Genomic DNA, 72,089 nt, shown 5'->3' with positions numbered 1-72,089 from the left:
ATCTTTTTATATCATTCACCAAACTGCTCTGACGGTGATGAATCTCAAATGTTGAAATTAAACCGTTTGCAACTTTCCAAAACCTAATGATACTTAATTCTCAATAAAAGTTGACTTGTTTATAACACTTTTTTTCACGTTATTCATTGAACAAGTTTACAACAGTATTATACCAAATGGCTTCACTATATAGTGTCTATGTAGAAGTAATATTGTATTCACTGTTTCTTAGAGAGAAGAGAGTCTTAAAAAAACAGAAGAAATGGCATCTGCCTTTTCTTTTTCCTCTCTTTATTGATTATCCTACTGCAAAGCAAGTACCGCGATAAAGATAACTACAGTTTAAAACACCACTTGCGGCAGTATAGTGTGTGTGTGTGTGTGTGTGTGGCTATAAAGTGAAATGGTTTTCATTTATCAGCATTCTGTCGCACAGGGCTGGTAATAGAGGAGGGGAAAAAACAGGTATATTTCCAATTGCTTCATAAAGTGCTCACCTCTCCCTCAGTCATTTAAAACAAATTAGTAATGAGTGAATGAAGTGTCTAATGGTGGCCCACCAAGACCTCTTTTTTTTTTTGCCTCCTTTTTTTTATTTCACCCTAAATTCGCTTATCAAGCAACCGCTGCTCTGAATTCTCAACGACACAATTATGGCCGGCGGTGTGGTAGGGCTGCTTAATGGGATCCTGGCCTCAGACCCCAGTGGGAACTTTCAGTGACTTTAATCTGGAGCTCTTTGAAAAGTTGTGCCGTGCTGTGCAGAAGAGCCCCGGGGGTTCCCTCTGACTCTCACCAAAGACATAATGGTGAATGGTAAAGTCCTTCATTTAGAGTCATCTCCCCGAGCCAGGATTTCCTGAGTGGGTGCCCTGGCTGCCTTGACTAGAGCAATTGCACCTTTTTGTCTGCAATTTGTCTTGTTTGTGAGTCTTTTTTAAGGTTGCTGTTTGGGCTGATGTCAGTTAGATCAATTAAACCCTTGATATCGCTGCCCGTACGTAATGGTAAATTCCATGATGAGCAATAAAAAACATGGTTTTGTTATGACTCACTCGTAGCCATTTCATCCGTACACTAATTGCTGCACGCTAATGTATTTCAAGTCACAATTTGATAAAATACCTATGTTGTCTTGTTGATGCTCAGGATGTAGAAAGAGAGGTGCTCAATCCACTGGATGACAAAATGAGCTATAGTTTAAGTTTAATAAAGTCAATTCTGGGTAATCCTCTAGCTACAGAGGTTATCTGATCCATCTCGTCAATAGAGCTGGAGCAGCTTATTTGGTGCTGCCTCTAAGACATCTTGTCTCTGAACTGCTTACTTGTAAGAGTTTTCTTTTTCTTTTATTATTATTTTTTTTAAGCTGGCATTGTTGTTGCCCATAATCAGTGCTACTGTGCCTCAGGACAAAGTCCATCTCTCATCGCTGGCTGCTGCTCATCATTAATGCAGAAAATAATGGCTTCACCAGAGGTCATCGACGGAGGAACGAGGCCCGAGGACATGTACTCTCCGAGCAAGAATGCACACTGCTGCGGGCTGTCAACTGAGTGCATTGTTTGTGTGCACACATACACTCACACACACACAAAGCTTACAGGCCAATTGCACGTTCACACAGCAAACACTATTAATGTGAACACATAACAGATTTTATTTTTTTCAAACTGCCCACATCTCTTCTTCTCTTGATCGGCCATGCACATACATTTAGGGAATGTGTGTTCTCATGTTGTAGTTAATATAATATAGAAGAAACAATGGAATGAAAACTTGCACGTGACCATATCTGCTTTTAATAAGTTTCTTACACCAGTAGTCTGACCCTCTTCAAACAATATCCATTTCTCTTCTCTCTAGCTGATTTCCAAGTCACAGGCAGATTTCTCTTTGAGGATCTACATTTTGTCATTCTAATGTGCCACCCTGTGGCCATATTTCAAAGTATGTCCCTCCTGGGATGATTAAAATTTGTCAGTGCAGAATGTCCTTAGGTCCAAATAAGGCAACTGCTTCAAGGGTAAAAGCACACAGACATTTGCATCCCTATGGAACTAAGGTTACATTAGTCTTGTGTTAAGACTCTCCCTCCTGCTGCCGAATCACTCAAGGTGTTATCACCTTCTGCCAGCAGAGCGCAGTGTTGCATAAAAGCAGTGCTCACATCATATCGCTTACACTTTCATCTCACTTTTTGTCCTACAGATTGACAGTGTGACTCCTCTAGCTAAACAGGGAGCAGAATCCACGGGCCGCTTACATGTTTTTTCTCTCTCTGTGCTGCAACACAAAGCCGCAAAGGCTCTCTGAACAACTGAATCCATTGAGGGAGAGTTGTTTTGCTTAAAATTGTCAGATGAAAAAGCAACATTGCTCGTGTCCTGGAGCGATGGCCAAGCTGTCAAAGTGTGTTGGGTCATAAAAGGCTACGCTCTCAACACTGTCCCTTTTCTGCTTGTCACATGTCGACAGTTCCACACATACACTATTTGTGTGTAGCGGATTGGCTCGCCTCCATTTGTGCCCTTTGGGGCTCTGCCGCAGTATGAGTAAAGTTGGGGCATATTGGTGTGCTGGCTTACATATCCAGAAGTGATCAAAATATGTTCCCCTTTAATGCTTTCTTTTAACTTCTAGCTCCAGGGATACATTTTGAATATCATTCTATTATCTCATATCACACATCTCATCTTCTCTGTCCTTAAATCTCTTTCCTCCCTCTCCTTCATGCATGTCTTGATTTTCAACTGTTTTTCTTGAACGCACCCTGGCCTGCACTCTTATCATCATCATATACAGAGCAACACATACAGTTGAGTAACAGATACCACAGACGGCTTCAGTTGTGTGCGTTTTTTTTACCATTGTGTCCTATGAAAAGGTGCTGGAATACTAACAGTTTGTGTGAAGAGACTAAAGGTATGGTTTAGAGTTACCCCTCAAGAGTCACCTGTCAGTGGGTTTGTCTCACAGAAGAAAACAAGTGCATCCTCCTCTAATTGAAAGTAGACACCACTGGGCCCTGAACGAGAAAACGGAGAGATGAGGAGGGAGAAAGCAAAATGAGACGGAGAGGCAAAAAGGAGCAGACATAGCTAAAATAAACAATTCCCAGGATGCCGCAGGCCAAAAGCAAATGGCCCCGGGGCCCTGTGGCCTCTCAGGGCCGTGGCAGAAGCCAGTCACACACATCACATAGCATTACTCAGGATGGGGTTACAGGAAAATGTCAGCCGACGCATAAGGAGGAACCATCAGCCCATAGGATAATTCGATTGCCCGAGGGAGGTGCAATCTTGCATTCCCACGATTCCTCTCTTTCCACCCACACCCTCTTTTCATTGTATTTTTTGAATCCATTTTTCTCTCTCTCGGTTTATTTAATGTTTTCAATTCCGTTGTTTGCTCCGGTAGCCATGTATGTTTACGAAGGTACTGTATTATTTTAAATGGAGGTTACTTGGTTCTTCAGCCCGCTCTCTTCCATCCCCACGGGAATTGCATGGGCCATTGGTTTGTGTCATGGCCTCTTGACATCTTGATTAACAACCTGATATTTGTCAGAAAAATGTGTTTGTCCCTCACCCTCTTGCACCTTCACAGTAGTGTTGGGTCACATGTTGGCTCACTTGTCATGGGACAAAATCATGCCCCTCCCAGGCTGGCTGTTGGCACATGTGGTAATGATGCAAGAATTTAGAAATATGAAATGAGTCACTGCATGGCATACATCTTAAGCAAATGTTTGCACTTTAAAATATACTGTTTCACATTGTTTATTTTTTACAAACGTTGGTCTATACCTTTGTTACCATATGCTACTTGAAGCAACGGATTGTTGTCCAAGTTCATGCATGAGCATGCAGCTGCAAAGATGCGCGGGCATTAGATAAAGACTGAGAGAAGGATGGAGAGAGCAAAAGAAAGAGAGACAGCGAGGGAGCGCAGCACAGATATCTGAGTGCGTCTGACAGAGAGGACAGCCCTGGAGGCAGGTCCCAGCCCTTCAGCACCGAAAATGACACATGACTGCTTTGACTTTTGTCATCCCCCTGTCTCCCTCCACCCCCAAACCCAAGCCTCCAACAAACACTGAGGCTAGCATAGACACACACACACAAACACACACATCACACGCACACACACAAAGTCACACACACTGTATACTGCTTAGATTACATTATCTTTATCCCCGGGATATGAGCCCTCCTTGTTGGATGACATTTGGGCTTGTGCAGCGCTAAGGTTACCTTTCTTTGCCCCTGAGTTAAAGATGCCTGTCTGCAGCATGCATTTGAAATGAAGGGCAGGAAAAAAAAATCAGATGAGAAAGATTTCCAAAAGCACTTTGATCAGAGGCATCAACAGTCACGCACAAACTTGTTAAGCAGTATGTAAATTTGGGCTGATACTGAATAAAGTTGCCAGAATGGCATGAATCCATTGTGCTGCGATGATCAAAATAAAAGAGGGCTTCATACGCTGGAGGGCAAGAAAGTCACAGACATGAAGGTTTTTTTTCTTCCCTTCCTCTTTTTTTTCTACAAAGGGGCTGATGGGATGCAGAGAGGAGAGAAGGAGGGGAGGGAAATGAAAGATAGGGGAAAGCCTGGAAGGATCTCAATCTAAATTAGCCGAGTAGAAGGAAGACTGTGCTGAGTGAGACATATAATTAAAACCAAAGTGATGAAAACATCAGTACCCATTCACTCACTCACTCACTCGCCAGATGAATTTCTGAAATTGCCATGATCTGAAGATGTTTTTTCAAAGCTAAAGGTAAATGTGTATAGCCTATAGTGTTAAAAGCCCACCATTTACTCCTCGCTGGGCTTTCTCTCACAATCTCGTGTCCGCCTACTCTCTCTCTCTGTTTCTTTATCCCTCCTTCGTTCCCTCTTTCTCCCTGCCTGACACCCCGAGATGAATAGAGGCTGTCACTGAGGCGCTTGTAGCCTGTCAGCTTTTAAACAAACAGTTGGCAAAAGGGATCACTTTCACAGGAAAAACCACCCAGTCTGAGGTGAGGTTATCAGTGTTTTGCTTGTTGTTTTGCTGTCTGCGTGGGGTGGGGTGGGGGGGAGTGATTGAAGTAAGGAGTATGACCTCACACGTCTTCTCTCTCACGCCTCATCATATCGAGCATACACATTCAAACTAAACTTGCTGCTTTTGAATCATTGAATTCATAAGATTGTTTTGTCTGCAGCCTTATAGCGCGGTCCTGGATTTTATCCCCGATGCTGCAAATGTTATTCATTCTGGCAGCCTGCATCTGTAACCAAATGTATCTGGCAGTTAGAGAGGAAGCATCCTTAACTGAAGGGCCCTTTTCCCTCTCCCTCCAGTGTGGTGTACCTCCAGTAAATCTGTCTCCTCCGAACAACAAATGTCCCTGCATCTAAAAGGCCCACCCACAAAAAAACAAGCCTGACTTTGGTGACCAAAAAAAAAGAAGAAGAAAAAAAAATGGCAGCCCCCTCAGGTGTGTTCCCTCTCACTCTTCCTCTCTCTGCACCTGCACCGAGGTCTCTCAAGTCGTCCATGTGTCTCCCCACACACAATGGAGACAGTGCGTAGCCTCTGGCGCCTCTCTCCAGCTGAGAGCCACCCTCTCTCTACAGAGGGACAGGGGGGAGGAAAAACTGCCAGCACTTACAACTGATCCTGGCCCGATAAAGGTGCAGATAGGCGAGAGGAGAGAGTGCCTTGGACAATACTGGCCTCACCCTGGTCTTTATAATGCTGCTTCCTTTTAGCTGTCAGAGCAGAACTGGCAGTTTGACCTTACAGTTAAAGGTGCCAAGAGGAACTTTTGAATATTTCTGAAACAGTCTAATTTTCCTGTAACAGCAACCTAGACCATCAGTGCAAAGAATTCTATATGGTTTTTCTTAATGCCTTTGTCATGGGTACGCTCACCCATGAACAACAGCTGGCATTGTAAAATACTACCGCTTTTGTCCAAAGGGGGTGCTAGAATTAAGACAAACTGAATTTTCCTCGTATAGCACCTTTAACATTTTGCAGTTGCACTTAAAGAAAGCAACATAATTGATACCAGTTTTCCAACAACACGCTTTCACTTTGCATAGAGATGTTTTACACTATTTGGGAACCCCCCTCATATATTGATTCAATTTGAGACCTAAAGTCTATATCCATCACCATCATTCACTTCAGCTGGACCACAAATACTAGGGCTGTTTAGGCTCTTTTTTTATATATATATATTTTTTAATGTGCTCTAATGTAGCAGTGCCAGGCTGGATGACCCAGCACCAGATCAGTGTAGCACTCACACTCCTGAGGGCGGCTGACTGCAACAGCAGCTAGGCGAGACGACAGTCGCAGGTCGCCCAGGCCACAGCTGGGAAGCCCTGGGCCAAAGTGTTGACCTGATGTGATTAAGTGTACATCCAGCTGCACGGGAAAGGGAGAATACATGGAAAATAATGTTACACCTGGAGAATGTGTTTTTTTCTCTCTCAGTAATCCAAACCTTTTTTGGTGTCAAAATCCTATTATTTCTGTTTGTATTAGTCTACTGATTCATAAGAGCTGGCTTAGATGGATTTGCGTCCCTTGTTCTCCGGTAATTTCTCTCTCTGATCCATTTCTAGTGTGTGTGGTCTAAAAGAGCCAGGCTCCCATCAGTATTTGTCCTGAGAAAGACCTTGATAGGAATGGGGTCTGAGAGCGAGAGTGCTTATTTTATTCTCTTCCACGCTGCTGCAGGCTATGGCTGTATTAATGCAATGGCAGGGATCTTTGAAGTTGTGACTTTATGAGACAAAAGCTAATTTCCTTTCCTTTGTTCATTATCGAGAGAGACTTCCAGCCAGGCGGAAAGCATGCTGTGCTAATTATTCCATTCTTGAGTCGTCTCTAAAGTATGTAATGGATTTCACTGGGCTTTTTCCCCAGGTAAGCAAGGTTGATACGACGTACACACTTTTGTCAACACGCATGGTTACAGCAATTACACCTTTTAACATTGATTCAATCCTCGCTGGGGATAAAGATGAACAAATTGTCATATGTTCAAAATACAACAGTGGCTGTAAGCAGAAAAATGTATTCAGTAAGTAAGTATAAGTTGAGGTTTTGCAGGTTGATAGTTGGTTACAAAGTTAACTTTAAATCACAATTAATCCACAGCCTCACATACGTTCACTTATTTTTGAACACATGCAGTACATCAACAGACTTACAAGACCAAAACACCCACTTTGCAACTCATGAAGACCTGAAACCAATCCCACAGATGGAGTTTTCAGGCGTTTTAGTTGGGGCCAAGTTCGGCATGTGACATAATGGGATTTCCACCTCCTGCCTGAAAAACACAACTTGGCAGAGCATGAAGGGAGAAATGCAACATTTCACATTGCATCTTCGCAGCGTTATCGTGATGCCACCCACCCACAACACCTGAGCACTCCCAATCGCAGAGATGTGTCTGTCATGTATCCCGCCACGGATTGCTCGCTGTGGATCCTCCTGCCACTCAAGTCGGATCTGACAACAAAAACAAAAACAACAACGACGATAAAGAGGGGGTCATGAGTAAAGCCATATATACCTCCTCCTCCACCCACCCACCTCCTCCTCCCTCTCTCCACCGCTTTGTTTGTGCTCATTTCATTCCGTGTGCAGCCTGCTGGCAAGGCAGGTCAAGGTTTACCCTCGCACTGCACACCATTTCCCTCACACACCGCCTAGGGTAGGAACACTAGAAGCCCGAGGCAAGGGCAAGCCCAAACAGCTCACACACATTGCCGCCATCACCACCTCTAACCATACCGATAGGAGGACAGAAAAACACTGAGCTCCGAAATCACACAGTCGGCTCTTTTGTCTTTTTTTTTTCTTCCCTTTTCAACCAATTATACCTTTCTTCGTTTTTTTTTCTTGTCTTTCTCTTTCCTTCTCCCCTGTCCTTTATCTTATATTGTACATTATTGTATTTCTGTCAGTAGTAAGGTATGTGTCTATTACGCGACAGATTTAATAGAGCGACAATAGAAAGCTACTCATTTGTTCCACCCCGTAGTGTAAAGTGTTCATTTTGAGAGTCTGATACTAACCCTGGCTAGGAGCATAGTGCTGGATTTTCTAGCTGTAAATGGAAAACGCCTGTGGGCTTTTCATTTTCCTGGGCCCAGACGTTCCCTTCATGGTGTCGGAGCCCTTGTGTTCACAGAGTTCATGTTTTGCCCGGGGCTTCTTTTTTTTATTTTGTTTTATCTCATAGCTTAGACTAGCAGGGCTTTAACTCCCAGAGGACTCCTGCGTAGCAACAGCAGAGATCAACAAAGTAAGTTTGTTTATGTTGGCTGTGTCCGCATGTTGTCGACTTATACATTTCTCAGTCTCCATTTCCTGCCTCTCCTTGCCCCAGGGGAAAGGAGCCCTCTAATTGGATCTTGTTCTAATTGAGCCTAATACTGGAGCTAACCGGAGTTGGGCCCTGTGGCTAATGAAGAGCTGAATCAAAACTAGGCACTAAAACTTTGACTGTGCTTGTGTGTTCGGTGTGTGTGTGTGTGTGTGTGTGTGTGTGTGTGTGTGTGTGTGTGTGCCTACGTTTTTTTTGCTCTACTTTCTATCATGAATGCATCATTAACCGTTTTGGCTTTGGCTTTTTACTTTGTATCTTGTTCTGTTTCAGATCTGTACTTTTAGACAGGGAATGATTGTTTGTGAATTCCATAGACAGAGCAATACTATTTTGTGAGGTTATCCTTTTATTTTTATTTTTGTGGCCAATCATGCGATTTAAATCGTATCAAGCTTACACACACATTCATCTCAAGATGGAGCTGTTCAGTCATTTTGAAGCCAGTTTTACAAATGCCATCCTGTGCCACCAGCACGTTCCAATACCCACGCTATCTACTAGTTAGTATGGTAGAAAAAAGATTTTGGATCACAGTGACGTCACATCAATGGAGCCTCCAAATGAAAACAAATGGGGATGCGACGGATATAAAAGCAAGAGGCAAGATCAAGGCGCAATTGTATGATGAAATAAATAAGTAAAAGTATGTCCCAAGTGTATGCCTACTGCATCCTAACTAGATTATTTTTATGTTCAGATGTAGTATGTAAAATAGAAAAAAGTATGAGTATGCGATTTGGATTGATTTTGCCCCCTACAGGAGAAGAACATGTATATTATCAAATGCGCCTTCTACACTATAGTCAACAAGTGTTACTTTTGTTCTTTATAGCTGCTATTGTTTTTGTTGTTACACTTGTTAGCTAAACTAAAATAATTGATCAACATGTATATTTGTGCCACACTGACCTCTAATGTTCATTGAATGCTGTCAATATCTCTAAATATTAAAACAATTTAAAGTTTGTGGCTATAAAACACAAAATTCAAAGAGTTTGACATTTTGTCAATTTTTCATTGATTTGGAATTTAAACTTAAGTGTTATCTTAAAGAACAAACAAATGTAAACAAAAACAACAGATATAGATATTCTAAAAATCTAAATAAGTTGGGTGAACCGGGTACTGTAAATGTCAGATTTCCAATGTGTCTTGTTAAAGCTGGGGTATATGATTTCTGATTGGTCAAATACACTTTGACCAATCAGAGCGAGGCTCCGATTCTCTGTTCTTATTGGCTGTTGGGACTGTCCATTCACTTTGGCACACTTTGTTGGTGTAGAGCGTTTCAGGGAGGGACCATAGGGGAGGGACCAAAGAGAACAAGTGGAGCTGTTGAGGTATTTGAATTCGAATATCCCAACTGCCATTTTCTCCTCAAATCCTCCACCCCAGCTTTAAGCACTCTGTGCTGAAGAAAGAATAGGCCTACATAAAACAGGCCTTGTAACAGGACATTTATTTTTGTTGTATGTTATTTATTAAAATGCAAAAAAGATGTAACACATTTTGATACATTGCTGGGTTGCAATATCTAGTTTTAGTTTTGTGTTTTAAAGCCACTACGAGTAACTTTGCCCATTGGAGGCTCCTTTGGACAAAAGCGGTAGTATTTTTACGACGCCAGCTGTCGTGAAGCTGTTTTCTAGCTTGTGCTGGGCGTGCGAGATTCAAATAATCAGGAAGCAATATAGTGCATGTCCGTGTGTTGAAAGTGTGAGGGCACCGGACTCTTTTTGGCTCCGTGAGAGTGGTTAGTGACACAGCATCAACTAATGCCAGTAAGTGCTACACACACCTGATTGCAATGAGTTGATGCAGTGTCACCGAACTACTCTCACGGAGCTGAAAGACTCCGTGTCCTCACAGAAAGCGAATGAACGAGAGACGGCAGTTAGTATGGATCACGATGAGGTAATGTGTTTATGTTGTTTTAAATAATGACTATTTCAGATGAATAATGGTCGACTCATCTGATGATGGTGAGGCAAAGTAAACTTTGTTTTAGTAGGCTACCGCTCATTCATTTAGGAGTAAACACTGCAGTCTAGGTTTGCTCCCGTGAAATTGTGTATACGTTGCTTGGCAACGCCCTCCCGCTCGTCTACCACTCTCCCTTTTAGCTTTTCTTCGTTGCATTTTCTTTTTTTTTCTTTGATGGTTCAGCCCCGTTATCAGTCATTATGACGACAAATAACTGTCTCAAACAAAGCTCCCGCTCCCCTTCCCTCACCTGGAGGGATAGGCTTTTCAAATTGCGTTGTTGCACCACACTGAAATCTGCGACCAATACAGATACTGTATGTGACCAAAGAGCCTGCACGCGTGAACCGAAAATCGGACTGGGTGTGCGACCAGACTAAACGCAGTAATAAAAACTATATAAAACGTCTTTCTTTGCACTGATGGTCTCGTTTGCTGTTAAAGGTTATTTATGATTATGTGAGGAAACATGAGGCTGTTTAAAATATATTTAAATGTTACTCGTAGCTGCTTTAAATCTTGTATCAAAAATTTATTTTTTACATTCTCTGATTACATTGTCATGAGTTACTGAGATACTGAAATAGAACAACCATATTGTTATTTTTTTTCAAAATATCTGCTGGGAAAAAGGCCTATGGTGTACATCACAGCTTCAGGACACCAATTGTTGTTAGAGTTTCTTGTTAATGAGTGCCACAGGTTGGGCTGGCCCTGCAATTTCTAAAACTGTTGTCAGTGCAGCTCTGTAGTTGAATAATACTGTCTGGTCCTGGTTGCTTGTGTTTTGCACCAGTGCCACTTTGTGTGCTTATCTTAAACTGACCTCAACATCACACACTGTAGTCCTGATGAAAACCCATTTTCAAAGGATTGATTTTTTTTTCACATATTCTCTTTTTCCTCTGTCACACTAAATGCCAATCCATTGGATAGAAAATGAAACAAGCCAAGCACATGCTGCAGTTTCAACAGTTGCGTAGGCAACAGAGAGATGGAAATGAATTATGCCAGGTTTTGCTGCTGGAGGGTTCAGAAATAAATGACTTCTATTTCGCCTTCGGCTAAAAGCATTTTTTATATTTATGCCTATCTGCAAATCATCTTCCCTCTTTACATAACAGACACATGTATACACAATGTGTAAAGATACTTATTTCCTTCTTCAACATATAAATCTACCTTTTTTTTACCTGAGGTTTTTACTAAGTTTACATTCATATGTCACAGTTCAAGTGCAAGGACAAGCTTGTTGATTTGGACACACAGCTAGCGAGAGGGATATATCCCAAAAAGCATGATTTTCTTTATAGTGGTAAGACATATTAGAAGTATAAAACTTGTTTTGATTCAACTGTTTTTCTGCTGCAACATAAATAGTTGTTTAAGCCTGTGCAGAATTTGGCACATATAGGCAGCCTCACCACATATGGCTCAACTTAAGTCTTACTTTTTTTTAATTAGGAATCTACTAAGCTGTCTTAGTTGTAAGGATTACAAGTCTATTTTGTACCTTCTTTGCATGGATCTTGAAAGTTATTTGAAAGAATATTAGCTGGCAATAGGTGTTAACTCCAAGCGTTGCTGCTGTGAAGCGGAATATTAGCTATTTTGGGACCAGAAATAAACACAAGGTTAGTAAAGTTGGAACCTGTAACAAACAGTTCAACTTACATTTCAGCATCTCTATACAATTCTGTCTTGAAGATGGTAATAGGCGCTACCATAACATAGCTGTGATCAAGCGTTCAATTTGCCACATGTGCTACGAATCCACTCTCTCAGCTCTGTAACTGTACAAAGTGTTGTTTGAAAGATGGCTTTATTCAATCTTGATCTCCAGATTGTGATGTATTTCCAAACAGTTGCGGTACTTGGAGGCCTGAGAGGCACAAACCAACGCTGCACTGTACCACCAGAGGGGGGTTGGGTGGAGACACAGCACTCCAGGTGGGCCGAGTTGCAACCCCCTCAGGCACTCTGCCATGCTTCGAAAAAGAGGAGGCCACAGTAAATGGTTCCAGAGCAAATATAGCCTTCCAAACATCCTGCCTCAAGGATGAAGCCCAAAGGCCAATGGAAAGATTGGAAACAGATGAAAGAAGGAAACTTTGATGGGGCTCTTGGTTGCGCTTATGAAACCCTGCTGGATTAAAGTGTTTTGTTTAAAAGATGCAAAAGCTTCCCTTTTTGCGGGGTATGAACAATAGGACATGTATAGAGTGTATAAGAGTGCATTCATGTGCTCATACTCATTCAAGAGTAGGATTGCATTTCCTGGGGAGCCCTCCAGCTCTTGTCTTGTTTGTTGACAGTATTAAACAAATGGTCAGAAAGCCCATTACTCAGGGGGGATTGAAGTGAAACCGTGTTTGTGTGTGTGTGTGTGTGTGTGTGTGTGCACGTGTGTGTGGTTATGTGCACGCTCTTGTGTGCAAGGCCCTGCAGGTTTCTCTGGGGTTTCTTGTCACCCTATGTCTTGGAGGTGAGAGGGCGGGTGATAATTGAACACTCCCTGGCTCCTTTAACAAATGTATTGAAAGGAGGAATCGAAAAACCCGTTAATGAGATTTCCCTCCCCAGGCAGTGCTCAGGGTTATTATTCTTATAATTTTCTTAATCTAATGAGTTACCTCAAAGTTTATTTTCAAATGTATTTCTCCCACTCGCCCTATAGGGCTCCGGCTTTATTAACCTCTGTTCCTCAGCAGCACACAAACTTTATTAATAAATTAATTACAATGCTTTGGAGGAGGTCATATTGAGGCTTGAGCAGTGAAGATCTTTCTTACCTTATATAATGTTAGACAAGGACTCATAGAGCACAGTGTGAATGATGAACAGCACTGGCCCCATACCAAGGTGCACATCTTTATACTTAGGGGTTGTTTACCTCACAAGATGGCTCCTGGCTTAGGGAATGGACCATGAAAATGGCTGCTCTCTTGTGCCTACAGCACTCTTTATAGATTGGAGTTTTTCATGTGGCAGTTAGGCTGCTGGGATATACGCCCCAGGGGATGCACTCTCATTAAGGACAGCAGCTCGGGGCACTTTTGCACTGCTTCCTGTGGCCACTGACCTCCTTTTTCACCCGTGGGCGCGCGGCTACACCACATCCCTGCTTTTTGGTCTCCCTGTCACCCCCGACAACACCCTGGGGTGGTCACATGACTGGAGTGACTCCTGACCTGCCCCTGCCTCCCGAGACCCCTCCCCTCCTGTCGGGCCAGTCGCTTAGAATGATCACGGACTGTATACTGGTCGCATTTGCCCCCCGCCCCTTCCCATCCCCAAAATGGCGGACGGTTTTGTCCTTGGGCTTCTGAAGGAAGAATTTTTTTCCAAGTTGACAATGTCAAAACATCATATCAGAAATGGTCAACCTTATGTGTCATCTTAAAGCGGTACAGCTGCTATATTATTCATGTGGACAAATCTTCGAGCACTACAGTATACAGTGAAACTAAGAAAGCCATCTGTCATTTCTACGATAGCCACTGAGAGCAAATTAGCGATGGGAGGCGCCTGTGTAATTGCACCTTTACCTCAAGTTTGAGAAAAAACTTGAGTCGTGCTGCTTGAACGGAGACAAGCAGGATAATAACATTGCTTCGTCACCGTCCTCCCTAAGCCATTTCTGCAGCCTTTTCTTCCATGTGGTTCATTTTTAGCCACAAGACAAACTAGCTTGTGAAGAGCACCTAAAGGTGATCTAAGATGCCGTCCAAGGTAGTTAATCATTGATCAAAAAACATTACTGTGGACTTGGGGCATTATAGTTCTGTGCCTGAAGTGTGCAGAGAAATATCAATACAAATCCCCCTGATCTTTTTTTTTAATTAAAGTTTTAAAAGCCCGCTGCTCTCTGTTGCTGTTGTTCTTGAACACAGACTTTCAACCATCCTATTTTCATTGTACTTTTTTGGAAAAGAATAAACAACAAATAACCAAATTTTATCATTGGATAAAAAGGGCATGCTCACAAACACAGCCTTAGTATATGAAATATGTGATTTTAAGTGGCAAGCTGTGGGGTGGCCCTGCATAGCTGATTGGTGGATTGAGATATCAGACCAGTTCTCATCAGCACCGCCCATACTTATACCTGCAGGCAAAACAATTTTGTCCTCCACTAGTAAGCAATTAGATTATATCCAAACACACATACACACATTGAGCCTCCACAAACTGTATTCCCCCTATGCCGCACTCGGTATGACACTTGCTTCCTCCATATGTGTAAGTTTGTGTTAACACAAGGATGCGGGCAGGCACACAAATACATACACACACACAAACCCTGTAGGTATAAGGTTCCAGTTGGTATATCTCTGTCTCTAAGCCCCAGTTTGATGCCCTAGTCTCATGGTATCCAACCCCCACTATTTCTGCATCCCCTCAGGCTCTGTGTGTGTATGTGTGGTTGTGTGTGTATGTGTGTGTAAGATGGCTACTGAACCAAGAGGGCATTGTTTCTCTCCAGCGGGGTTTCATAATTGAACGTTCACATTTATGCACTCATTCAAATGGATACTAAAAGTAGAAGTGGAGCACGTAACCATGTCCTACACATGAATTATCCATGGCAAAAGTAAAAACTAAAGATTGAACTAGAGATTGTTGTTGTGGCGAAACATGCACGACTCCCACTCCGCTGGACACATTTTTTTTTGTTGGATGCACATGCGGCGGATAATTACACGTGCACTGACTGGAGCCTTTTTCACTGGAGGTGCAAACTCCAGTCTGCCTGCATCAGGTTGTGTGTCTTAGGCACATGTGTGAGTGAAGCCAGGGAAGAGCAAAAGACAGCGGGCAGCAGGGACAAACCCGTCAGCCACTCAGATCACATCAGGTCTGTCGGGACACATTGGAGCACAGCAAGCCTGATGGGAAATGCCCCCCAGGGGTGCGAAGCAGGCCAGATGACATACAGACGCAGGGGCAGGCAAAGAAAGAAGGAAGAATAGAGGATGGCACATCCTGCTTTTAATGCACAATATGTTCCAGTAACATGCATGCAATTATGAGTGGTAACCGCCGACTACTACATTATGTACCAATTATGCAGTAACACCATACCATCACAGACGTACAATAACGCATACTCCCCAACCCACAAACACGGCCTCATACACATTTATGCATGCATGCTCAGTGATGTTGCCATAAACATGTAGCCTGGATCTCACACCAGATAACCTACATCTTAAACAACATGGCACATATGCTAATGTGAAACGGGGAAGGCATGACGTTTATGAGGTGCACACGATACATATGCCGCTTCTGCGTGTGGGTAAATGCACAGACACGCTTGGCTACATATGGCTGCAGGGGGAAAAATGGGAAATAGACACTTTTCTTCATGCCTGTTCTTTAATTGGGGCATTTATTGTTTTGCAGTGGTGTTTACTTCATTAAATTAAGACACATTTCAAAGAAATGCAGCATGTTTCAAGGTTTATATGAGCAGAATTATGCTTTCAGCCATTAAGTTGCAAATTAACATATCTTTATGACTGTGGGTTATGCCAGTTGAAAATGCTTTTACATTTTCACACTAATCAACTTGACTTTAACATGTTGGATTTCAGTTTGATTTGCTTTCATCGCAAATATTGTTTCCCCCCTCGGCTGTGTGTGTCTGCACGTGTATCTTAGTGGAACTGCGTTAGTGTGTGTGTGCGCACATGTGAGTGTGTGTACGCTTGTGTGCTTTTGTTAGTTGTCCATGGCACCTTCAGCACAACTGTGTGTGTGTGTGTGTGTGTGTGTGTGTGTGTGTGTGTGTGTGTGTGTGTGTGTGTGTGTGTGTGTGTATGTGTGTGTGGTGTGTGTGTGTGTGTGTGTGTGTTATTTGTGTGTGTATGTGTGTGTGTGTGTGTGTGTGTGTGTGTGTGTGTGTGTGTGTGTGTGTGTGTGTGTGTGTGTGCGTGCGTGCACCCGTGAGGAGGGGGATGTTACAAGGACAAAATGAACTAATGTTGAATATTCCGTATTGGTTTTACTGTAATTCTTTTCTAATTCTTAGTTTATTCAATTTCATCTCCTTGAGGCTGGTAGGTATGGAAATGAGGTCTGTTCTTTTATTTTTTTTCTTCTTCTTCTTCTCTTTTTTTTCCGCCTGTGTAAATTGCAGCTATCACCTCAAGCCTTTTGAACAAGATTACCCAGATGGCCTTGCGTGGTGTGCCTGAAGTTTTATTTTCCTCCTTTGCCTTGCCTTTCCTTCTTGGCTGCAGGGGAAAGGAGAGGGAGCTGGGAAGCCTCCTGAAGGCTCTGGGCGAGGCCAGGAGGCAGCAGCTGTGGCAAAGAGAGATCTGGGGGGGAAGAAAAAGAAGTAGAAGCAAAAGAAGGAGAAGAAGAAGAACAGGAGTGAGTTGGGGAGGGAGCGCTGCAGGGTGGATGAGACTGGTGCAGTGGGCGTTGTTGTGTGCATGTGTTTGTGTGTGTGTGTGTGTGTGTGTGTGTGTGTGTGTGTGTGTGTGTGTGTGTGTGTGTGTGTGTGTGTGTGTGTGTGTGTGTGTGTGTGTGTGTGTGTGTGTGTGTGTGTGTGTGTGAAAGGAGGGAAGGGGCACCAAAATCTAAGGCTAAGAGAACACCAGCAATTATGAACACTACCCCCTACCTGGTTGGCTGTCAAGGAGACCGGAATAACCCTTGGAGTACTCAAAAAGGAGGGCTGGTGGAGTGGGCATGCTCTGGATGGGAACAGGAGGAACTTGGGTAGTAGTGGTGGGTATATGAACATGTGTTTGGAGTAAGCTGTTGTTTGCAGATACAGCGAAGAGTGTCCCAGTGTAAACATTGCAGCATCACTACTACATCACCAGTCACATTAGCAACACACTCACAACTAGAAAACGCACAACATGAAATGCCAGGATATTGGTTGATAAATAGCAGTGCTCCTGCCGGGGTGATCATTGTTGTGTGTGAGTGTGTGTGTGTGTGTGTGTGTGTGTGAGATTTGTCATTGGGTTTCCACTCGCCATGCCCTGGACATAATCTGCTGCTGGTTTTCTGCCCCGAGGAAGAATATGATTTTAATACATTAAGGTGGCGCAGAGACAGAGAATTATGCAGAGTTAAAGTGTTCACCTGTTTGTTATTCTAACATGCAACAGCCTCCATCCACACTAATCTCCAAAAGAACACACCCAACTCCCAGATTGCTGATCTTGGCCTGAGGGGAAGCAGTGAAAGGAGATTCTCACCTGAGATAAGGTAAGGAGAGGAGGAGGAGGAGGAGGAGGAGGAGGAGGAGGAGGAGGAGGAGCTGCATATATCACTTAAAATATACTAACCTAACTCTCCAAAGAACACCTTCTTTTATTTAGTGCACACACATGCAGGTGTTATACAGTATAGCGTGTCACAACTATAGTTGTTCAGAGCAGTGATATAACAAGACAAATGTCTCAGCGTCTAACCCCGTATGGTCAGCATTGTATACCATTATGGAGGTGTGTCGTTGGATCAAAATCCCCTCCTGTTGTTATTTCAGCCAAAAGCTTTTCAGATGCTGCTGCCAAATTGTCAATAGTAAGCTATCACTGTTTGTTTTCACTCCCCCCATTTGTTTGTTTTGTTAAGGTTTTGCTCTCCATCATAATGAATCACTTTTTTTTCATCTTGTTCTTATTTATTCTCATGGCTGGAGGTAGAATGTGGTGGTTGATGAGGGGCTGAAATGAACTGAGCCTTAGCCTTAGCCCGGGGGCTGGCGCATATCTTAGCATAAGTGATGGCCAACCCCAGGGCTCGAGCCTAGCTGAGAGCGCCCTCAGGACAGCAACTCTGACAGATCATGTATTTATAGGTCTGTTGAAAGACCTCTATTGTGTCCCACATAGCCCCAGAGCATGTCTGTCCTCTGTATTATAATAAAGCCGCTGGCCTTACCACTATGATGGATGTGTGGCCCTCGAATGGCAAGCTCCAGAATCATTAGAGCACTCCTAACATGCAGGTCTACCCATTCTGAAAGGCTGGCGCAGGGAGGGGTGCTACCGGTGAGCAATACAGTAGTTGGGACCTTTTAATCAAGGATAGGTAGCCCTTATTAATTCTCCACCCAGAGAGGAGAGGGAGGGTGGGAGAGAAAAGAGAACCCGAGTGAGGCAAGGGCCAAGTTTTTCTGATGCTTTTGCCAAAGGATACATTTGCAATTATCTCAGTGGCTTTGAGCGCCTTCCAGGCCTTTGTTCGATCCAGGTTTGAATGTGGCACCTATAGCATTTACAGGCAGCTTCACTGGTCAGATTTCATTGCCGCTGAAAATTTCACCAAGGACGGCATTCCATCACACACCACTGGAGTCATGCAGCATCAGTGTAAGGTTTCAGAGCACAAAGTTATAGCTGAACATAACATAAATACATATTGGGAGATGTTTGGATAATATTAAAAGAAAAACAGAACTTGCTAGAATATGCTCCGCAACCCCCCAAAAGAAAAAAAACAAACACAAAAAACAGCTTGACTTTTTCTCTGCCTACAGCCTCACACGCAGAGTGGTGTTTGAGCTGTTTCCCAATCTCATGTTCTTCTGTTACCTCTGGAGTAGAATATAAATGATTCCCTCTCTGTGTACAGTGTATGCCAAGGGGCCTGCAGCGACCATAGTCCGGTCTAAAATTCCTCACTGCAAGCGCACCATAACTCAAGGCCTGACTGATAAATAAACAATGGAATGCCAAGCATGTTGTGGAGCATTACCTCAATTCCTCCACTTGGAGCACTGTCTGTATGGTGAAACCTAATCACCGTCAGATGAGTAGAGTGTCTGATGAAGGTTGGTAACCTAACCCATTTAATCCCAAATTTTTTCCAGACATGAAAATATCCAAATCATGTGCTATTGGTAACCCTTTGAAATAGTCTATCATTATTTTGGGAAATTTTCATGGAAAAATAGGTTAAAAAGTGTGTTTTATTGTCGGCCACAATTGTGACCGGTGGGATAATGTATATACTGATTTTATGTTTTTCTTGTTTCCAGTCATCAAATTTCTCATAGTTCAGCTCAATTATATCTGGGTTGGAATATAGAGCTTTGTTACTGGCAGTACCAGTATCAGCATGTATTAAAATATGCTAGTGTTCTTTATCACATGTTAGTGTGACTGTTTCACATATGAAAAACATGAATACGACAAATGAAAGCAAAAACGAAAAGACACCCATCAGCATTAACATTATTATCTTAACATTTATTAAAACATTCATATGGTAACTTTGTTGTAACATTTGACCTTGCACTTTTGTTTAATACTAGTAGTATTTTAGTGCATAATTCATTTTAACATTGTAATTGTAACATTTTAGTGCAACATTCACTGAACACTATGGAGTAGTCATATGCGTCTTTAAAACTAAACGGACCACTCAGAATAGAGGTAACTTGCATTCAAGTAGAAGCCTGCACTAAACAAAACTTTACTTACTGTACATAAAGGCCTCAGAACTAAGTGCATGTGCATCACAACTATGGTCATTGCTTGACTGATATGAACTGACCTTTTCAAAAACCTCTTTTTTGTCAACATTTCATCCTATAGTATGTTTTACTCCTTATTTCTTGCAGACTTTTCTATTTTTCTTTTATTGGCTTTTCTAGCCCTTTTTTTATCTATCCCGATCTCTTTTTCTACTGCCCATGGTAGGCCTTGAAACATTCAATGTGCAGTGGTGCTGTGCATTTTTCACATGCATAAGTAGTGCGTTTGTCACAATGACGACATCTCTGGAATCGATGCATGGTGTTGATTGGCCAGTGAGAAGTTTTGTCAAATCTTCCCTGATTTTCTACAGAAGCAGCCAGTAGAGACTTCCTTCCGTGGCTCAGTGGTTTTCTGCCAAACCTTTGCATAAGAGACTGTGCCACTGTACGTGAGAAGGTGAGCAGGTCAATGGTCCCTCCTATGACATCTCTGTAAAAGAGATGGCTGTTTGTTAGTGCACTGCTGAGGGACCATGCAAAGATGGGCCACCACCATTTTTTGGACCTGATCGAGATGTGGTATCTTGAAACCTGTAGATCGTGAAGGTCAACACCACCCATATGCTCATTGTATTGGTTGATGCATTTTGGCTGTTTGACTGTGTCAAATGCACGCCGCTGCTTGTTCCATCTCTTTACAGAGGTCTCACTGTATTTATCTTCCATGTTTGTCCCCACTGTGACAATGTTGTTGTCTTTCCAACGGACCAACAGCTTCTCTTCCTCAGTCAGGACTTCAGATGTTCCCCGGGGGAATTTCATGAATTTTTTCTGTGATGTGAATGGGACATCAAACAGACGATTTTGTCTCATTGTTCCACAGCTCCCATACCCTCTTTTTGTCATTTCACCGAGGAGTGCAAGCGAAGTGAAGAGGTTGTCATGGAAGAATTTGCAACCTTGAGGCACTTCAGCCTGCTCTGCAAGGCCAAGAACTACGCTGGGTCCCTGACCTAACCCAGTCTCAGGAAGGAGGGTGTGGGAACCACCATATGGCTCCATGTGATGCATGTAACCACTCGATGAGGCAAGGCTCCATAGCTTGTAACCAAAACGGATTGGTTTACCTTTTATGAATTGCTTACATCCATGTCGGCCATAGTATGGGACCATACTTTCATCCACTGACAGCCATTCCTGAAATGGCATGATTTTATATGACTGATTGAGCTCAGCAAAGATGGGCCTGACTTTAAAAAATGGATCATCAGTGATTTGAGTGTTATCAACCACATGAACTGATGCCATTATTTCATCAAAGCGATTTCTTCGTATTGTATCGGAAATGCTTTCATTGTGTACATCATTGTCAAGTGACCAGTACATGTGTCTTCTTGGGACAGAGCTGTACCCAGATGTGATCAGTATTCCATAGAATGTTAAGAGTTCATCCATTGTTAGACTCAGTTGCTTGCCCTTGGTCTGGGTGGAGTAGAGGTTGGACATTTCAAGGGTTAGCTCTCTAAGGGTGGGTGGATACATTAGTAGGAAAACATCCATTGGGCTGGGGCAGTTTTGTTTAACACATTCTGCAGCATTTGGGCTGTATACTGTGTGTTTTGGAATACCTGCTGTGACAGGCCTCTTAGATCGTTTGAAGGTTCGGTTTTTATTTTTGACCACTTGCAACTTGGTCCTTGGCTCGTCTGTCTGCACCCTGTCTGTCTGGTGGGTAGATGAACATGGCTCTTCAGAATCAACAGGAGGTGGAAGTGGGGTAGTGGTGAGGAGGGAGTTATCATCACTGATAACATCTGTTTCATAATTTCTTTGCATAAGTTCAGCACTTGCGTTTAGCAGCCTAGCGGGCAAATGGCCTGTCTCACCCTCAAAGTCCATGTCTGACCCATCACTGTCACAGTCACTGACGACAGCGTCTTTCTCACTTTGAGGGACAACTGTAATGTTGCATGCCTTGTCTGAAGGGTCCACAAGGTCCAACATACAGAGAATTTCATTCAAAGTTAAGCTAAAAGGAAGAACAGAGTAGAAAGTTAGCTAGCTAGCTACACTGTGTTATCCCACCGGTCACTATTGTTGCCATCAACAACTTTACTCATGCTGTGACCATACTGAACATAGTTGAGTTAAGGTAAATAGACCTGTCAATACTAGACACCTTGAAGATGATGTGTACCAAAAATATTTGTCTCATCTTTATGTTAACCCTCTTTACTGACCTCTTTTGTTGGTGCTTTGATGCAGCCATCCTCCTCGGATGGTGCAACCAGGAAGTAATCAGCTCTGATCATGTGACAATTTACACTAAACATATGAAACTGCACAAATGTGTTTGGGAGTTTTTTTAACATCAGTATTTTCTGGAAATAGGTTGATTCTCCATTCAGTAACATTTTTAGGACCTTTAAACTGGAAATGTTTTTTACGGTCACTTTTGTGACCGATGGGATTAAATGGGTTAAAATCTACTGTAATTGGCAAAGTAGGCAAACCAAGTGCAATCCTTGCGTAGAATTTAGCAGGATACATGTATATAACACAGAACAAAATCGGGAGAGTTAACACGGAGTATAACCTAAGACAAAAAAGGTGATTAGGCATAACTGTTTGATACCCTTTGACTATTTTATTCAAGAGGCTCAGCACCAATTTTACATGACTTAATCAATTTAGTAAGCAAAATGTTTACAACATAGCCTACAACAAGCTACTGACTTTGCAGCAGGTCAGCCTTTTCAATTAATACTAGAAACATATAGTAGCTGGATTGGTACAATAGTTTGCAAAGACATTTATGGTTCCCAAAATATGCATTCTTATGATGATGCGTTTATGATCTCCTTTTATACATTTGAGTGAAATGTCTCAAAAGGTACCATACATTTTTTTTACAGGGATTTAGGCCTTTATAATGTATGATTATGAATTACTATTGTGACCTTGACTTTTCATTAAGCACCATTTCAACATTTGGTCGAAAAGTTCACTTTGTCCATAACTTAATGGTTATGCAATCAAAAGGAGTCGGAGCGAGCAAGAATGAGTCCGACAAAAACTTCTCCAACCAATCAGATACAGGCAGCGTTTGTGATGTCAGTAACAACAATCCTATTGGACAGGTAGTTAGTGACGACTGCTGTTGGTACAGCAAGGCATGGGGGCGGAGCAGGAAGGGAGGGATCTATTCATTTTGGTGCACAGTTCCTATCAACAAGCTTTCTGTGGCGTCGATGACTCCACCTTTAAGGGACACAATGTCATTGAAATCATTTTTGAGGAATCTACGAATGTATTACAATATTTAAACAATATGCACTCGTATGAAAGGAGGCTATTGCTGGCTCCTGTCAAAATATATTGTGAGCCCGCAATGATAAAACCACCATGGGGGTTATCGAAGCTTCGTAAGTTAAAATATGTTATACATTTAAAGTAGAACAAATTGCCTTGAGCTCTTACAGAATAGAAAACGTGGGGGGCGTTAAGGATCATGTGTTAATATGGTAGACTATACTGCAGAAACAAAAGTAACAAGGATTCTCTTGCAGGCAGCCTTCTTCTCAAACAAGTTCAATCCCAAGAACCCCAACCCATTTTTACCACAAGGCTTACATTTCTATAACTCAAGCAAAGAAACTGTGACATATTATTTTTCTTGCAAGTGTCCATTTGAGATATTATCCCACCAAGGATTGTCCATCTAAGAACATATGAAGCCCCCAAGACCGTGCGGGCATTCATCACACAGATTAACAGATTTTTTCCACTAGAAATAATTGCTAGAAATATGTAGCCATTATATTATAATAAAGGTATTTATGAGCCTTCAATCTCACAGCCTCACTATGAGATGTCTTTGAACATTTTGAAATCAGCTCCTGAGGCACAGGGAGGGGGAGTAAGGGAGGGAGAGAGGGTGAGAGAGAGAGAGAGAGAGAGAGAGAGAGAGATGTGGTGGGAGTTGTGTTTTGCTTTTTTGCCAGGGGTTACATTTATAATTATCTTGCTGGCATAACATGGCCCAGAGGCTTTTTCAATAAAGGTAGGAAGCACCTACAGTACGGAATATTACCCACGGATCAACACAGAACAAGAGAGAGGACTGCAAATAGAATAAGAGTAAAAACCAGAGTACAAAGTCTATCATATAATAAGTGTATTTAGTTAGGACATTCATTAAGGAACTGTATGGCCACTGCTTGCACGTTAGTTGCTGTAGAACTGAGCACTGTCTGTGAGGGCTGATGATTTGAAGAGGAGGTGAATGAGTCCATCCGCTGACCTTCACTTGTGGTGAGTAAGCAGAGCCTGGGGAGCGAGGGAGAGAGGGCCACAGCCACTTTCTCCGGGGCCCCTACTCTGCCTTTTGATGACTGGAAATAATCACTATAGTTGAGAGAGAAAGCTTAGCGAGAGAGACATGATCACAGACACACCACAGAGGAGCGGAGGATCGCAATTTACTTTATTCTCCTCTATAAAAACCACTGTCCTCTAAAAAGACTGGAAGTCAGTTTCCTAATACCATTCATCTTTTTGTGTCCGGAAAGGGGGATATCTCAAATTCCTTTTCAAGTTTGTCTGAATCCAGGAAGTGAGGAGGAGAGACAGGGGCTGGACAGGGTCTCATTATACCCGGGCTGCCCCACAGGTAACAAACTTAAAAAATCACTGAGGGTGCATAAAAAGAACAGCTGAATTTCAAACTAAATACATGTTCATTCTCTCTCTCTCTTACACCAACCTTACACAATAACAATGTATAACTTTTAGGAAAGCCATTGCCTTTTTTATTTTTGGGGCTCATCCATTGGGGTTCATGTAGCTGAACAATAATCTTTCTTGATATTAATATAAATAGTTTGATATTTTGCCTTCTTGGATAGTGTCCATGAGAAGATTTGTATCACTCTTGTGTACGTACAAGAATGATTTTAAATTATATAATTTGCTCCAATTTGTTTAACATTTCAAAATGCTCATACAAACAGAGAATTTATGGGGCGCCCTTAGCTCAGTTGGTAGGGCGTCCCCCCCATGGGCCTCGGCCAGCAACAGACCCGGGTTCGATTCCAGCCCGCGGTCGTTCTCTGCATGTCACTCCCCTCTCTGCCCCATTTCAACTCTGTCTCTACACTATCAATAAAAGCATAAAAATGCCAAAAAACAGAGAGAAAAAAAACAGAGAATTTAAATGATTATATTTTGAATTGGAAAAAAAATAAAAAAAGCTCATCCTCCAAACAAAGATCTCCTCTAACACTTGAATGCTGATTGTATTCATTACTTTTATTATTATGTATTGTTTTACTTCTACCAACTCTTACAGTTTGGGCTGAGTTGCAGTGAGAGATGTGTTTGATACTTGCACCACAAATACTTTTTAATTACATGCACACTAGACATTTTAAATGTTATAATTGAGAGCGAGGCATGACCATGAAGCCTACCGCTCACAGTTGCACCTCCAGCCTTTGAGAATAAAAGTCAGTCAAATAGGGAATCTAGGGCAAATAGGCCTGAAAGGGAGACATATAGCATAAACCGTGGATAGCCAAAGAAAGTGGAGATTCTGCCAAAAGGGATGAAGACAAGACGACAGGGCTCCGTGTGTGATTTCACTTTGGATTTTGGCCCTGCAGGGATATGTGGAAGCACAACTGACAGGACGTGCGTGGAGAAGTCGGCTCTATTCAATATAACTGAGTAAAGAAATGCCCCATGTAGTCACTGATGCACCAGCATAAATCCTCCAAGGTACAATGTTGCCTTCATGAAGTTAGCTTTACCTCTCTGGCAGTATAGAGAGCTACTACATAATGTACAATATTTGACTTCCTGTTTGCCACTGTACACATTCAGAATGTTGCAAACGTATCATGCGCGGGAGGATAGATGCATTCAATTCAAATTGTAAGTAATTTATATCTAACCGCTGTGCTTGAAATGCATCACTGGGTGGACATGTGAGAGCGGCCCCTACAGAAATGTAAAAATGGCAAGCAGACACAATAACAACTTTAGTTGAGATTTATTTCACATTTTTTTGCTACATTCCTCTTTACTCAAATCTAGGGAGCGTAGGTGGGTCAGTCATCTTAGAAATACTTTATATCCAACTTCATATCAATCTGAGCTACGAGCAAAAGTGATCTGGGAGAGGGTAGTACAATAAGCTTTAATCTGTTCAGTCGTGTGCGAGGCAACGACTTTGCTTTAAAAAGATTCCATGTAAAAAACACAAACACATATACAGTGAAAAAAAAAGTACAGGTCATGACTCAGAGGAATAATATGATCTAATTAAATGAATTCCCAGGGTAGAACATGGGGGTTAATAGTTCATATTCCCAGATGAGGCAAACGGTGTGGTATAATTACTTAATAATTTCCTTTACTGCGTATAGAATGGTCTTTGATGTTTGCTTCTAATAATGCTAATGTCAACTATATTTTATGGCATAATTCAATATAATTACTTCAATTAAAGTAACGAAAAACAAAACAGAAAACACTTCATTGGTTTTACAATATTCAACATCATGTAAATTGTGAAGAAAATATGCTTTGTTGAAACTAACTGTTTATGACAACTGAGACATTCTGTACTGTAAGCAACACCTGTGGCCAATTTGCCAATGAGACATCAAAATCAAGTCACTGGTGACAAGCTATGCAACATAATTTTTTTTTAAATTTTACTGTTATAATAGAAATCATATTCAACCTAATGTAGGCTCTAAGTTTTAAAACAAACTTTGTTTGGGGATCCAGCGTATATAAATCCTTTTTTTAAATTTGCTTATGGGGGGCTAGACAATCACCAATGTCCTTGCAATCTCAAACTTATCAAATGTCTTGTATCTTCTTATGGCAAAAAAAATCTCCTCTTGCACCTCATTTTTATTCTCTAGATGGTTCTCAAGTTTAAGAAAACAAAAACATCAACAAGGAAACGAAGAAAAAAACAGAGTCCACAGAGCTCTGCAGCGTGGTGGAGCGTTGGGCTGCCACAGATAAAAGTCTAGCACCTCCTACTGCGCGGGAGGTCTCTAGTCCAGCTGCTCCTGCTTTATCCTGTTTGAATTGGGCCCTCGCTGACTCGTCCTCCTCGTCAGCTCCCTCCTCAGGACGTATTCACTGAACTGGGAAGAGTCCACGCCTCCGCCACAGGAGCCGGCGATCTCAAAGCCACGTTGTTGGAGACGCTCTAGAACCTGGACAAGGTTGGCAGGGGAAGAGAACATCATTAGCATCCTCTATTAGCACTCTGATGACAGTTAGGGGTAGTAGGCTGACCAGTAACCATGAGGTCGCTGGTTTGATCCCCGGCACTGGACAGGAGGGTGTTATTTGTAAGACTAGTGGTGGCTGGTATTACATCTATGGTGCCCACCATCTCTACCAGTGTGTCCTTGAGCAAGGCACTTAACCCTAAACTGCTCAAGGGGCGCTGTACTATGGTTAACCCTGCACTCTGACCCCCTCCGAAGTGTGGTAACTTGAGAGGGGATGTGTGAAAAGACCAACCTGGTAGATGCCCCAGTAAATAAACTATGATGCTTTAACATTAATGTGTAACCTCTAACCTTTTGTTCCCTACTGCAAAACTGGAAAGCATGCAGCATCAGCTGAAACTCTGCAAGTTATATGCTGCTGCCGAGGAAAGTGCTAAGTCTGACATTGGAAAGAGCTTTAGGTGGGTGTATAGGCTGCAGCAACATACAGCATGTGACGGGAATTTGGATGAGACTTTCACAAGACTTTTCAGCCTCTCGTTTTTGCCTTGTGCCACATTTTCATTGTTTTTTTAGCGTGTGTACATGCATGTGTGTGTGCGTGGCTATTCCTGATCTCGCAGCCTTCCAGACATCTACAGACGTGTCCAGGGGGAGGGCTGTAGGATCACATTCCATCGAAGAGGCCCCAGGGAGCAGTGAGGCTTTCTCTCTGCCACTTGGCTCAGTGTGGACTGCTCAGCCAAAACCCCCTCTCCCCATTTTCTACTCGAACCCCCAGGCCCAAGCCTCCGCCGAAAACTACAAAGGTCCCCCCACTGCTGGCAGCTCTCTCTACCCCCCCTTCCTTCTCTCAACCCCCCCCCCCCCCCCCCCCCGCCCCCCGCCCTGCCTCCATTAACCGCAGATACAGCATCCACCGTCGGCGTGCTTTAATAACCAAACAGGATTATGGGCCCTGCCTGGGGACAACCTGCCAGGGAGCATGCTCACTCCTCTTGCGCTTGCTCTCCACAACACACATACACACACACACACACACACACACACACACACACGCACACACACACACACACAGGATTTGTTTGTGTGTTTTGGGGAGCGAGATGAAGATTTGACTTCCTCACATGGAGGCACAGTCCAAATCATATGAGATCTTTTCAAATATGCCTCTCCTCCATCACTTATTGATGAGTGTCTGGGGATTGTTCCATCAATGAGTTAGTGGAGTATCAATGGATAATCAGAGAATATACAATATTGCCAAATGCAGTATGAAATATGAATCCCCCCCCCCCTTAACATGAATGTAGAAGCTTCCGTTTTAACCTTAAAAGTCTTGTTTTAGCCCCACAAGTAAGGTTTTTCCTGCAGCCCATCATGCCAAAGAAAGATATTGAACCTTTTTGTATGTTACAGGGTTACGGTAAGGAGAGCACTATAGCATTTAGTCCTCAGAAGAAACTTACTTCTATTTCTATCTTTGGATACAACTTCAAGTGATAGTTTCACTCCCCAAGATTTCAGAATTTTCCCCAACACCTTGAATGTGTTAAGACACCAACAAAGAAAAATAGAACCTCATATGGTTGAGCAAACTTTGCTTCATGTCGGTGTAGAACTACTACCAGCCCACACAGCCTAGTGCGTCTTGTTTTTTGGATGTTACTAACCGAAATTTCTTGGATTTATTTTTTATTCTAAATTGAGCATTGACCCAAACAACCCCTCAGCAGACGCTCAGGGCAATCATCGTATGTCTTCTTAAATGTTTCACTGCATCCTAAAACTGCCCAATCCCTCTTGCTGTCAGCTATAGTTACACCCTCAGATTTGCACAGTTTTTCGTGTGACTCTCCACCACGATTGAAGATGTACACCCATTCCTTTCACTCGATAGATTGAAATCCCCCATTAATCCATTGACTGTTGCTTCTTCTTCAAGTTGGCACCAATGGCAACCATCGAAATTACTTTTGGATTAGATTTGATTGTAATGTTTTTTTTGTCCTCATGGAACACAGCTGGCATTCGGTTGAGATGTGAGGACCATATTATGTTTTGCAAAAGAGATGCGCGATATTAAAGCTGACCATCCACCAGCTCCTGAGCCAAAGTTGTAATCATTATTCAGAACACAGCAGAGTCAAGATGATGGTAGACTTGTGTAACGATGGCTTGCTAAATTGATGCTTTGATGAACTCATCAAAGAACTCGTTTTTCTGCAAGGCTGATTCCGTTAGATTAAAAATAGATAAGATTTTTTTTTCAATCAGACATCAGTAAATTCCTCTACAGTCTACACAGTAAAACAGCGGATTGAAAGAAGTTGAATGAACAGATTATCACCACCTCAGTCAATTCCTTCTTGGACATACAATTCAATAGAAAAACATAGCTTTATATCATAGGTGCTCTGAGGAACTTTCAGTGTGCGTTAATTCTTGCACCCCTTTTGGACAAAAGTGGTAGTGTGTTTACTACCCCAGCTGTTGTTCCCGGGTGAGCGTACCCATGACAAAGGCATAAAGAAAAACTATATAAAAAAAAGCATTCCTTGCATTGATGGTCTTGTTTGCTGTTACATGTAATTCATGATCATCAGAGGAAACATTAGAAACATTGCTTCAGAAATATTTAAAAAGTTCCTCATAGCACCTGAGTATAGTTAATCAGTGGGCTGAAACACCCACATCATGCAAGTCAACTGTTCCCCATTTACCTGGACAGAGTTGAGGTGGCAATACCCATTGAGTGGGAAGCGGATGACGTGTGTGGAGTCATGGTTCCAGCCAGCGTTGACGGAGTTGCACATGACGTCACCGATTTCGGGAAACACGTCTTCGATCAGGGCCTTGTCCCCGCTGAGTGTTATCCTCTCGCCGAGGTCTGGAGCAACGCGCACCACCACACACTCACAGGGACGCGACACCTTGCTCAACTCCTGGTCCTGGCGCCAGCGCTCCAGCTCAGAAAGCATGGGCTGCAGCTGGAAGTACCGGGCCTCCTCGAACAGAAGACTGTAGTCCTAAAGAGGGAAACGGGACAAAAGGGCAATGACATCTTAGGATACAGCAAAAAGAAATGTCCCTTAACATTTTTTTTGAAAGTTAGAACATTTTTAAAATTTGACCAATACAATATTACATTATCTGACATATTTTGCTTGTTATTAGGTAGGTTTATGTTTTTTTTAGTTTAACAGGGTTACAACAAGTCTTATGAATACCAGTAGTTTCTTTTGAATATCGGAATTGGGGCTTCCTGGTGGCCTCAAGGTTTAAGACACTAACCATGTAATGACCCCATCCCCTCAATTCCTGTCAGTTTTGTACTGCAATAGATTACACTTAAAAGTGGTTACATTTAAAAGTAATTTCAATGTATTATAAAATGTTTTGATACATCCCCAAGTTTGTGGAGAAAATATCACCACAGTGAAAAACTTAATATATTTACCATATAAAAGTGTAAAATATGAAGGGCTGTCAAAATGTTGCCTGCTTTGTAACATTTAAAAAATAATAACTGTGAACAGTATTTGAGTCATATACAGTGTACAGACATACTTGTTTTATGTCTGAATACTGAGCTTAATTGGAAGAAGCTGAGCACAGTATCTTGCAACACTACAGAGCAAATAAATAACCACAACACAGAATAAGATATTCAGTTTAGGGTTGTGATCCTCATTCTAATGCAGATGCAAAAAAAAAACAGAACAACAAGGACGTTTTGAAAACCGCTGTTCTACTTGAACGAGCAATAAACAGTGGCATTCAGCACAATTTACAAAAGATCCAGAGTCGCAGAGATGTAGTGCGACATGTAACACAGGGTTGTCTTGGAGGGGGAAGAGGAGCAGGAGCTTGTAGCCGCAGGACTGCAGGGCTTAAATCACACCATGTTCACCAAGATTTCTCATGCTCCTCTCCAAATCTACTCACTGTGAATGTGGCCTTAGCCTGAACTGGAGTCTGTCTTTTGTCTTTGCTTATTTTAGCTGACATATTTTCCACTGATTGAGTCACACTGTGGACAGTCCATCAGATAATGTGGTTATTTGTTTTCTCCCAGGGCAAGTTAAGTAATTACTGACTAAGTTAAGTAATTACTGACTAAATGACACATAAGAGTAAAACAAAAAAAGAGGGAGAATTCTCAAGTGTCACATACAGTCATAGATAGACACCTGGCATGAGAACATAGAGAACTGAAGAAATCTAGCACATGTCATGTGGTCATCATTGGGCACCACATAATTTATTTGTTTATCTTGATGGAAGCTTATTTCTTTACTTATCTAAAAATAATCTTAGGCCACTAATAGCCAGAGGGTAACCAAATGAAATCACATGATGAGCAAAATGCATTATCATTGATCTTTGTTTGGCCTTAATATTTTGTCTCAAGCATGGGAACCAATTTAATATTTCAGCAATTCAAGGAGAGCAAATAGTGACCAAAGGCATTCCACACAGCCTTAGCATTCATTGTGTGTGTGCTGTCATTTTGCACGACTGCTGAACTGGCTGATGGGACTTTTTTTTTTACAGTTTCTTGGATGGACAGTCATCCACACTCACTTTGAAGTCGTCTGGGATGAGGAGCTTGGAGGTCCTGAGGAAGTTGAGGATGTAGCGGAACATGTGTCCATCCCTGTCAATGAAGTAGTGCTGCTTCAGGCTGTCCAGCACTATAGGCTCTGTGCCATCAAAGAGGCGACCAATTCTGCCCACAGAGAAGGGAGGACACATACACACACACACACACACACACACACACACACACACACACACACACACACACACACACACACACACACACACACACACACACACACACACACACACGTCAACATTTATAATTTTATATTTCTGGATTTTTGCATGTGAAAGTAGCATTGTTTGTCTCGATACTACTCTGGAGAGCGTATGTTTTTCGGTTTTTGGCACCTTGTACAGTGAGTCACAATTGGGGGACAGAAAAAATAAAGAGTGAGAGGCAAAAAAAATAAAAATTATACGGTGAAGCCTCCTGCATGTGCAAAGGGATGTGACTCACTCCGGAGCTCTCTGAAATGTATTTCACACCTTCGCACAGACATGCGTCACCCATGGAGAAAGAAAGAAAGAAAGAAAGAAAGAAAGAAAGAAAGAAAGAAAGAAAGAAAGAAAGAAAGAAAGAAAGAAAGAAAGAAAGAAAGAAAGAAAGAAAGAAAGAAAGAAAGAAAGAAAGAAAGAAAGAGTTAAAAACAGAGGGATAGACTGAAAAGGTCAGGCCCAGCTGGTATAGTTGGTTTGCCGGAGGCAGGGTGTGCCAGTCACCCCCAGGGCCGGGGCTGGGAGCGACAGTGCGGCCCTCCAGCCTCCCAGATGGCCCCCATGCCCTTTGGCCCTTTTACTGCTGCTGTGACATCTGTCAGAATAACCAAGTTGCTTTTGTCTGCGCGCTGCATTCGGCACTTGAAGCTCCTGCAAATTGTTGTTTACCACTCCTAAATAACTGTGGGCTCTATATACTTTGCCTATATACTGTAGGCTACCTGATGAATACCACAAGCACCTGATAGCGCAGATCGTTTTTGGATTGGCAGGAAGGAGTAAACATTTCGTTATGTGCTCGGCTTCTCCATCACCGGGTGCATCCGGGAGGAATTTTGTGTGACTTGAATCTGATGTGACATTTGACTGTTTAATGTCACAGGATGACATTAAACATTAAACAGGATGACATTCTGATGCTTGATAAACACATCTGGCTTGAAAGGAAACTGTTAGGCATTGGACCCCCTCCCTCCCCACCTCCCTAGTCTCCTTCCGTGTTTCAAGCAAAAGAAAATACTAAGACGCAAAAATGTTCACTACTGGCACAGAAACGCAGAATTTTATCTCCATCGAATAATACTTGTGAAAAAAATTAAAAAGATGCCATGGCAGAGAGAGCAGACTCACCGGGATTCTGGGAACTTTGTTAAGGTGGCCAGACTGCTGGTGTACATGTGTCCGCCCACATCGATGTGCACGGGGGCGTTGGATTTGGTGAGCTGTGCAGCTGTTGGGATGCCCTGGTTACTCAAGGGAGACACCGGTGACCGCGTGATCATGGGCCTGGACATGCTGGAGCGATTATCCTGTAAATAAAAAATACACATATAAAACACAAGTAGGTAATACGGATTGGAGGATTCAATTCTGTTTTTCATCTGCAGATCAAGATGTTGAAAATATGTGCACTGTTACAACCACAGGGGACTTGGTAATTGAGATTGAGAACATTTCAATTGGGATGAGATAATTAAACACAACAGTCTTAATATGTTCTGTAGCACAATACAATACACAGCACAGTCAAGTAGTGAAATGGGAAGATTTTTCTTCTCTCTGCCAAGTTAGAGCGGTCTGACCTTGACCTGAATGTTGCCTCAATCCACAAGCATCCACTCCTGTGGGCCATAATCATCCAAAATCAAATTAATTTGGAGCATCAATCTCATAGTCTTGGAAAATGAGCAATAACGACTCTCAATTTGAATACTGTAATAGGATTTGGAGAAATTGTCTCCTCTTAACCTACAAACACCATTAGCGAGACGATTTCTGCTCCGAGCTCCCAGAAGGAAAGAAAATCACTTCACCCCGAAAAGTTTCAGACTCCGGGTGGAAAGGGAATAAAACACTAGCCTCTGTTTCATCTCAATCATTGTAAATGACTGGAAAGTTATGTAAACGATTATACGAATTTTTTTCCCAAAAAATATTCAAACTTGTTTAACTGCAAATTAAAGCAGGGAATCAGCAGACAGATTGTGCGTGTGTGTGCGCACAATGTGACAACAGTGTGCACTCTAAATGTAAGGACAGCAGGAAGACCATCTATTCACACACACCGCATTCAATAAAACCTAAGTGTGTGTCACTTTGCTCCTCCGGCAAAAGTGACGGCTTGACCCCCCAGTCTTACGGTATTTTTTCAAATTTTTTCCTCTCACTCTCTCTCTCTCTCTATCTATCTCTCTCTCTCTTTGTCTCCAGACAATTTCGAACTTTACGCTTTACTTTACGTTTTTTTTTTTTTACCTGCGCCGGCATCACTGTGTTTGGAGAGGATGTCACCGAATGCCGATCATTTTGCTTGAGAGATGCTGCGGGGGTGACCGGCTCTCCTCTGACGGCGTACATCAGTGAGGGCTCCCTGCACTGCTCCAGCGCTCGCATCGGGAGCCGTTTGAGAGCAGGAGCGTGCACGGAGTCTTCCACGGAACTGATTGGACGCGGTCGCTTTCTCGCTTTCTGGTGCGTTAAGTCCATGATGTCCGTCTCTTCCATTACAAACGCGGCAGACTTTAAAAAGGTGAACAACAACAACAACAAGCAGAGCACCTGCTAAATGAGAAGAAGCGTGAAAGGCTGGGACGGCGAACACCGGGGGGAGAGCAGCAGCAGAAGCAGAGGCAGCGCCGTATAGCTGTCACACGGAGGAGCAGCTCCTTTGCAATGGCTGGGAGAAGTCAAAGCCCCCGACAACATTAGCATTGTAGCGCCCGCGGCTCTATTGGGGCTGTCGCTGCCGTTTCAGAGGTAGGAATAGCCTATGTGTGTGTGTGTGTGTGTGTGTCGCATTTTCAGAACAAAACAAATCCTGCCTAATACGTTGGCAATGATCGTTCCCCGGTCAACTCGCACCTCTGGACCCACCACCGCTGGCCTTTGCCCTCTGCTCTGCCCCCCCCCCCCCAAAAAAATAAAAAATAAAAATACACACACACACACACACACACACACACACACACACACACACACACACACACACACACACACTTCTGATGTTGCTGCCCATTATTTAGCAGCAGTTTTTGACACGACAGAGACATAGGCTATACAAGTCCAAAGTTCAGTGAAAGGACCCAAACGGTGACCAACCCACAAATGGACAAAAAAAAAAGCTCCTTTAACACCCACCACTCACAATCACACACATCACTCATAATTAAGCGCCAGACAGACTGACTGATCATGTTCCTTCCAGTCACGCAAAACGACCAGTAGCCTAATAGCATTTATCAGCTACCCATGATGCATTGTTAATAAATCTGTTCTAGTGCATTAACACCCTTTTATCAGAATATTAATAATATCTTAAGTTTCCCCCTTCATGCAGCACAAAGAAACACCACAGCACACACATATCACATCCACGTCTCCCTAAGTCTGTCCACCCAGAGAAGACAGAAACTTGTTGGTCAATTTCTAATTGGGCTACCTGGTTAATATCAGAGTGTCTGTATGAAAACTGCATTATGTAAACACTACCCCTGTTGACCACATCCGCATTTGCAAAACCACCACACTTAATGGCCCGGAATATTTAAAAACCACACCACACACACACACACACACACACACACACACACACACACACACACACACACACACACACACACACACACACACACACACACACACACACACACACACACACACACACACACACACACACACACACACACACACACACACACACACACACACACACACACACACACACACACACACACACACACACACACACACACACACACACACACACACACACACACACACACACACACACACACACACACACACCATCATGTCCAATTGCTGTTAAAAGTACTGCCAAAGCAACTCTCCTGGGCTGCTGCTTTTTCTTTTCTTTTTTTTCTTTTCTCACGGAAAATGCAGGGAATCCACAAATTTTAATAACATTCAGATTAAAATTAATTAGTTCAACCACTGGCCTTAAAACATCCACACTCCTGCTCCTCATTGGCAGTGTGAGTTTCACACCTAGACGCCCAATTAGCAATTAAGCTTGCCTTTGAGTGTAGGGCCTTGCAATGCGGTGTGTGATCCTGGTCTGATTTGCATGCGGCTTGTGCACGCGCTGATAAGCGAAAGGCAGCAGCCATATACATAGTTTTAAAATTCAACTCCAGAATCCCTCGCAGAAGGCAAAGGGGCCTGCGGGGCAAAAGAGAGAGAGAGAGTGAGAGAGAAATCACATGGCTGCTCTTCAAAAGGGGACCTGTGTAAGGCAGCCGGCAATGTGCGTGGGATCACACTCAGAATGCAGGTAATTTGTTCCCTGACTAATTTGTGGAGATGGTGTGTGTGTGTGTTTGAATGTTTGAATGTGTGTAAGTGAGTGTGAGAGCGACTGTGTGTGCCTGTGGAGAGTAAGTTCTGAAAACAGCTTGGTGGAATTGGATTTCCTCAAAGCCTTGTCATCGCAAAGGTGGATTGAGTGTAAAATCTGTAAGGCATTATGGAAAATTGCAGGGAGAGAGAGAGAGAGAGAGAGAAAGAGAGAGAGAGACAGAGAACGGGTAGCTAGGTGGGTGGGAGATGGAAGGGGGTAGCTATAGCAGCTTATGGGAATAAACTCTTATATGTCACAAAATCATTCAAAAGTGGTTGTAAGTAAAGATACACTCGTTGTGTGAACCCTTTTTCAGACCCGATGACCACGACACATCTCTCCCTCTCTCTTTTACACTTTTATCTCAAGGACAGTTCAAAGGTCAAGCCATCCTCGCCCATCCATCAGTAAGCAGCAGGGTGACATATGAGAACAGATCACTGATGCTCATGCACCAGGCGCGCACAGCAGATCTTTTACACCTCTACTGCTCCCACCTGTTGCCATTTGGAACTCGGCACAGCACATGCACTACAAAGGTTTCTCACGTGATGCCTTTTCAAATACTTTCCAGCCCTTTGTATAACAAGTTGAAACGTATGTGTTTAGGGGAATTTTTGCTCATTTACCCAGCTTGTGCAATTTTGTTGCGCCACACCACAGTATGCACAAACAAATCTAAAACAGGCACAGCGCATTGAAGTATGGAGTAACTCGGTTGATTGAGTTACTTTCTCCCGTTGTTTTCCGTCACTGGTCGGAAACCTTTCAAGACATTGTAGCAAAAACCCTCATTTAAACATCCTTTTTGCATCTCAAGGAACAAACACCACGGCTCTGTTTACATGTTTTTAGTATGCTGGTGTGTAGTATTGCCCAGAAATGCTCCTAAAGCTTTAGTAAAACAAGTAATACCTGTCCATCGTTGCAAGGGGCCTGTTGTTGGGGATCAACATCAGCTACAAACATGGCTTTCAATTTTCCACGCCACAATGCAGCTCGACATATTGCACAAGACACAATTAGCATTTCAGATCGAGAGCATTAACATTCAATTCGAGGCAGGGAGACTAGTATTTACATAATCTGGATTGGTTGTCTCTGCTGTGTTCCCCCGTGGCCATGTGTTTCAAGTGTCCACACACACACACACACACACACACACACACACACACACACACACACACACACACACACACACACACACACACACACAACTACAGACTTTGGGTTAACCTCTGTCCCTGCCAGCTGTAAAGGCAAAACAAACAGATAGAAAAGACTGTAACGGAATGGCTTGGCCAGATATTGTCGACTGGTTGTTTGGTCAGGAGTGTTTACATTTTTTTAATTTGAGAAAAATTGGACATCAAGAAATAAAGGGTAACTCAGCTCCCAAACAGTACCACATCCACATTGTGCTGCTATACTAGAAGTGTTAAACATTTTACAGTTACATTACACTTTTGGTTTGTCTCTCTCTTTCATGATGCTTTGACACAAGTCCTACATTGTGGCCATGCTGGTGTTTTCCTCAAAGCATATTTATCAGTAACAGCAACAGTAACAGTAACTCTGTGAGTTTGTGATCGCAAATGCAGAAATGTGGTAAGTGTAAAAACTACTCAGTGGAAGGATGAAGAGGTTGTGTGGCAGAAAGAAAGTTACCAGATCAAAAGAGGCCTTGCTGAGCTGCTCCGGAGCAAAGGGAAAGTTGATTTTTCTTTGTAGCCTACATAACGATTATCAAATCACAGAATCCACATTGTCACAGAGCGAGAGACAGTAACTGAAGGGGCAATCCGAACTGATACAAGGTAAGTCATATTTTACAACCAAGCCAGTTACATATTAAAGCAGCGCTCTAGAATGTATTAAACAGAAACACAATACGTCCCCTTGAGTTTTATTACAAGCAGAAGGCCACTTGTCTACTTGGGCATCATTCTTTGTTGAGTTAATGTAGCAGTGCAGCAGCATGACATCACAGATAAGGAAGTGTGATCAGTGCCTGGTTGCTTCTCGAGGGCAGTCGGAGACAGTGGTGCATGTTCTCTGGCACAGATCAAACAGTCCCAGGGCACAGGAGTGGCATAGTCGTAGACAGCATTCAATATAATAACATTATTCCTCTTCAAGGAGCCCTAATTTAAAAAGTGACGCAACATGGAACAAGAATAGTGTGTAGCCTATTCTGAAAAAAAGTGACTTTCCTTTTAAATATTTGTCTTCTACCACATCAGAGGGTGTTTGTTCAGTGTAATTTGACTGGGAAACAGATGCTGTGCAAGCAGTGAAGTAGTATGGTGGTGGTTTCGTTGTTACAGCGCCATCAAGTGATCAGTCCTGACAAGCCTACATCTCAATCTCATCCCATGTTTATTCATGCGCCCTCTGAAAACTGGTGAAACCCAGTATTGGTTTTCATTACAGGTGACCCAATCGTAAGAGGGGTTTGTTTTATATTACATTTAATGTCATTCAAAGTCCCTTCCTTGGTGCAGTATACAGTGAGACAGAGTTAAGTCGCCAAATAAACTATTCTAGTTTATGTTCAGAATGTCATATGGACCCTACAATTTGAAAGTATCAACTGTGTGAACATTTGTATATGTTTATTTACACAACATACTATATGGTTCAATAAGTAAAAGATCCGGATTTGTACTTAGTGAACTATGGGCTATTTGCCGATTCGCGTTCGGACCTTTTAGATTCGATTACGCACGGCGCGGTCACAGAGAGCGAGAGAGATAGGGAGAGAGAGAGAGAGAGCCAAGAGAAGAGAAGAGAGCACAAAATGCGCTCATATGTCTTGTCTCTGTTTATATAAATATGATTATCTTAACACGACCACGGCGTGTATGAAAGGATGACTCTCAGATTCTGCATTGACGTGTGTAAAAGGTACATCCTGTTTTACAGAATACGAAAAAAACGCCTGCGGCAAAATTACTCCACAATGGCGTCTTTCATTAGAAGATCTGGGGCAGCGAGGAAAAACAACTGATTCGCGATCAAAAAATTATCCCAAACTATCTTCGTGGAAGCGGCAAAAAACACAGGTTTGAGTAAGTTCAGAGCAAGTTATAGCCTACTGCAACAGTGACACGGAGACGGCAATGTGTTCCGAGCCGTAAAACGCGCCAGGAGCGAATTCACACGGTGAACAAGTAGAAGAGTAGCTCGACAAACATCGCAGCTCAAACCCGCTGTTTGTTTTCGACCAGATGTACCAACGCCTCGTTTAGTGTCGCTACGCGCGTACATTTGTACAGTAAAGGAACAATAGCCAGGAAGTGGTTAAATGTATCTTAACAACTGTACCGCTCGAATCGCTTGGCACATGCGTAAAAGCAGCTGTGCCTCAATGTCCCAGTCCTATCCAGCCACGGAAATAAGAGCAAACCAAATAAATCTCCGCTTACCTTATACATAGAGCTGCATAAAAGTATCTTTTTATGCACCTTTTCCCTCTTCCGATTTGGCCCGCGAGCTGCTTCTCTTCCTACACCACAGAGAAATGCAATAGCTTGGCTAAGGTAGACAGAACAAAATACAGAGAATACTTGCTCCAGGGCTCCGAAACCCCTCAAGGCAAAGATCAGGATACAATTAGCTCATGTCTCTGCCCCAGTCTAAACCAATCCGCAGAATAAAAAACTCCCGAGCAAAGGAACAGATCACGGCGGCAGTGCCTCAGTCTTTGTTGAGTTTATGTTTTTTTAATAAAATCAAATAAAGAAATATTTTTTTTTCTTCTTCTTCTTCTTCTTCTGCATTTACAACACCCTCACTCCTCCTGCCTCCAACTTGCCTATTGCCTTCCCTCTCGCAGAGAAGCTGATTTTAATCGTTATGATTAGTTTTGATGTAACGTTCCCCCGGGCGATTGCTACAAATGGATGGAGTGTTTCTTGTGCCAGGGAGGAAAAGCAGCAGATGATGATAATTATATAGATTGTTGGTGGAGTCCTTTTTTATTTAATTTTTTTTTTTTTAGATTGCCCTACCTCTCAAACCATCTAACCTCTGCTTCTTTAACACATGCCAGGCACATAAGACAACTTGTTGATTAGACCGGAATCAACTTTAATCAAATGAATGGAACGTGGTTAATGAAATTCTCACTCTGTACTCTCTCCTTTGTAATCTTTCCAGTCTCTTTCCTCCCTTTGGACAACCTCCAAATGACGTAGTTGTATAAATAAGCACTTGCAGCTTGCCTTGCCCCAATCAAGTCTGAATCAGTGCCTGAGGGTGATGTGCGAGCTCATTTCAAATGTTCAACCATGCATGATTTCAGGAAGATTGAGGCACTTCTGAGGCTTTTAGATTTTACTTGAGGGATGCAGTGAGCAAAGGAATTACATGTTTAAAGTCTTTCCCTTTTGTAGGAATTCCTTCATGTGAACATGCATAATTATGCTTTTCTGAGCCGAGCGTGCTATTTAGCAGCACATCTGGACAGAATTGACAGCTATTTCTTTACATTCTCAACAGTTATCCTCACGCCATACACAGAGGAATAAGACTGAAATGCCCGCTCTTGCGCCCCCTACTGTCGAGTGCGTCAACTTTTTCAAATAGCAGCTATCAGAGTTAATCAATTTGATCCATGTCACTGTAACATTACCCAACTTCAAAAGCTGGAACAAAACCGAAGAAAAGAAGAATAAAAAAATCCACTTGGAAATATTTACAATCAGTCTCTGTATTTTTAATGTTCATCAAGGGAGACGACTTGATCCAAGTTTTGTTCTGACATTCAAGCGACAGTGGAAAAAGAATGCACATGTCCAAACAACAGCATTTTCCAGCTCTCTCCATCAAAATACTTTCCCTCTCGCAGCATCATATTGTGGATGATAAACACAATTGCTTTTGAGGAAAGGCCAGCTATCCCTTTGCACATCCGATCCAAGGACCATTAAACTTTCCACTTTCTGACCAGCATGTCCCACAGGAAAACAAACACAGGATTAAAGTGTTACGATGAAGTTATTTGCCCCAGAGGTTACTGGCTGGCACCGATACACCAAGCCTCAACTATCATCCTACACACACTCTCACACACACACACACACACACACACACACACACACACACACACACACACACACACACACACACACACACACACACACACACACACACACACACACACACACACACACACACACACACACACATTTTTGTGCCATTAGTCTGACAAACTGTAGTGAACAAAGAACACCTCAGGCCTTAAAATCCCATACGTTATCCATTTGCCCCTCACAAATGGAGCCTATTCACAATGGGATCCTCTCACTTCAATATTCAAAATATGCATCAGATGTTGCTGAAATTAACCAGTGTAGATCTTTTGAATACATGTGGTGTTTGATACCAGAGAAAACAAAGCCATTGTTCTAATGCCGCTGTGGAGGGTGAGTGTTTTCCCTTGGATCTAGACCTGACTGCTACAGCAGCAACAGCAGGCGAGCACTGGCTGGCTGCGCCATATTTTGGTGGACAAATTATCCAGATTGGTAGCAGATGTGATTTTTGCCCCAAACAGAAACGGCGTAGCTTGAATGACATCATAGAGTTATAAATGCATGCACAGGAGAAAGGACAGAGGAATCCTGGAAAACTTTTTCCGCTTGCTGTAATTTGGGGAAACTGACTGCAAATATATTTATACTATATATAATTAGTTTGGCTTCTATTTTTGTTTGTCATAACTTGAACACTTAAATGATCTCAATGTGTTAAATATTCTTCCTCTTACTAATGAAAAGCTAAATGACAAATAGTGAAATGCAACCTTTTTTTAATGTACTAAGCTCAGCTTAAGGCCTAACTTGGTCCGCTAACACATATTAAATATACATTGGTTAGTAATGGGAATTTAGCATGATCCTGTAATCAACTCTTTGTGACCAAAATGGCTGTCAAGTAGACATTTCTTAATTTGGCTTTAGCTGGAATGTGAGATCATTCAAAGACTGAAAGGAAGGCTCTGATTTAGTTATTAATTGAACGATAACAAAGTCTATCAAGAAGATAAAAGAAACTTGCTCAAAACACCTTTATGACATCGATGTCTCGTGTCAGAAAACATTAAAGTTGCTCAATTATGCCCATGCAAACCAGTCAGTGTGGACTAAGAGAGATACTGGTTTAGACCATTTTTAATAACTGCTGCTGTATACCCGCCACACCCCTCTAATGGCCCGTGGTTATGTAAGGGAGTGGGATGGATAAAGGAAAGTGCTGAAGCCGCTCCAGAGCCTGACTCAATCTGCCCTGCGGGGTTGCACAGTTTTAGGCCAGAACTGTTCATCGAAATATTATCTTTGGCACAATGAAATTTTAGCTCTGCGGAATGACTCTCTAACACACCAAGGCATACCATCAGGTGTGGCTCTCGCAGGGCAACACATCAACATTAATTACTACTTTTGCTCAGTTCAGTAATAGTGAACAGTTAAGGCAAGCAAACAATCCCCTTTACACTGTGCTTGTGCCCCTCTGGAGGGGTGTTTGCTTGCTCTGCCTCACTGTTACAATGGGGTTATTACAGCTTACAAAGCAAGCACGGCAGCACACATGCCAAAGGTTATTCTGGCTGACAAATTGGTGATCAGAAATCAAGATTTTATGTTGACAAGTCACCTTTTTCCCTTTCTAAATCCTGCATGGGATCACTTGCAGCCCCTTTCGTCGGCTGCTCTTACAGCCCCCAAATCCAGCCATCCCATCCAAAGGTGGACAGAGGAGTCAGTGACACCGCTATGAAGGGGGAACAGAGACAAGAGGGGGGGGGGGCTGCTTGGGTAATGCTGGGAGGCTCTAATAAAATGTAATCCTATTATATGGTTCCCACTAGAGGGCAACAATAATAAAGGTTTCCCTAATAACACGGAGAGCAGACAAAACCCAAATGGAAAACAGCTCCTCCGGTCAAGTCCCACACTTGTACATATATCCTCTCATTAACCCAATCGCTGTTGGGGCCACATTACACCGACAGGGCCCTTTCGAGATTTAGCCATGATGGTGAGGCAAGAGTTAAGTCAAACAAATGTGTTTCATCAAACTGCAGTTTGGGCTGCTCTGCATAAAGGAATTGAAGCGGGTTAGGGAGGGGGAGGAGGAGTGAGGGAATGTGTGCGGGTGGGAAGTTGGAAGCAGAGCCCCGAGGAAACCAATCAGAACTTCTCCACCCTCCCTTCCTGTGTCAAAGCCACCGGGGTCTCAGGTGTGTGTTACATGAGCTAATACCTTCCCAAACTTGATTGTTTGTGTTAGAGTAATCAGAGTTTTGTAAATTACCAGTTTGGAAACGATAGTCATATCGTCGGTAAACAAAAACCACAGTATAGGTGAGGAACACCAGAAATCACGAGATAAGCTATCAAGTATATAGCTCGATCACCCAGTTTAATTCTTCCCCCCGTGGGCCAATTGAAATGAAATACTTCTCGGTAGAAAAGTTACAAAAAGATGTAATTTCATCAGATCAGTTTTTTTTTATATATTTGTTTTTGGCAGTGGAAGCCACTTTCTTTCACTAATATCAAGCAAGGAATGGAAATTTCTATGCTGGGAAAAAAGACGTAAACACAAATTCTCATATTTATATGATTTGATAATGTAATGAATGAGTTATTCCGCTTCCGAGTTGTCTCACGTAAACGCAGTAAAATATTTATCACAAGTGACAATGTGAGTGAGAATATCAATCACGTTCTCAAGACAGCTTGAGTTATTAAGTGAGCCAATGTAACGGTATTACAAAACCCAGAATAACAAAGTTATTTATCTCTCTCTCTCTTTGCATGTGTGTACATGTGTGTATATGTAATTATGTTTGTGTGTGTGTGTGTGTGTGTGTGTGTGTGTGTGTGTGTGTGTGTGTGTGTGTGTCTGTCTGTCTGTGTGTGTCTCTGTGTTTGTGTCTGACAGCATCAGACAGAGGGAGAGAGAGTGTCGCATGCCTTCCTGTTCCTGTACCACCCTCCAACCCCAGAGTCGCAGACTCAAGGCAGTTTCCAGAATCAAACAATTTCACGCAGCTACTGGAGGAGGAAATGAACTGAGCCCAGAGCAATAATAAAATTATACAAATGTTATTACAGACTCGCCTGCTACTGTCCTACTTTAATTCAAATTTGGGCACTGCAGGCGGTGCTGGTGGCAGAGACCTTCCTGAATAAATCAACATTAGCTTACGTCTAAATTATTAAGGAAGTGGGAGACTTTCTTGTTTATAGTATGAATTATTAAACAAGTGTTTAACGCTGTTTTTCCTCCGTGAATCCCCAAATATTATTTGCTAATGATCTTTAAGGTGTGTGTTTTATCTTTGTGCCCCTGCTGTTGTGTGCTGGGAATTGAGAATGTGAATTTTTAAGTGGCAGGAAATCTGTCTGTTCGCAGTTAGATAAGCATGAGATGCATATTGAGATATAATTTGCTGGCATCTGTATGATGTGTAAATGAGGCTCCCGTTATAACAATGTTCCCATCGTATATAGCTACTGTTGGTATGAAGCAATGTGAATGTAAATTATTGAATTATGGAGGCAGCAACTGTGAAGGCTTGCCATGCATTATCAGTTTTTCTGCCCAACATCTTGCTGATAAGCCGTGACGTTAACAAACAGACAGCTGAAAAAGTGTCGCTCTTGTTTTTGCTGTCACTGTCTATTTGCCCTTTCCTAATTGAGGTGTCTAAACTTAGCCTTTGGAAGTTTGTCAACACACAAGAGACAAGATTTGTCTAATGAAAAATTATAGGTTTTGATTGGCACTTCACAGCATCAGCTCATTTATGTCAGAAAACAAGGAATTTTCAACAATATCTTGGTCTGTATGCACACAGGAGCCGTCTGTAAATACTTTATGAGACATTTAACTTTCCCTCACCAATGTAAAATCCATTACAAAAAGGCAAATTTCCAATTCAACAGGGACCCCTCTCCACACCTGTACCACCCCCCCCCCCTCTATTTAATCTTCAGATAGGCCAGGGCTTTCAAATCAAAACCAAGTGAGATCATTCCTTATCGCCTTTTCCCAAGAGGAAATAGTCAATGCACGAAACGCCGGATTTATGTACTCATTTATTTAAGCTATAAAGTTGATTAAGGGGAGCTGAGAGGGTGCTGGCCGCAAGCCACTGAAGCCTTAAGGGATACAGGCAGCATGCCTCCAGGTAAAGAATTGAGCTGCTGAAAAATTTAGTGCATCCATTTCCAACTCCAGTAGGCCTTGAAGAACAGCATTTCTTAACATCAACAATCGCACAGTAGAATAGAGTTGAATTTGTGACTACTGTCTGCACGCAACCTTTAAGTACAGAAACTTAGTTTGAATGCAGTTCAGTTCATGCAGCTTCGGGGAAATTAACTATCCTCTCTCCAAATTGGAAAAACACTACCTGGGTTGGAAAAAAAAGGTAGGCTAGTTTATTGTTAACTCGCTTAAGCTTATTTGAGAAGTGTGTGCCTGCTGTAAGGCTATGTAACATTTAATCCTCACGTGTAGTTCTGATTGAATGATCCTGGACCAATTTCAAATGAAATGTGGTGCAGACTTATATGAATAAAACTGTATTGTGCCTGCTCACGTTTGCAGTGGAACCTGTACACATCCAAGGCTCGTGGCTGCCCTCGCCTGGAGAAATACCAACAGGAGCATTATTGTCCATGAGGTGATTCACATTGTAGCCAGTAGGTGATGCTGTTGTAACACATGAAACCTGTATACTTACTTTGGAAGGGAGCTGAAATGGAGTGGAGTTGGTCCTTGTAGCAGTAAAAACAATTTTGATTTAGTGTCTGAATTATACGGGTATTGTAGGCTTGCAAACACAATATATTCGCCCCCGTGTAGACAACTTTGGTTGATGCAGCAGGATCAGTGGGACTGATCATTTCCTCCACATTACAGTAAAAGATTGAATTGCACCTGTGCTACGAGCAAAGGAAATAAAACGTAGACATAAAGGATCACCTCTATTTCCTATCACAAAGTGGGAACATTTCCGGTGCTCTCTCTGCTGATGGAAAGAGATTACATGAAGCCATATACTCATAGACTTAACTCACGAGGAACACACATCCCGGACATTTATCTGACCATAGGGAGACATAATCTAAAGGTAGATGAGCCAAGCCATCATTGATCGGTACCTACCCTCTCCCAGGTGCCCTGCTACTATGACTACAAGAAAAAAAGTGACTCAAGAAAAAAGGCCTTATAGTCAATGGATTTCTTGTGGGTTGGTATCCAGTAACATAAGACTAAGATATAATGAATGTCTTGGAAATAAAAAAACAACTTTATTATTACAACTTAATATGTTTCACATCTCGAAGAACTTCCACTTTGTACGCATTAAAACAATAACACAGCAATATTTAAACCCAAAATCACCAAAACAGGTGAAAGATGAGCCAAATATACAGCCAATCATAGAAGAGAAATGCTTAACAAGAACCGAATGTAGATCTAAAAAATAATAAAAACAGCTACGTAGAAATAGAGAAAAAAATAAAATCCTTCAGTAGTTACATAAACATAAAAAAATGAAATAGACTATCACAGTGTGTTTCCATTAAGATGAGCTGGTTCTTTCCCTGACTGGTGGCACTGAAAATAGAGCGCACTGTAATACAACTCTGATAATGGATCTTGTCAGGGCTGTATTGCATTGCTGGGGACCTGTAATGTGCTTAATGATCACAAGGAAAAACCTCTCCTGTTATTATGTGTGCTGTACATGGACCAAATGTGACACTAATCCAAAAATAACAAGGCCTGCATTTTCCTCTCCACTTCTCCAATTCAGCACGATGACCCCGCATAATTGCTTGACCCTAAACATATTTCCTGAACACAATGTATATGCAATGTGCGCCACATGCAAACACAGCTCCCAAATCATTGAGGGAGTGCGGGCCCCAGGAGTAGTATTGAACCGTGTTCGTAGAGGTTTGTGCGATTGTGCCGTAACATCGCATTAGCTTTATGACAATAAGAGTAATTCAGCCTTGCAGTGATGCTTGGTGGACAGAAATCATATTGTGCTTTGAGGATAGAGTCTTTGGAGGGGGGGGGGGGGGTGAACACATGCTCAAGATGGATTCGCTGAAGTCTGACTGTCACTTGTCTTTACAGATTGGTCTCCATTTCCAGTGCGCGTGATAGTCATACTGAAGAGAGCACATCTCCGGAGTCCTGGAAAGAATGTTTTTTCTCAACTTTCTCGAAATCGGGGATGATGTGGACGGAGGCGGGCTTGATGGCAAGGTCCTCTGTCTCCACCTCTCTGTATCTCCCTGATGATGCATCCTTCTGGAAGACATCATTCAGCTTCCTCTTCAACTCGGGGTCAGGGCAGTACAGGTACTCATATAGTCCAGCAGCCAGAATGGCACCAAGGATAGGTCCCACCCAGTACACCTATACCATAAGCAGCAAGACAAACATGCTTTAGATGTCAACAAAACTTGGACACAGACTGGGGTAAACAGGGTCAACATTCATGAGAGGCAGGCAGATCAGTGACTGCAGCATCAAGCATTTGGCTTCCAGGAGAGAAGACACTTCTGAATATGATACCTGCCCACAGTGACACTGAGTGTAAAGCCAAGCACATTTATTTATTTATTTTAACCTTTTATTTATACAGGTAAATCCCATTGAGACCGAAGACTCTTTTGCAAGGGAGACCTGTTTTCCTTTCCCACGTTACCATTCACACCCACATTCATACATCGATGGCAGGCTGACTATCGACATTCACACGTTACATGATTAAAAAAAAAGTTAACATACACACACACACACACACACACACACATACGCACACAAACAAACACACACACACACACACACACACACACAGACACACACAAACACACACACACACACACACACACACACACACACACACACACACACACACACACACACACACACACACACACACACACACACACACACACACACACACACACACACACACACACACACACACACCACCTGACACCATGCTCCTGCAAATAGCTCAGTGGAAATGACTTCTTGGATGCAGAAATTCACAGCAAAGGCTGTTTTTGCACCTTGTTCAGTGACATCTCACTATGTAACTAGAGGTGAAAATGCATTATATTTATCATTCCCCGACACTTCCTCTTAGTATTTAAACTGTCTTATTTTAGGTGTTTTCGCCTGTCATTTACTGATATAAGCGAAATACTATATCTTCAGGTGACAGCTGTTTATGCTGTCCTGGCAAAGGTGTTGAAAATGTGACCTTACCACATTTCAACACTCCACAGTTAGCATATAGTGAAGGTTGCCCTCTTCAGGACATTCAAATAAATCATTTGTTAGTTACTGCAAATTAATCCCTGGCATTTTGACATGACACCATGACGTGACGTCTGAACTAAAGAGCTGGTTTATTATTATACTGGGATGAAAGTACATGATATTATGAAATGACCCAGCCATTAAAAAGTAATAAATGGCGACTATTTTGGCCACACAGACTACTACAAAAATAAAAATAAAATCTTAAGGCGAAGTATATCTTACCCAGTGGTGCTCGAAGTTAAGTGTCACCATTGCAGGCCCAAATGATCTTGCAGGGTTCATGCTGGCTCCTGTGTAAGGGATCTGGAAGACATACATCATAGTTTTCATTCTATATGATAAGACACCTATAGTGTTGTAGACAATTGCCATCAGATTAGAGGTATAACTATGTCCTTTGACTTACAGGAGTAATACATCACTGCAATACATCTAATGCAATAATATAATGTATGTGCATTTGCCAAACAGGCCCGGGGAGAAATCAGTTGAGTGGTGCAAGAGATAACATCTATTTCCCTGTGCATTCATTTTGCTCTGCAGGGTTCAGGGAGCCCCAGGAGATTGGTTGCTATGCGATGGCAGCCTCCAATAAAGATATGCACGTGGGTGTGAATCAGTGAGAAACGTACAATATCACACATTGAAGAACAGGCGCTTTAATGCACCTGCTCTCTCTCTCTCTCTCTCTCTCTCTCTCTCTCTCTCTCTCTCTCGGTCTCTCAGGAAGTATCAGTGTTCTGCCTCTCAGTGCATACTTTAGAGGCGAGCACTTGGAACTGGTCTTGTTATGCACTTCTTTAATGTGGTGTGTTGAGTTTGATGAGTTGAATCTTTATTTCAGTGTTTTTCGCTCGCTGTCTGGGTTTATAGCAGGAAGTTGTCAGCTTATATGCAAATAGGGTTGCAGAAGACATCTAAGGTTGATTTATTGTAGTGAGTTTGAATATATAATAGGGTAATAAGACTTAATTGTTCCTATGTATTCTAGTTGAGCACCCTCTTGCTGGAGTAATGAGATTTCTGGGGGAAATATCAACAGGGTGAGACCAGATTCATTCGAAAATCGCTGCTATAAATGTTCTCCTAACCTTCTTGCCATTAAAGCTGGGGTATATGATTTCTGATTGGTCAAAGTTGGTTTTGGCTGTTGAGACTGTCCATTCACTTTGGCACGACTTTGTTGGTGTAGAGAGCGTGTCAGGGAGTGACCATTGGGGAGGGACCAAAGAGAACAAGTGGAGCGGTTGAGGTATTTGGATTCGAATCTCTATCCCAACTGCCATTTTCTCCCAAAATACTCCACCCCAGCTTTAACTGCCATTTCTTACCTATATGTCTTAACTGGCTTACAGGAAGGTACTTACTGCAAATAAGTGACCGATGGCCACAGCAAAGCCAATGGCAAGGCCCGCAGAGCCTCCTAGGTCTGAGCGGTTGGGGTCACAGGTGGCAAAGACGGTGAAGACCAGTTCGAAGGTGATAAGGAGTTCCACCAGAAGGCCATGTCCCAGATTGATGTTGGTGTTCACCTTGGAAAACAGACACATTTAAGTCATTAATGAATAAAAAAAAATGATATAATTATGATAATAATTCAAGTGATCAGAATCTTACCGTGGTCACACCGAGGGACCCCCTGAAAGCAGCGGGTGTGATGAAGTAAAGGATCCCGGCTCCTGTGACAGCTCCCAGGCACTGAGCCAGCACATAGAACAAGGCCTTTGCCAGACTCAGCTTTCTGGTGACCACCATGGCTGCAGTGACCGCCGGGTTGATGTGCCCGCCGCTGATGTGACCAAAACACTGCACCATGGTGGCGATGCTTAGGCCGAAGCACAAGGAGATGAGGACCAGGTCTGCGGGGGGAGGCTTCTCCTGCCCCGCGCCCCAGTTGATGGTGGAGCCCAGGCCCAGAAGCACAAAGATGAGGGTGGCCAGGTATTCTCCAGTCACAGCCCTCCAGAAGTCCTTGGTCCAGATCCCTTTGAAAGCCACCATTATGCTCCGACTGTTACACCAGGACAGGAACCTCCTGGCAAAAAAAAAGAAAAGAATAATGAGCAAAATGATTAGCCTACTTATGTATATGTGGTGTGTGTGTGTGTGTGTGTGTGTGTGTGTGTGTGTGTGTGTGTGTGTGTGTGTGTGCGTGTGTGTGTGTGTGTGTGTGTGTGTGTGTGTGTGTGCGTGTGTGTGTGTGTGTGTTGCACGGGGAGGAAAATGTACTGAAAAGATGGTTGCCTCTGGGCACAACATTTAAAAACTCCACTAGGGATTTAAGCCAGTGACTTTCCATCACAAAATGCCGTACAGAGCATTCTTTAAACATTGTGTAGGCTTCAAGTTATCACACTAGCAGTTAAAGCATATACAGTACACTGTTAACAGTAATTGCTGTCAACCTTTACTCAGGATTGGAGAAAAAAATTTACATCTGTTGACTATTCATACTAAATAGAATATGTTTAAAGTAAATTCATTAAAGAAACGGAGCTGCAGCGATAACTTCAGTCGTTTTTTTTAATCTAGGTCGAAATAGGCTACAAACTTACCGAATGCAAAAACATGTCCTGGCTCTCTCTGTCCCCGTTGTGTGGGATGTGCTTTCATTCATAAGTCCTAGTGAGCTATAGTCAGGCAGCAGAGAGACACCTCTCCCCCTTCATCACATCTAAGAGTTGAGACAGCAGTGACCTGCAGTACTTACAGGAAAGCACCGGAGTGTGTGAGCGCAGGAGTGGAGAGGAGAGCAGGTCTGTCACACGAACATGATCCACACATTGTGCCCCGGGATTGCATCCAGCAGCTTTATTAAGTTACTAACCGGGCAGCACCTCAGGGGAATTAAACAGCCTTCTCTAAGGGGGAGGAGCCATGAGTTAGGCTTGCAGTGAAAAAGGGTGGCACTGCATCACACAGTCCTATCAGAGCATTGGAAAACAGGCTGAAAGAAGCCCACTACCAACACAAACCCAACAGAACTACACCATGAACTACAAATCTGCAATCTAACATTTCTTAGTCAAACTGTGGTAATCCTTATGTATTTATGGAACAAAAATATAAAGTTATTATGATATTGGTGTGATATCATATAACATGTCTTCATTGAATGTAATAGTTCAGCCTACTGTAAAGTTTGCTACACTATAGAAATACATATTGTACTGTTTTACTCCATTACATTAATTTGACAGCCATACTTTACAAGTAAAATGTTTTCATACCAAACATATCATCATCTTATAAATAATGAAGAATTCATTCCTAGTACTGATAGTACATTCCTTTCAGTACTGATAGGCTGATCCAGCTGGACTATAAGCAGCATTGGTATACTATTTACATACTAATCTATCAATAATCACAATGTGGAAATATAATATTCATCATGAAACAAACCTCATAAAGTGACAATGCTAAATTAATAACTTTTACTCGATATGTACTTTGAGATTTGAGATTTTATATTGAGTGTTTTTAAATTGTGGCATTGCTTTTACACCAGTAGAGGGTAAATACATATAGTGTATAGCATGAAACACAAGTTCTTTATCCATCTTCATCCGTTTATCAGGGGTCAGGTAATAGGGGCAGAAACTCCAGCACGGCACCCCAAACGCCCCTTCCTTAGTTATTGTAAGACTTAAACATAATATTTGTGTTTTTATTCATTGTAGGGAATCCGGGGTTTGGACTAGGAGGGCAGATTTATAAAATAAGGAAACAAAAAAGTGCCTTTTTCAAAAAGAAAAAAAGGATTTGAACCCTTGTATAACAGATACGATCTGAGAAATATTCTCAACACAGGGAATGGTTTACCCATCTGTTAGACACACCCAGGTTAGAGGGTTTGTTACAGCCCTGAAAACCATGAGCAGTATAACTCTGTGTTAAGAAATAGGCAAATACAATTCCACATTTCTATTTCTTCTGGATCAAGTGCCAAAGTGTTTGCAGCTTTTGTTAACATGCACGCACGCATGCACGCTTGCACGCACACACACACATGCATGCACAGACACCCACACACACACACCCACACACACACACACACACACACACACACACACACACACACACACACACACACACACACACACACACACACACACACACACACACACACACACACACACACATTGTTTTTCCACATCATTTGTTCCATGATAAGCCTCCAGGAAGAACACGGCCTATTTGGTATGGACCAAAAGATAAATTTTTTTATCTGTATGGTGATCAAACAGAATGATTGAAGAATTAATACAATCACTTTTTTCATTTACCTTCTTTATTCAAAAACATCCATTCTGAGTTACTGTATGTGACCTCTACATAAGTGAGTATTTAAAAATACTGGTTGGCAAGTTGTTGCTATTATTACTAAAGGTTTACTCAAGGCTCTCCTGAGAATTAACTTAATACCTAGGGGGCAAAACCCCTTTTTTTTTAAAAACAGACATGGAGCGTTGTAAAAGGTTGTTCACCAGAAATGATATCCAGGACCTTCCACGATCACAACCTGGGTGGACAACCTTGTCAACAAGCTGCTGGAAAGCTACAGTGGGCCGACATAGAGAAAATCAGAACCACTGTTTAAGCGAATGGGGGTGGGCTAATAGGGAATTTTTTAAACTTATATATATCATTATGAAACTTTGCAAGTTGATTACTGACATTAAAACAACAACTTTTTGTATTACAGTATTTTCCAAAAGGTTTGAATACATATGAAAAATCATCAATATCTTACTAATGATGCGTACATTTGCATATCTGCAAAGCCCCAAAATCTAGATGTTGGACAAAAACAAAGTAAATTTATTTTTAAATTTTGAAAACAAAACAAGTGTCCAACTGCCTGAAGCTTTTCATAATCACAGTTCAAATGTGATCAATAACCCATAGAAAATGAATTCTTTACACTGTTTTTTCCAAGGGAATGTCTAGCCGTTTCCTAAAATACCAGCTGGAGACTCCAAAAGGACACTTTTGGTCCATGGCACATGAAATGTAACTGTGTAAAAAATGTATTTTCTATCGGTTATTGATCAAATTTGATCAGGAATTAGGAAAGGCTTCAGGCAGTTGGACACTTATTTTGTTTTCAAAATTTAAAAACAAATTGACTTGGTTTTCTTCCAACATCTAGATTTTGGGGCTTTGCAGATATGCACATTTTCGCATAATTAGTAAGATATTGATGATTTTTCATATTTATTTAAACATTTTGGAAAATACTGTAATACAAAAGGTTTTTGTTTTAATGTCAGTAATCAACTGGCAAAGTCTCATAATGATATCTATAAGTTTAAAAAATTCCCCATAAGCCCATCCCCATTCACCCCCATTCACTTAAACAGTGGTTCTGATTTGCTATGTCGGCCCACTGTAGCTTACCAGCAGCTTGTTGACAAGGTTGTCCACCCAGGTTGTGATCGTGGAAGGTCCTAGATGTCACTTTTGGTGAACAACCTTTTACAACGCTCCATGTCCATAAAATCACTTTGCCCCCTGGGTATAATGTAATGCAAACTACTCCAGAAGACTAAACAAAGTACAGCACAGTTTTTGTGACAATGCCTTTTATTTTTAAGAAATGCCCTTTGTTTTAATTGTTTACCAGTGAGCATTTGACACCTTTTCTGCCTCCTGAAAATATCATACTTCCGTTGACTCATTATTGTGTTTGATAAGAAACAAATGTCTAGCCTGGCTCCGCCCGCCTACCTACTTCCGCTCAATTTTCATTTCACTTCAGTAGTTCTGTACAAATGAAATTAAGTACGATGGTCTGGTTGGACCAGGCCAACAAATGTCTGCATCTCTTTCAGAAAAAGAGATTGAGAGCTGCCAAACTGAAACAATGATGGGTGTAAGCCTGTTTTAAAGACACTGAACCCAAAATGCATTGCAGCTGCTGCCATCGGTGTTTGAGTGTGTGTGTAAGTCAAACCCTTTTACCATTTAAAGTGACACAAAATAGAGATGCCAATGTTTAATTTTATTACAGATTATTTTGATTTGGATCCCATATTAGCCACAGTTACAGTAATAATCCCCCACAACAATAGTTATATGGAAAAAGTCCCAAATTTTGAATTTCTTTATTTCATTATTATAAAATAACAAACAGTTACGTAAGACCAACAAAACATATGTCTGTCTGCCGTTATTTATTCATTCTTTAAGAACAGATCAGTGAAGAAAATATATCAATCTTTCCACAGAATACAGCTTTAGAAATGCTGTATGTATGACAAATAAACAGCACTGGACAAACCTACATTGTCACCGAACACATTTTCTTATCTTGTTAAAACTGTTGCCAAAATGTGCTCCAGCTTCTTCTTCATATCAGCAACTTATAAAAACACATCCTTGACGTGATCACTTTAGCAAATACATTTCTCACACTGTGTCTTGTCTGGCCATTGTGATGAAAAGCACACCATGTATCTGGTGAATTGCTGGGACCTTGTTTTGCACCTAGCTTCAGTGTTTTTTTTTTCATCAAATGGTCTGACAAAGAGATTCTTTGAAAGCTTGAGTGGTTTATTCATTTAATATATCGACTTATTATTGCTACGTTTAAACACAGAGTGACATATTAACAATAGTACAAAGTGAACACTCAGTGGACACAATGAATGTTAAATGTGGTCTATCTGGTTAGTGCCTGTGCTTGTCAAAATCCCCTTAATAATCAATATTAGCATGCAGTGGGAATAAGTGTTTTACGCAAACCCCACATCCAAATATCTCATACATGCAATTTCCATATTAAATCTCTATAATTTCATAATTTCGGTACTCTTTTTAGAAAGATGGGCTGATTCTTGCAGATGCCAATGCCCTTGGTAAGTATTTCTAACTGCAGTGGTGCATATAGGACATCTTAAACTTTAGAATAATGTTGCGAAATTGGAATTATCATCACCTATCATGGTCTCTCTTGTAAACTAGATAAGTGGGACCGTGGAAATACACTTTATATGTAACAGTTAGTGACCCAGGCCTGCACATGCACTACAATTCACAAACACTGCACAAGTAACGTGTGGTTATTCTGTGAGACCAACCTTGACGATGCATTCAATGCCCATGTAAGTGACCTTGCTCTGCACATTCCCTGGAGTTTTTACCTGTTAATTTGTTTCATGTGTTAATATTTGTCTTAAAGATCCTTCATGCTCCATTAGGCCACTACAGTAGTTGCGCCCACCGTTGCTTAACGGTGGGCGCAACAAGAAGGTCAAGAGGGAAAGGAAAGGTGATTTTGAGATAATACTGTATTCAAATAAATGGAAACATGACTTTCTTACACATCTTATCTTATAAAGTAATGTAAAATGACTTTACCTTACATAAACATAATCTCCTCTAAATAATAAATGAATAATAGATTTATTATTGTTCTTTCTCTTTTTCTTTCTTTCTTTTCATCCCATCTCTCTTATCAGTATTATAAATGGCATACCTGCACTGTAGTATGTAAGTCAGAGGTAGAAAACCATGACGTAAATGAAAAATAATATGACCTACGTTTATCCTCCATGTAAGTACACACATTTTCCACCCACACACACACACACACACACACACACACACACACACACACACACACACACACACACACACACACACACACACACACACACACACACACACACACACACACACACACACACACACACACACACACACACACACACACACACACACACACACACACACACACACACACACACAGACCACACACACACAGACCACACATGCATCCAACAATGTGTACAAATGCAACACATTTTGAATGGATGACTGATTTGTTGCAGCACAAAAAAAGTTGTCTGAAACCAAACCTCTGATCTGGATACTCCAGTGGCAGAGGTTAACTTCTAGAATTTCAGCAAGTGACGGTTCTGTGAAGACATCGTCTAGACTCTAGTGGCTCTGTGCATACTGCAAACAACTGCATATCAGTGTTGAATATGATCCATCCTGTGATACTATAGATCGCAAGAGTGGAGTATTTGTGTCATTCAAAGAAGGGATTTGGCAGCGGCTTAAAGACATTCTGTCAGGAGGAGGAAGATGAAATATTGCCGTCACTTGTCACTCTTCATACTTGTCTTGTCTGGCACCTCAAGTCAAAAATAAGAGCGCACAGGGACACAGTCTTCATGGAATGAGGCTTTCCTGTCATTTCATCCTTAAAGAAGTAGGCTAAATACAGCATCTCCAATAATTCTCATCCACTTAAAGTGAATTACCTTTAACAGCAAACGAGATGATCAGTGCAAAGAAAGCAGTTTTTATATAGTTTTTATTAATGCATTTGGTCTGGTCGCACACCCAGTCCGATTTTCGGCTTGCACATACAGGCTCGATGGTCACACATTCGTATTGGTCGCAGATTTCAGTGTAGCGCAGCAACAGGATTTGAATAGCCTATCCCTCCAGGTAAGGGAAGGTGAGCCTTGATTGAGACAGTTATGTGTCGTCGCAATGGCTGATAACAGGGCAGAACCATCAAAGAAAAAAAGAAAATTCAATGAAGAACAATAAAAAGCTAAAAGGGAGTGTGATAGACGGGCGGGAGGAGGGCGTTGCCAAGCAACGTGTAAACAATTTAACGGGAGTGAACTAGTCCTGCTGTGTTTACTCCTTAGTGAATGAACGGTACTAAAACAAAGTTTACTTTGCTTCACCATCATCAGATGACCATTATTCATCTGAAATAGTCATTATTTACAACAACATAAACACATTACCTCATTGTGATCCATACTGCCGTCTCTCGTTCATTCGCTTTCTGTGAGGACACAGAATCTTTCAGCTCCGTGCGAGTGGTTAGTGAACCTGCATCAACTCATTGCAATCAGGTGTGTGGCACTGACTGGCATTAGTTGATGCAGTGTCACTAACCACTCTCACAGAGCCGAAAAGATTCCGTGCCCTCACACTTTCAACGTGGACATGCACTATATTGCGTCCTAATCATTTGACACTCGCACCGGCCTGCACGCGCTAGAAAACAGCTTTATGACAGCTGGCGTCGTAAAAATACTACCGCTTTTATCCAAAGGAGCTGCCAGCCGCCAAAGTTCCTCGTAGCCACTTTAAGGGGCCAATTTAAGGTTTTTCACTATATTAAGGTCAATTTAAAACAAATCAGGAATTCACGGTCAAACAGTCTGCTCTGCAATGTCTTTGCGTCCAAGTTTATACTTTCAAATATGGGGAACAAACTAAATAAATACATTACCATGGATTATACTGCAAACTCTCGCCACCCCATGTTCAGTATACAATGAGAGGCAAGCTGCACTATATGCGTAATTTGACAATTATGCATGCCTTAAAGTTTTATTTACAATGGTAAATATGGCCACTAGGCTTGCTCATCTTACATTGAAATTTAAATCGGCACACTATACAAACTGGAATATTAATGAGCTACATAAATCTTTATAAAACCGTTCCTCAGTATCGTGCAGAGGATCCTGTTTCTATAGTTCCTCCGGGCGTCACACACATCAATGGAGTCCCTTCTTTACTAATTAAAAGCTTGCCGTAATTCTTCAGATTTGCATGCGTTTAAGTTGCAGTCGAGTCAATTAGTGTTTGTTGATACAGTAAGGGCTCTGTTTGATTAGAGATTGGCTTTAAGTGAAGTCAGTTGCTGAAAGAGAATTCTTCATGTGCATTCGGAGTAATTTGAGCTTTTTTTTGTTGCTAACAAGCCATTCTGGGAATAATGGATTTACAATTTATTACTAAATAACCTGCCAATTATATTATACATTATTATTATAATGTGTGGAATTCAACAACTTTTCACTTTCCTTGAACAGCAGTTCATTAGTACTTTTTACTCATCCGTACAAATTCATTCTGTAGCTATCAAAAAATCAAAATAACGTACGCGACAATTTAAAAAGATAAATTGTCAAATAATACAGTGATAATCCCTACCCTATATTTCTATGATTTTAAAAAATAGAATCAATCCCTCCTTTAACCCTGGCGATTTACAGTATAGGCAGCATAAGCGGACTGTCTCTGGTAACAAACATGTTTTCCTTGCTGAGTAATACTGCCACGCTTCGTTAGACACAAGCTACCGCCTTTGTTAAGCGCTGCGCCATGCCAGGTTTTCCACATGCCACAGTGAAGAGAATCCCAACATTGTTATATAATCTATAAGCTTGACAGGGAGCCAAATCAGTGGCCTCTTCTCCAAAGACAGCACTTGTTAGAAGGGTTGATTCTTATTGAAGTAAACGAAGCAAATGGGAACAATCTGCCTGTGAAAGCTCGTTTAATCTTCGACACAGGGAGAAAAACAAGCCGCTAACTGTGAGATGTGGTTATCATGCAACCATGAAAGAGGATGGCAGGGCCAGCATGTACATGCATCCAACATGCGAGCAACCACAATCTTTTTTTCAAGTCACAAGTAGAAATATTGCGGCATAAAAAACTGTTCTATCCAGTTAACGATGGCTGCATTCTCTGTAGCATCTGTAAAAAAGTATATGCAATGCTCATATGTTAATTAGTTCCTTTTTTGTTTTTATATCATATAGTAGTATTGCATGGTTAGTGCTGACCTAGATTTTTAACTCTAGATTTTACATACTTTACTTAACTTCCCGAGGAGCATGTTTAGCAACATTTGCTAAATGCAGGCTGTGAATAACCAAAGTAGTATCATTTAATCTCCTGTTGATGTTTACATGCATCCAACATGCGAGCAACCACAATCAACTTGTGCACAAGGTCCTGTGCACAAGCATGCGACAGTCTATAAGAATTCACAAAAGGATCTGCAATTTTCAAAGTGACAGCCATTTGTAAAACTTGATGCATGCAGTGCTCGCAAATTGCTTTTATGAAAGGGGGTGAATGAAGTAAGTGCATGTTGTAGCCCATAGTTCTATGATCATCAATGGAGCCTTTTGATTGCAGTTACAAAGCCCCGGACAATTAATCTGCCATTACTGTCACTCCAGATTCAATGGATGTGAAGCACTAATTTCAGGTGGCTTGTAAAAGTAAAAGCACAGGGACAGCAGGTTGAGTGTGACTTGGTCAGGTTTATTGACAGACAGACTCTAACAGCAGATGGAATACATCATTATCTTCTCTCTTATCACTCCGAGAACCTTAAAATCAAAACAATTCAAAACACAAAGATATCCATAATAACATCATGTCCATGTTAACAGTAACTATTAGAACAGGGGGTTATAGTCCAACCAGGATATTGCAGTGTTAAAGCCTCAAATTAATATCCAGATTTGTATTTAAATACAATTAAATACAAATGCTGCTGATGCTCGTATACATTATTTAATCAGCCCCATGCACCTCTAGACCTAGCCTCCATAGTTTTCCTTATAGTCATTCCCAATATTCTTGTTTGCAGCCTTAGTGTATGCTTCGGGGCATGATGAGACCAGAGCTAAACAAGAACTGCATGTACCCAGTTTTCTCGTATCAATAAAAAACTTTTCCCTGCGACTCAGCTGACCAAAATCTAGTTAGTTCCAGTAGCTGGCATCCTGTGCAAGTTATATGGTTTGATGAACACACACACACACACACACACACACACACACACACACACACACACACACACACACACACACACACACACACACACACACACGCACACGCACACACACACACACACACACTTTCTATTTTTTTCACTCTCCGTCTCTCCCTGTCTGTCTCTCAAAAGGACTCAAACGACCTTGAGGTTACGGTGCTGTTGGACAAAAACAACTTGACAAGATCCCAAAGTCTTCTGGCGAGGGGAGAGGGCACATTCCACGTAAGCTTCATTACTCCTATTCAATCATCCAGAGACTATACTGAGATTTTTCAACTCGCGCTAACCTGAGCAAAAAGCATCTTTTTGCTGTGGTGGAAATGTCGAGCTGAGAACCAATGTGCATTCTTTTATTTGAATCATATTTTTTCTAAAGTATATAGAAGGAAAATGTTGATTGGTTTCTGAACATACTTGTTACATATCACACCTAAAAAAGAGAACAGTTGCTTCAATGGTCAACAACATAACAGTGTGATTAGCCCATTAACATCAATGATACAATGCTATAAAGACTATGTTTATCTGGGTTCTTGTGATGGACTGAGCCTCTTTGTGCGAGGGCACCCAACTTTGGCCTTCCCCGACTCCACCACAGTGCCGGGGAGACCCCCCTAGTGGAGAATCCTGGTCCTAAATCATCCTGCCATTGACCGGCAATTTAATTCTGCGGATGAGGAACAATGTAACCATTGTGCCCTTTGATAGCAGTGCCCATCATAGCTTGGCTAAATCTAATTTGCATATAATACGCATTCAGTATTTAAAGGCACAGATGCAACCATGGGTGGCTGAAAGGGCTTTGCCTGCAATCACAGGACAACACAGAAAAGTTTATGTTGTCCTCTCTCCAGTATCTCACTGAATTGCAGTCTTAGGGTGTATTCACACATGCCGTGTTTAGTTCGGTTGAAACGAACTCAGATGCACTTCTGCCTTCGGTGCGCATCTTTCAGGCAGGTGTGAATACAGCAATCGCACTCGGGGGCGGACCAAACAAACGCTCCGAGACCCAGCTGAAGAGGTAGTCTCGGTCCGTTTCCAAACGCACTCTGCTGCAGTTCGTTTGTGGTGTGAATTTGTCCGAACTCGATCCGACCCAAATGCAGGACGCACTGTGCCTTTTCTTTCTTTTCTTTTTTAATAAATTGCAGTCAGCTTCACATTATGGGAAAGTGTTGTTGTCGCCATTGTTAGGACGATAAGTTGTGGTTTGGGGAGCCCAGAACAATATATTACATTTGATCGAGAGGACGCGTAAATATGCTGAATGTGTTCAGCGATCAGATGAAGGAGAGGGGAGTGTCTCCCGCACAGTGCCAACAGGTTCACGCTGCGCAAGAAGTGTGTGTTTATTTTGCTTCCCATGTACGGGACCGTCAATACTATCCCCGTGTCAGTTTGGAGCTGAACTGCGTCGACCCAGCTGATACACAGCTAAATCAGCTGAGTGTCAGCTTGAGCCTATTCTTCTCGCGAGCCGCGCGTCCAGCACCAAAAATACAGTACAAATGATGTTTCATATCGTAGGTAGGCTACAAGCCACATAACGTGGCATTGACATAGGGCTACATATTATAACCATATGAAACAACAATAATTTGATGTTTTTCCTCTTTATTTATAGGTTAGATGCAGGCCTTTTTATTATTTTTAACCCCATATTATATCAATGGTATATTTCGCAGTTTTAACTCCGTGCTTCCTGCTTCTCTCCACCCCAGAATGTCTGTCCAATGAATGAATGACCTCAGCTCACGTGTGGTTTTGCTTCGTAATGCTGGTTCACTAGCAAAAGGGGCAATGTGAAAGTGGACCACACCAAACAAAAAAAATCTAAACTCTATTTGGTCTGGACCAAAGCAAGTGAACTAGCGGACTTTCCCAGTGTGAATACACCCTCACAGTCTCCACTGTGTTCCTGATATGGAGGACAGGAAATGCTAAACCCTTGATACAAAATGACAGAAAAAATGTCCCTGGTGGAATTTAGCTGGGGTGGAATATAGGTGAAAAAGTGCAACATTGAGGGAAGCAGTACCAATTGCATATATGGAAAAGATGATTGGAGTCGTTATATTCACCTTGTGTATTCCTCCACAGTCATGTCATGTGACAGCAACTCATGCCATCAGGGGCCTTTATGGGGAAATCGCATCATCTTCAGTACAAGTTATCATCACCTGCAGGGGATTTAAATTTTAGACCCCATTTCTCTCTCTCCTTCTCTCTTTTCCTTTCTCTCTCGGTTACCCTCTCACTCTTTCATTATGACTTCAAAGAGATCCGGTGGCTTGATAAGAATTTTCCACTGCTAATACCGTCATGGAGCTACAGAATTTTTTCACCCGTTGACGCTTGTAAACATTAGGACAACTAATGGAGGGCCACAGACCATCAGCAGAACTCCAGTCACTCGGAACACTGTGACATTTCAGCGTGATCACTCGGCTGGAAAATGGCAAAAAAGCAACAGAACTATCTCTATAACACACACACACACACACACACACACACACACACACACACACACACACACACACACACACACAGTTTATAGCTGTCTGTTGCATATTTTACAAGAGGTGACAGACGTGCACAGTTGCATTATAAGTTATTAATACCCTGTCAGGCAGAAAGTAATGTTTTAGATTTTTAAGATTCAAAAACGATCTGTCTAACTCATTTGAGTCCACTTGTGTGAATTGTTAGAATTCCATTTGGCCCCCTGTTCTTCCTGGGAAAAAAAACAGCCTCAACCAAGCTTGTCCCTGTACTTTTAAGTATCAGTTTTGTGCTCCACCGCCCAGTGAGCAAAGATCATAAATAACCTGCGTTCATAGCAACTCAGTACTATGGAGTGATTGGTCCACCTCTTCACCCTTTTTTTGATTTCAGCAGAGAGCGAGAGAGCGCATTAGAGGGTAACAAATAGTTCTGTGTTGTGGGAGGACCACTGTGAGTAAATACTGATACTTTAGTTGCCAGGGCTATCAGACAGCATCCGCAGACAGTCTGTAGACAGAATCGCAGAACATCCGGCCTCTGGTTACATCCCACCCAAGGAATTTGAGCTTCTAACCTTACCATATTATGTGATTTATGTTTATTTCTAAAAGTGTGCATGTCTCAGCTGGTGACTGTAAGTCCATGGTTTCCCTAAGCAACAAACACACTGTACATAAACTGTCTGAAGAGCATGATTCAAGCTTCACTTATCAACATGTTTATATTGCCGATGGATCACACACGGCTATACATGCAATAAGAATGGGTTCATTCTGCTTAGACTTGTTAACATCTCCAAGCTCCTTGTTTTGGTTCTACGTCCTCCACCTTTACTGTTTTGCCTCTGTCATGCCACTCTTGTCAACGTCCTTCCCAGCTGCAGCTGCGCCAAATGGCAAACATGCATAGCTAGTGACTAGCCTTCAAATGTCTTGGTTTTAAATATATACTCTATATCATTGCTTCCATTGCCTTTAACCAAGAACCAGTTTTTGGAAACCGCGACACTGGGACTGCGAAAACAGCACCCAAAGGATTTGTTTCTTGGCCTTTTCACTACACATTTGTCACATGCATGCGATACACGCCTACACCAGAGACACTTAAAAGCTGCAGATAATAACTTAAAGCTTAGACAAATAGTTGGTGTAGATAAATGTCTCAATGTTGTTTGTGGTGTTTTTGGATGCTATACTTGTCAAGCAATGCTTTTGGAGAAACCACAGTGTACAAAAGCTCTGAAAGCACTTGTGTGTGTGTCATTCTGACACATGTAGACAGAATGAACACAGTCTCTCTCATTACCAAGCCTTCATGGAGACAAGCTGTCAGGTTGAAACCCACAGGAGCCTCCTGCAGATGCTGAAAACCATCAGCCTCAACTCCCAAAGCTGAGGAAATAGGATGTCTGCTAGCATCAGCATCTGAGTGCAAAGAAAATATTTACGGGGAAAGCATTCAAACTGAATTTTTGATTATAAGCCAACTTTTCCACAAGGTGCTAGTCCATTGGGTTCAGTTTGAGTCGACCGTCTGCTGTCAGTGCTGCCGGTGGATAGATTAAACTATCTTACTAATATGGCTGCACTCCGCTAATGAGGAAAAGCACAACATACTGTATCGGTGCAATGGTTATTGTAGAAATAGAGTGAGAGAGAGAGAGAGAGAGAAATCCACAAAGACTTCCACTGACACACTGACAGCTCCTAATCAATATGTTATTATTATGAGCTATAGAGCTTGCTTCACTGTGACCATTGATCCAGATGTCAAGATGCTCTTGCTTAGGCCAAGGTCGGCCAATGAATTTTGTACAAATCGCTGTGAATAATTTGTTAATGTGACAATAAACAAACAAGAGTTGTGTGGCTGAATCAAGATAATGATCGTTCACAGGCATGAATCACAATAAATCCTCCCCAAAATCAACATCTAATATGTCAACTGGTTAGATATATTCACAATATGTATTATACTACAGAATATGCATAGTGTCGTAGTTAATGTTTTACTCTGCAGTACAATGCCCTAATCAGAGTGCAAGTATAAGAGCAGAAAACCTTCCACTTGTTATTGTGCAAAACATCTGTAAGGCATCAGAGCTAAAAGAAAATAGAATCATTATTTTACGCCAGAAGTGTTGTTGCAGACCGCCGGAGCCCCAAAACACTTCCTTTATTCCTCTGCCTTCATCCACTTTCAGTCTGAAATGTCACACTAGCTCTCAAATGACCAAGGCCAGTAGACAGAGGAAACGCCAAACACCCTTTAGTGTCATCCACACTCCCTGTTGCCATGGGCTGTTCACTTGGATAAAGAGAACCCCCTTAAGAAGTCATCAACTTCTGGTTTGAGAGCAGACTCGCAAACCTCAGACACTAGAGAGCACCATCTAATGATGCTGTCAATTGATTTTGTTTTTCTCCTTGTATAATGGTTACATAAAATAAAATCAGGAACACCGAAGCGTAGAACAGGGACAATTCAATCTGATTGGAAAGATGAAAATCAGCAAAGGCTGTCCAACAATGAATAAGGCCATGCACTACAGACAATGTGTTGTCCCTGATAAAGGCTTTTATCTCAGTTTTATTGGTTTGGAATTAAATGTCTGTGCCCTTTTTTGTTTAGCTATAAAATCTCCTGCTGATTCTCCCTAACAAGACAGAGAAAAAAAATAGATAGAAACCCTGCTTTCTCTTGTAGCTCTCGTTCCCACCAATTAACTGAAATGTTATGATTTACAGGCGTAGCATTCATTGATGCTGCCTTTTGTTAGTTTGCTGACACTAATAAATTAGCCTCTGTTGGAGAGCCATTGAACATTGCTTTTTTTAGCCTCAGTGCCAAGCACGTCCTTTTCACTGCACTCAGTACTCCCATCCACTCTGAGATGGACACTCACTTGCCAGCTTGGTCCTTGTTACATTTTATTGCTCTTCATTTTCCAAAAATAGATGTTGGAGTTGGGCCAATAAAATGAGACATATCACTTGCTCATTTCATCTTTCACCTTGCCGACAGAGTGTAGAGCCGCCTGGTGGCCTTAGAGAGCATCAAAGCCCGAGACAGACCAAAGACTACAGTTTGCACAAACTGTCCACCGGCCAACAGACAATTCAGCCAATCATCAAAACAACAACAATCAACGCAGGCAAATTATTTTTGAAAAGTAGTCTATTTGCCCACACAAAATCTATAAAACCAGCAATCCACAGATATTGCACACAAAGATCAGTTCACAAGTAATTTGGTGAAAAGCCTAAGTACAAAGACTTCCATGTCACATGTTGAGACTTTGACACTGATAACTTTTTTTTTTCATGTATCTTATATGTCATTTTTTTATTGTATCTTGTACAGCACTTTGGTCAACTGATGTTGTTTTTAAATGTGCTATAGAAATAATGTTGACTTTGACTTCTATGGAGGGGCTCTTTAAAAGTCTGCGAAAATTACCCTGAATATGACATAATCATCTGATGACATTATCAGGGTTATTTGGTCTCAGTTTGGGCTTGAAACTTTAAAAAATGCTGCTAAATCCCTCTGTCCAGGGAAACTCCCCCAACTGTATTGCAGTGCAGTGCTGCATAACTGAAATACCTATTTTAAAAATATTGGAATGTTATAAATAGGTATATGAACTGTAAAGATACAAATTAAAGGGGGGGAAACACCTTTGTCTTAGTATGGTGTTTTGGGACACCATACCAGGCTGCCAGAACAGCTACAATTCTCCTTGGCGTTGATTATGTATTGTGAGACTCTTTCAACACCATTCTTTCAATGATATTCCCTTATTTGGTTTGATTACCTTGGTGGATAGCACTGTCCAACACATCAGTCCAAAATCTCACATACTGTACGCTCAATTGGGTTGAGATATAGTGACTATGAGTGACTCGTGACAAGAGCTAAATCCAGATGCCACTGTAGTCACTGTTCCCATTGAAACAGTAGCCATTTGAGCAGTCTTTTTGAGAGCCATCTGTGCCCCAACAATAAACCCTCTTTCAAAATCAATTAGATGTTTTCCTCTTGCCATTTTGTTACACAATCCAAATCAATTAACTGGGCATTCTCAGCATTTTTATACTTGCCACACAGCATGATTGCATGTTAATTTCTTAATTGTAATGTGCAGTGTCTCATTCATTAAATGTTTTTAAATTGATTTATCACCCGCCACAGTGAAGCTGACATAAATCTAAATGCATAATGTAGCATATGAGAATCCATCTCACCTTAGTAACATAATATGTGGCACAGGATGTTATGCAAAGTACATACTGTATGTTCCAGTGGCATGTTGTTTATAAATAAATATAAGTGTACGTGAAGTAAATGGAGTATGCAGGGTTTCTATACGGATTTGTTATTTACATTTTAGACCCAGGTCAGGGAAACAGAAGCCCTACTTCTGTATATAGTGCACTGTGTTTGATAAATAAATAAATAAATAGATAAATAAATAAATAAATAAATAAATAAATAAATAAATAAATAAATAAATAAATAAATAAATAAATAAATAAATAAATAAATAAATAAATAAATAAATAAATAAATAAATAAATAAATAAATAAATAAATAAATAAATAAATAGAGCGAGAGAGAGAGACTGGACCAACAATATGAATGCAATAATGGTGAACTGTGTTCAAATAACATTATGATATCTACATGATAGATAAGTGTAATTAGTTTCCTTTTTCCATATTTGAGTATTTTCGCCCTTTCTCACTACTATGTGTGTTAAGACTAACTCTGCTGATCTTTCTTAAACGGGTGCAGGTGCTGTGTGGCGCCTCAGGATGGTGCCAGTGCGCTTTGAAACAAGGAAACATTCTCCACACAAAGAGTCCATATAGACCCACATTTTTACAGTGTGAGTGACAGTTCTAGTGGCATTATTTAATATTAACTTAATGGTGGATGTACTGTCACAGTATGGGCTCCCTGCCAGCTTTCGGAAGCTATTCATACTTATATCGACCGTATCCCTCTGTTAACAAGATGCTGGCTTAGAAAAAACATGCCTATAAAATCACTGCGTAGGCTTTGCAGTTGTATCAAAATCTCAGTTTTTGCTAATTTCAATTGAGCATATATTTACACAAATGCAGTAATGATTGAACACAATAGACAGTGGCTTGAGAAGTGTCAAAGGTGTGGATCCATGGAATTGTTGTATTAGTGAAGCATAGTTGACTAGGTTATTAAGTTGTACTATTTGTGTATAGGCTTATATTCAACTCCAAACCCAGCATGGCAGCTTTAAGAAGTCAGTCTTACAAGCTGTTGATGTGTGGCATTGTTTTGCAGCAAACTTATTTGACCCTTTTATAAGCAACTTCGACACTAAATCCAAGGCTGCCGCTGTTCATAACAAGCCAAACATTGTTACTCCCAGCACCATCACACTAAGGCCAATAGGATACATGCACATAGACTGGACACAAGGGGAACAGCTATCATTCCTTTGCCAAAAGGTAACAAAATCCACCAACAACATCATGTTGCAGTGCTATAGGGGGTTATATTATGTACTGCAGTATTATTCCAGTCCTGTTGTTGTCTAAATTTGCTGCACCTGTTCCAATACATGTTGATAACACACGTTGTTTACCCCACTGTTTTTGCACATACGTAATATGTAAATAACAGAGCTTTGAAGTGGGAACAGGCAGATGTTGTTACCTTTGGAGAAAGCCAGCATAGCTGTATCTCCCTATTCAGTCTTTGTTCTAAGCTTACAGGCTGCTGACAGCAGCTTTGTTCTTACAATGTACTGTACGGTACAGTACGTACAGTACACAACATGAGAGTGGTATCAATCTTCTAATACTGTTGTCAATAAGGAAATAAGCATATTTCCAAAAATGGCAACATATTCATTTAACTTAATCTAAAATGGTAAAAAAAAAAAAACGTTTTATGTCTGCTTGACACTATGACCAAGCCTTAGAATTACAATTCAATCATCTTTTTAATTCCCTGTGTCATTGTGCATGACCTGGGAACCTTCAATACATAACCATTAATCAGAAGAGATACTACCTCACCAGAAATGGTTTTGTTTCAACAAAATATATTTCTTGTGTTTAATCGTGTAACAAAGTGTAGGGCCGCAGTTGCTCATAAATTCAGATGCCTCTTTTCTCCTTTATGCCTCAGTAGAACTGCATAATTGGTAGCCTACAGTGAGTGTTTTGGAGAGCATGCATAGGAGGAATATTTCCCTATGGTGACATATAGTTGATGCTGAACAAAAATGACATTTTCTTCCCCACTTGGTTCAACTGCCAAGAATAAAGCACAGAAAATAACCCCTCTCTGTTCAGACAGCTCACGCAGCTCAGATCATAATTCAAAAAAAGGGTCTTCACACTGCTTTTTTCCTTAACAATATACACACATTCTGTGCTATTTTTTGTTTGTGTATATATGGTCAAAAGTCAAAATTCAATATACCCTACAGGCACCAGCATGGAGACAGTTATTTTTCAGCAAATTTCAATACTCTGCAGTGGTAGACTCCCCAATGAACATCATGAATACAGGGTATTGATATTTTTGTTTGGAGTATATGTGCTCACCCAAGGTTGTGCTGTATGTGCCTGCATACTCCCAAGAGATGGAGGGAGGTTGAATTGTGAATTTGAAATGGTGAAAGTGCAGTGGTCCATTTTTGGAAGAAGGTGGACGGTAGTTCTGTTTAAAAAAAGGGGGGCTGAGGAATAGTTCCCTGGTGTAAGTGGATGTGACAGCTTCTCACCCAGGAGAGCACTTGTACTGAGCACACACTAGAGGCCAGCAGGGCCACCTGTCACACAGAGCTGTGACTAAAGAACTCTATTATCGAACAAGCACCCCGGGGTAACTCACACACCCGTACACACGCACATGCTGGCACACACCACAAACACACAAAATCAATATGCGAATGAATGAAAGGAGCCATAAATGTGGAGTGATTAGATAGGCAGGCGATAAATATGGTGGAGGATAAGACAAAACTACATCGACATCTCCTTTCAACATTAATGCACATTTTAATGATCCAATCCTCTGGAATGATATCCTTCTTGTCACTATGGCCTGCAATACCATTGCTCAATACAGCACATTTTCACTTCACATGATTTGCAGTACAGTGCACAGAGTCGATGAAACAACATATTCTTCTTAAATCGTGTTACGTGGTGCATGACGATGCTTTACTCTGTCCACACTCCACTTGGCATATATGACAATAATCAAGATGGATCTGCACTAAACCATGTACACTGCCATGAACGCACACATTTGTATTTTACAAAGACAAGGAGGGGGCTCAGTGTTGAAATAATAAAATATAAATTTTTTCAAATGAGTGTCAAGCGTGGGTGAAAGGCAGGCACACTGCAGGCTTGATCTGGCCTTTGCGCTTCGTTTGCTTGCAACTTTTCCTCATAATTTTATTGTCTGAAGCGATTACCTGTCAAACACTGTTTATACATAATATAGGTTACTTAATGTGCGGAGTTAGCCTCCTCCTCTTCTAGAATAGCCAGAGGAATTGTTCCACACTGTCACTCTGTTGGGGTAAAAAGAAAATCGTAATCACATTTGACACTGCCCCATCCTCTCGAAAAACCACGACAAGTGGCGCTGTCACGGCTCTTTTGTTTGGTTCTTTTTGCCCTTGAAGCCGTTTGTTATTCCTCAACTTATTGCTTCCTCCCCCCCGCCGGAGATGGTAGTGGTGATGTTTGATTTATAAGTGGCTGTTGGAATAATGTGCATGAAATCGGAGATGATCGTTTCTGTTTCTCAAACCCCCTTACCTCCCCATTACCTCCCTATTGCAGGCGTCACATGATGCTGTCTAGCTGATCCAAGGAGTGAAATTCATTGGAACAGGTGGAGCTGTGGACCGTGTCCCATTAGTGAGCCTGCCAAAAGGCCGGTCCCTGTAGGAGTAAACCCTCCTCTTCATGCGCCATAAGCACAAGCTACTGTATATAGACTCAAATTTATGGGCTAAAAACCTGCTTCCCAGGCAAAAATAGGGAGGGAATGATGAGCATATAGATCACAGCTTTCATTACTTTTAATAAATCTGTAAAATACATGATATAAAACTGTTTTTCTGTGAGGAATGTACTTAGCCTGGAAACATTCAGAGAACAGTCATTTGCAATGAAAGTCAGTGGCTGAAAATGTACTGTGGGCTTGTTGATGTGTGTGTCGGGGGCGCTTGTGAAGGACGTGCATGGCTCTGACTTTGGCTTTGACTGGCCCGGATGTTAGGCCCCCTGGCTTCATGACTCTTCCCACATGGCAACACATTATAGCAACACTCACCATTCTATACATAGCACAAGGAATGATGTCAAAACAAAAATGAAACTAATTGTGCACAGTGATTTGATAAGCTCGTTCTCTGTCTTGCTTTTGATGTCAGCAGGGTATGAATTTAGACCACACTTCAGACGAGTGAACAGTTTCCTTAAAACAATCAGGATGGCTTGTGTGGGAAAGATGAGATGTTTCCTATATAAGACAGGCGGGTAAATGAACGCTGAAGGAAAAACTTTAAAGAATAGATTTTTTTTAAATTGGACAATTATTATGAAAAAGATTTTTACCAACACTGCTTTTGTTAAAGTTGCTATTCTACAATGTGTATACAAACCATAAACAGTGACCAGTAACACGTGCCTAAGCCCAAAAACATCAAACAAATGACATTTTTCTGTATACCACTTTTCACAGTATTCAATGCTCTTTGTTATATGAATGGAATTGAAAGATGAAACACTCAAATGGGTATGTTTTGAAAAATTACATTTTTGTTTATTTGCAGAAAGAATAAGAAAACAAACGTGCTAGTAATAAAGCTGTTTATTTGTCGACTTGTTGAGAAATACAGAAGCCGAGAGAGCGAGGGAAGAAACAACAGCATCCCCGATGAAGCGAACAGACGCGTTGCCATGGCATATAATGGTTAGAGTAGTGGATTCTGTCGCTGCAGGAAAACAATATGAGAGACAGAGTGATGCTATTCATTTGGTTTATATAAGTATTCGGTTCCTCTTATGTCAGTTTCCTACTGGCTGCAACTGACTGTTGTTGAAAGGCTATCTAAGTTCAACTTTAAACTGAACTAGAAAGCTGGTTGAAGAAAAAGCAGTCATTACCCTCTTCAAGGGCCTATTCAAAAACGCCTTCTATTTCAACGGTCACCAATAATCCTTCCTTCACCTTCATACTCTCCTCCTTCTATGAAAGCTCACCTTGTTCTCATACA

The 72,089-nt window shown here is 41.7% G+C and overlaps 3 protein-coding genes across 3 annotated transcripts in view; 1 reads left to right on the top strand and 2 right to left on the bottom strand.

Annotated features, from left to right (window-relative positions):
* psma8 (proteasome 20S subunit alpha 8) overlaps positions 1-125 on the top strand; it is a 3,292-nt gene extending 3,167 nt beyond the window's left edge. Inside the window, exon 7 of the mRNA XM_080034799.1 lies at positions 1-125. This exon is cut by the window's left edge and continues 352 nt beyond it. The gene's annotated coding sequence lies outside the window, so the exon portion shown is untranslated.
* A 25,752-nt stretch (positions 126-25,877) lies between these two features.
* On the bottom strand, positions 25,878-40,088 carry kctd1 (potassium channel tetramerization domain containing 1). The gene is made up of 5 exons (XM_080033850.1): positions 39,710-40,088; positions 33,056-33,234; positions 31,688-31,832; positions 29,824-30,129; positions 25,878-27,079 (listed from the first exon to the last, which is right to left on the bottom strand). Exons 1-5 carry the CDS (start codon positions 39,716-39,718, stop codon positions 26,915-26,917), a joined length of 804 nt encoding a protein of 267 aa, XP_079889976.1. The 5' UTR covers positions 39,719-40,088; the 3' UTR covers positions 25,878-26,914.
* A 7,209-nt stretch (positions 40,089-47,297) lies between these two features.
* aqp4 (aquaporin 4) lies at positions 47,298-51,458 on the bottom strand (the record flags this gene model as incomplete). Its single annotated transcript, XM_080034891.1, has 5 exons — positions 47,298-47,738; positions 48,879-48,959; positions 50,024-50,188; positions 50,274-50,691; positions 51,367-51,458. 5 exons carry the CDS (start codon positions 51,456-51,458, stop codon positions 47,484-47,486), a joined length of 1,011 nt encoding a protein of 336 aa, XP_079891017.1. The 3' UTR covers positions 47,298-47,483.
* Positions 51,459-72,089: the final 20,631 nt, after the last annotated feature.

Source organism: Ammodytes marinus (genome assembly GCF_949987685.1).
Source record: "Ammodytes marinus genome assembly, chromosome: 9".
Taxonomy (NCBI): domain Eukaryota; kingdom Metazoa; phylum Chordata; class Actinopteri; order Uranoscopiformes; family Ammodytidae; genus Ammodytes; species Ammodytes marinus.
Note: the sequence above shows the minus strand (reverse complement) of the source record. Positions and strands in the feature narration are given on the sequence as shown.

What these genes read in the sequence shown, in the direction of transcription:
- kctd1 (XM_080033850.1), bottom strand. An exon ending in TCATCCCAGACGACTTCAAA is followed by an intron (nt 30,130 to 31,687) that starts GTGAGTGTGGAT and finishes TTCCCTCTTTAG; the next exon opens with GACTACAGTCTTCTGTTCGA. An exon ending in GCCACCTCAACTCTGTCCAG is followed by an intron (nt 27,080 to 29,823) that starts GTAAATGGGGAA and finishes AACCTTGTCCAG; the next exon opens with GTTCTAGAGCGTCTCCAACA.